The sequence below is a fragment of the Ipomoea nil genome, unplaced genomic scaffold (assembly GCF_001879475.1).
Source record: "Ipomoea nil cultivar Tokyo-kokei standard unplaced genomic scaffold, Asagao_1.1 scaffold0322, whole genome shotgun sequence".
In the NCBI taxonomy this organism is placed as follows: domain Eukaryota; kingdom Viridiplantae; phylum Streptophyta; class Magnoliopsida; order Solanales; family Convolvulaceae; genus Ipomoea; species Ipomoea nil.
In genome coordinates, this window is record NW_017616750.1 from 1,511,149 (window position 1) to 1,572,500 (window position 61,352).

Consider the following 61,352-nt stretch of genomic DNA (forward strand, 5'->3'; position numbering starts at 1 on the left):
CCCGTTATTTCCCAAATAGTTCTTTTTTGGAGGCGGGACCAGAGTCAAATCCTTCGTTCGTGTGGACTAGTATTAGGGAAGCTCAAGGGTTGTGCGTAAAGGGGTTCGGAGGAGAGTTGGGGATGGGACATCGGTGAGAGTTTGGGGGATCCTTGGCTTCCGGATTCTCATAACCCGTACATTGTCACACCGGACCCTATTTATTTAAATAATCCCATGGTCCGATCCACACGGGATCTACTACTTGGGATGCGAGTTTGGTTCATGATATTTTTAATGAGAGAGATGCCCAGCTAGTGTTGAGTTTACCCACCTCATCTAGTCATATAACTGACTCTTGGTTTTGGGAGGGTGAGTTGAGTGGGGGTTATTTGGTTAAGAGTGCTTATAAGTCAGTTTCTACAAATTGGGAGGGGGGAAATAATAAGACTTGGGTAGGGGTTTGGAATTTGGTGATCCAGCCAAAGGTTAAGTGTTTTTTCTAGGCTTTGTGTATGTTATGCTTACCTACTAAGGATATTTTGGATGTTAAGCAGGTAGCGTGTGATATCTTATGTCCTTTGTGTGGGAGGAGTTGGAATCGGTGGTTCATTTGTTTGCAAATCGCAAGTTTGCTCATGCTAGCTGGGAAGAGATTGATGTTGGGTGGAGTCGGGGGTTTTGTAGTGTATACTGGTAAATTCCTTGTATTACGGTTAACTTTTCCATACATATATGGATTTATGTTTGATTGACACATCAGGTTGATGATACTCTTAGATATATATTCAGGTTTTTGATTTTGTTATGGTTGATGTTGATCACTTATTTATACATAATTCAGAAGTGATAGATGGTCTTGTTTAAGACATAAGGAATAAGGTACTTTCGGATTATACCTTATTATTATGATTTGAATTCTTATTAACTGTGATACATAGAAGGGAGCGGGACGTTATGTCCGGCCTGGAACCGCCATGATTCGGTTAATAAAGTTCGATAAGGTTGTGGCTTTTACATTTTCATATTAAGTGAGCTCAAATAAATGTTGAAAATTGTAGAAGTCACACTTATATGAATCAAATGGGAGATTGTTAGAAATAATTTATTCCTAGCGTTGATTCATATAATAAAGGTGTCACATTTATGTGAATCAAGTGGGAGACTGTTAGAAAACATTATTTCCTAACATTGATTTATATAATAAAGGTTGTAATTCCATAAGGTACTCACCGTGATGATTAGTGATGTATAAAGACGGAATTACTGGGTGAAATTCCATCCTTCTCATTCTGTTAAAATTAAGGTTTATAAGGGTTAAAAGATGTATATTGGAAAAGGTTATGAGTTTCCTAAAAGAAGGTTTCATATTCCTAAAGGGATTTCTATTCCTAAAATGAGGTCTCACATTCCTAAAGGGATTTCTATTCCTAAAAAGAAGTTTCCCATTCCATTTAAAAGAGGGTTCTTATTACATCTATAAATACTCAGGAAAACTCTAGGGATCAAAAAGTTTTCTAGTCTCTAAGGGGGTGTATTCAATCAAGACCTTTAAAGACTTTCAAAGACTTTTAACGACTTTAAAAGTTTGGTGGTATTCAATTTCGACTTTTAACGACTTTAAAAGTTTGGTGGTATTCAATTTTGACTTTTAAAGACTCTTTAAAAGTCTACCGGTATTCATTTCAGACATTTTAAAAGTCTTTAAAAGTATACTGGTATTCGTTTCAGACTTTTATAGCATCTTTAAAAGTTTACAGGTATTCAAAACTTATCAACTTTCATAGACTCTATCAGAATAGGATTTTTGTAGACTTTTTCTTCATTAATATAAATAGATGAAATCCAACCCCAAACTTTCAATTTTCTCTACAAACATTTTTCTTCTATCTAAACCAGACAAATTTTTCATCAACTCATATCAAATTTTATAGTACGTTTCAAACCTTTCATAAATACTCATATACTTTTTATTTCTATCTCTTTATTAATTTCATACATATTTAAAAAAAAAAAGTTCATATATATTATGTGTTAGAATAATGAAACTTATGGGGTAATATAATGTACATTATGTTTTAGAATAGTGTACATTATGCTTTAGAATAATGTACATTATGGGTTATACAAATGTATGTTGCAGTGGGTAGTGTGAAAAAGAATTACGCAAAACGACGTCATTTTTAGACCGTGGTCCACACAACTGTGTTGACTACGATCCACACAATAACTATTGAAGACAATAATTATAGCATTTAATCGCTCAAATTAGACCCATAAACCTCAGTGACCCAAGTTAATTATAACATGAATGAAAATTGTCAAATACTGAAATAGATCTAAACTGAATATTATTACTAAAGATGTATACCATTAACAAAATATGGTAGTCAGTAACAGTTAATAGTTAATGAACATGTAATAAGTCAAAAAGAGCTATAATTATTACGTAGTATTAAAATATTACTCAATAATAGTGAGATACATACTTTAATGACCCAAGATACGTCCCAAATAACTTGTTCAAAATAGGTTTTAAAGCCCCAAGTTAAACATAGGACTAAAATATGTTCACAATTAAAAGGAAAACCAATCAAGCTACCTTAGTAGGCCATAATGCTCAAAATTGGCCTAAGGATCCAAAGTTGGCAAATTATATCGTGCACCGCAGTGCATAATCGATTATGCACCACGCATCAAAACGACGTCGTTTTGTTTAATGAAAAGAAACGGCATCTGTTTCCCGCAGTTCTGCACCCTTTCGTAAAAAGTAACTATGTTATTCAATTTCATTTTGTATATACTATAGCTTCGGTTCAACACAACTGCAGTTTCATTTCAATATAACTACGGTTCATTCGATATTTATATACTCAAATATGTGAAAATGTTATTTAATTTTATTTTATATAAACTATAGTTTTATTAAAACATAACTACATGATCATTTTGATATAATTACAGCTTCATTGTACAATATACACTCAAATATGTGAAATGTTATTCAGTTTCATTTAATATACACTGTAGTTTCATTTCACCACAACAACAATATCATTTTAATATAACTGCAGTTTCATTTGATAATATAAAAATAATACGTGAGGCAATGTCAATTTAGATATACTGTAGTGTCAGTTGGTAATTAGCATAGAAAAAATGCCCACTCCATTAAAACTAACGGCGCCGTTTTGACCACGGTGCACATGCACTGCGGTCCACGATATAACGACCCTCCAAAGTCGAATGATATTTAATAGAGAAAAGGGTCAAATAGGCCCCTGAACATTTCGTGAAAAGTCAATTAGACCCATGACCTTTTTAAAAGTGCAATTGAACACATGAGCTAACGATTTTGAGTCATCCAACCCCGTTAGCAGGTTCCCTCTCCGGTGTTCAAATTATGCCGTTGAAACATGTTCACCATGCTTGCTGAACACAGTCCCAAACGGCATCGTTTTTACCGGAAAAAAAAAAAATTAGTTAATGTGTTGTTAACGGCGTTTTGCATTTTATGTTCAGATTATGAATTTACATTTATTAAATTATGAATTTTCTTTTATGAGATTATGAATTTACAGTTATGTAATTATGAATTTTCTGTACATTCATAATCTCATAACAGAAAATTCATAATCTCATAATAGAAAATTCATAATTACATAACAGAAAATTCATAATCTCATAAAAGAAAAACATTTATTAAATTATGAATTTTCTGTTATGAGATTATGAATTTACAATTATGTAATTATGAATTTTCTGTACATTCATAATTTCATAACAGAAAATTCATAATCTCATAACAGAAAATTCATAATCTCATAAAAGAAAATTCATAATTTCATAACAGAAAATTCATAATTTCATAAAAGAAAATTCATAATTTCATAACTGCACATTCATAACTCCATCATCCATGCTGGCACATTCATAATTTATGAGTGATGGATTATATGACCCCGGGGTCCGGATTATTCAACCCGAATATATGTCGAATATGATAAACGAATAATAAAATGATTATAATTGGGGTGTGTACGAAAAGAATATTATATTAATTGAGCGTAAAAGGCTATTACAGAGGTTCGGGACGTGTAATAACGTTACAAGTATTGTCAGGATGTAGGATATAGGAATCAAGTGTCCCTTGTTAGAACAAGGAGAGGGGTTTTTATATGCTACAAGCCTCTAACCGCTCCCCCTAAACCGGGGGATGGTTGGATCTAGCGCTTTGACTGCGTCCTAGCTCAGGACCAGGTCCAAAGCGTGGCCCGGGGTACGCGGGAGGAGTCGCAACTGCCACCGCACGACTTGGACAACGCGGGGACCCCGTCCCGGCCGAGCTCCGGCCGAGCTCGGAGCTCGGCCGGGCCGACCCCGCGTAAGCCGACCCGGGGTGCGCCGGCCGACCACGTGGTAGCCGGGCCTACGTAGGCCGACCCCGGGGTGCCGAGCCCATGTTGGCCGACCCCGGGGTGGTTCGTCACTCCGTGTGCACAGTAGCCGGGGACCCCGTGATAGTAGCTGAGGACCCCGTGGTAGTAGTTGAGGAACCCGGGGAGGTAGACCCCTCCATGGTCTGTCTAGCCGCGTGCGTAGTCCACTCGGTGCCGGGTGTGATCCGCTCCATATTTCTTCGCTCCAGGTCCGCTCCGTAATTATTCCATCATTAGTGCCCCACTCTCAGGGCTGCGAGAAGTTGTCAGCCCAAGAGAGTACCAAAGCCGCTTGATAATTACAGACCCCCATCGTGTTTTAACGCTTCATCCTTCGTCCATGCTTGTTGTTGTGCAAGCTGTCGCCCGAGCGACGTCCATGGAGAACGTGTTCGGGACCCTTCAGGCTCAGCTGGGGGCCGAGATGGAGGGTCGCAAAGAGTTGGAGGCGGCGCACAAGGCCATGGGGAGCAAGCCTGCGGCGTTGGAGGGCAAGTATGCAGAGTTGATTGCCAGCCATGCGCCGGGCGCATGAGGAGGCTTCGAAGGCAGCCGTGTTGAGCTACAAGGGCTCCGAGGTGGGCTCTGAAGGCAGCCCTGTCAAGCTACAAGGACTCCGAGGTGTTCATCAAGGATGTGAAGGCCCACCTCGCCGAGCATGCGGTGGAGACCTTTGGGGACCTTCTACGCGACCCCGTTGGCAAAGGGTTCGTGGCTATGCAGGGATTGCAGATGTACAATGTGGGAGAGTATGTGATGCAACGTAGGGTTTAGTTCGTTCTTTGCAAGACAGACAAGACCCTCTAACCCGTGGCATGGGGTCTCCCAGCTGACCTCGGGAACTCGGAGTCACCAGCCGACCCAATGGAGATGTTCATCTGACTTCCCCTCGGATCTCAGCCACGGACCTTCCGTCTAATCTGGACTTGATTTCAGTCCTTCCACATGGTGCTTGTGATGATGTCCCTTTGGAGCGGATTCAAATTGACCCTGTTGGCGTTGAGGCTCTCCTTCAGCCAGGCGATGGGGAGACGCGACTCATCCGTATGGCGATAGGCGAGGTCGGACCTCCTCGAGAGGTTGGCGGAGACCTCCCCAAGAGATCGGCCGGGACCTCCCCGAGAGGTCGGTCGAGACCTCCTCGAGAGGTCGGAGGGGACCTCCTCGAGAGGTTGGCGGGGACCTCCTCGAGAGGGAGGCGGAGACCTCCCCGAGAGGTTGGCGGAGACCTCCCCGAGAGGTCGGCCGGGACCTCCCCAAGAGGTCGGCGGGGACCTCCTCGAGAGGTCGGCCGAGACCTCGTCGAGAGGTCAGCCGAGACCTCCCCGAGAGGTCGACCGAGACCTCCCCGAGAGGTCGGTCGAGACCTCGTCGAGAGGTCGGCGGAGACCTCCCCGAGAGGTCGGTCGAGACCTCCCCGAGAGGTCGGTCAAGACCTCCTCGAGAGGTCGACCGAGACCTCATCGAAAAAGTCCGCCAAGACCTCCTTTGGAAGTCGACCGAGACCCTGCCGAGTGGCGAATGAAGTCGGACTTCGGGCTCCCCTTAGGGTAGCCCTTCGACTCCAAGCCACCATACTTAGGCCGTTAAGCTCTTCCGTTGGGGTTGGTACACGAGGTCGGACCTCGTGCCCCCTTAGGGTGGCCCTTCGACTCCATGTCACCAGGCTTGGGCCGTTAAGCTCTTCCGTACGCGAGGTTGAGCCTCGTACCGTCGCTAGGGTATCTAGATTGCGTTACGCCCGTTCGGCGATAGGCGAGGTCGGTCCTCGTACCTTCCCTAGAACGTCTTAGCGATTCTTAGGTTGGAGCCTTTTGACTGACATCCCGAATCCTTCCGTTCGGCAATAGGCGATGCCAGACCTCGTATCACCCCTAGGGTATTTACATTGCGTTACGCCCATTCGGCGGTAGGCGAGGCCGGACCTCGTACCGCCCCTAGGACGTTTTAGCGATTCTGGGGTTAGAGTCCTTTGACTCGCGCCCCGAACCCTTCCGTTTGGCGATAGGCGAGGCCGAACCTCGTACCGCCCCTAGGGTGTTAAGATTGCGTTACGCCCGTTCGGCAGTAGGCGAGGCCGGGCCTCGTACCGCCCCTAGGACCTTTTAGCGTTTCTGGGGTTGGAGTCCTTTGACTCGCGCCCCGAACCCATCCGTTCGGTGATAGGCGAGGTCGGACCGTATACCACCACTAGGGCCTGTGCTATGTCTTGGTTGGCCGTCGCAGTCACCGCGTACGCAATTGCCACGTCCGGCCGACCCGGTATGGCCGTCCTCAGGTCGGCCAACCTTACGTCGACCGACCCCGCGTTGGCCGACCCTGAGGAGGCCAGCCCCGCGATGCTCGAGTACTTGATCTCGCATGTGCCCGTGCTCTTCCACAACTCGGGGTAGGATAATTGCTCAACGAAATTTCTTATTCCACTATGAACGAAAACAAAACATTATTGTGGGGAGTCGGCCTGTTATTGGGGAAGGGGAAGGCCGTAAAAATGTGCTTCTACTCGTAAAATTTCAGCGAGTGCTCCGAGTTCCACACCCTATCCACCATCTTGCCCGATGGGGTCTAGAATGACCTCTTCCGTCTCTACCGCGGGTTCGGCTCGGGACCGCTTCTCCTCCTCTCGAAGCGCCTTCCCGGTTACGGTGTGTACCTGGAGGTCCTTCCTTGTTATTTGGCGGCATGCCTTCAAGTAGCAGCTCCGACTGATCTTCTGGTCTCCCCGCGCGACACCCACTCTTGTGGGGGTGGGAAACTTGAGGCAAAGGTGCTCCACGGAAATGATGCACTTGAGGTCCTTTAGGGCAAGTCGGCCGAATATGATATTGTAGGCACAGCTGATTTTGACCACCACGAACTCCACCTCCCACCTTTAGACGTGCGGCGAGGTGCCGATTTGTTCCTTGAAGGTGATGGAGCCCTCTGTTTCGATGGATTCCCCGGTGAAACCAGATAGCGGGGTCCATACCGGGGAGAGCTGCTTCCGGGATAGCCCGAGTTGCGTGAAGGTGTCATAATACATGACGTTCGCGGAGCTTCCCGTATCCACTAGTACATGGTGGACAATGATGTCCTTGATCTCCAGCCTAATTACAACCGCGTCTCGGTGGGGCAGGGGGCCATCTGGGAGGTCGTCGTTGGTGAATGTTATGGGCTCCCGGTGTGTCCTCTTTTCGTGGGGTACCCGGACGACCTCCCCCACGTATAGGCTTTGCGCCCACCTCTTCCTCTCGGCGGGCGTGTCTCCACCCTCCGGACCGCCAAAGGTGACGTGGATGACTTTCTTCTTTGGCAGGCTGTCTGGCTCGGTCTCCTCGTCCTCCGTGAGTTGACCGAGTTCCTTCTTGCGCGGGGCAAAGGCGGATGGTCCGGCACCGCCCTTCTTCTTCCGGGCGTTGTCGAGGCCTTTGGCGGGGTCCTACCCTGTCCTCTTCACATATTGGCCGAGGTACCCCCGCATGATGAGCTCCTCGATCTGTCTCTTGAGGACCATACACTCGTTCGTGTCGTGCCCGCGCTGCCGATGGAAACGACAGTACTTCTTCGGGTCAGCCTTGGGGTTGACCTTCAAGCACTCCTCGGGGAATGACACGATATCCATGTCCTCCGCGTGGTCCAGGATGACGCTCACGGGCTGTGTCAGTGGGGTGAGGTGTCGCAGTGGGGTTAGACAGGGACCCCGATCACGGCGTGACCGTGATGGGCGACGGTCCTCTTGAGGTTGAGGTGCCTTGTCACTCCAGCCCCGCCCCTCCTCCTCCTCTTTCTTCCTCTTCTCTGCCGCCTCGGCATTGGCATACCGCGCGACGCAGTCCATCAACTCCGTGTACGTCTTCGGCTCGTTCCGAACGAGGTCGCTGTGGAAAGGACCGGATCAGAGGTTGTTGGTGAAGAATGGGATGGCAGACCTTTCGTCAAAATTGGTCACCCCCATGGCCTCCTTCTTCCACTTGCTCAAGTACTCCGCCATGGTCTCCGACTTGAGTTGCTTCAGGTAGCATAGGTTGGCGAACTGTTTCCATCGTTGTATGTTGCCCGCGAAGTGTGACATAAACTTCTTGGCTAGGGCGGCAAATGTGGGGATGGACTCTACCGGCATGGCCCTGAACCAGTCTTGGGCCTGGCCATCTAGAGTCGTGCAGAAGCCACGACACATGATGGCGTCATTGACACCCGTCATCATCATGACTGCCTTGTACTTGTTGAGGTGATCTCGCGGGTCCGTCGCCCCCGTGTAAGGTTTGATGGCCGGGAATCAGAAGTCCCGAGGTAGGGGCTCGGCCATGATGTCCTTCGCAAAAGGTGTGGCCAAGGCGTCCCGAGGCTTAGGTGACTCGTCGCGCACCTCAATCTTGCGCTACAACTCGTGCATCTGTCTGCGCTGTTGTTCCATCTCATCACGCTGGGAGCTTGGAGGTCGGCCTCTAGTCTCCCCCGAGCGCTCAACTGGTGGGGTCGGCTCCCGGGGCCCCAGAGCACGAGGTTCATGGCTCCGGGACCTCCGTGAACACGACGACTGCGCCTGTCTGGCATTTGCGGTCGGCCTCGGCCCTAGGCGGTCTCGCGCCAACACACGCAAGCCCAACTGCCCGAGTGCGGATGCGGTCCGGGTCGACCGTGTCCTCCTCTCCTCCCGGTGCTCATACGGGCCTCGGCTGGCCTCCGCTTTGTCCCGTCTCTTGGATGGTCGCAGTGAATTGACTTCCCCGTCGGTCGGCGTCTCGGGTGCCTGGAGCGTGTGAGTGCTGGGGCCTCTGTGCTCCCTCGGAGGGGTCAAAGGTGGAGGTGCCGGGGCACCCCGTCGTTGTCCCGCCGCGACACGGTTGAGCGCGGTCGCCGCCTGCTCAAGTGCCGCGGCCTCCTCTTGGGGAGTCGGAGTCCGGGGTGAGACGAGTGGCGTCGTCCCGCTGAGAGGGTGATTGTTGGTGAGCCGACCCCGGAGGTCCTCCGCCGTCCCCCGCCGGTTCCTGTTGATCTAATCTCTGAGGTCCCCTCCCGTCCCGACGGGCACGGTCTGCCAACTCGTCATGGTCCCGTTGGGGTGGTTGGCGAGGGAGAGGTCGCGTGTGTTGCGTGAACCCTGCGAGTTGTGGGTGTTCGACCCGGATCTTGTCATCGCGGTGGATGAATGATAGTAGGGAGAGCGCTTAAGCTTATACAGCCGCTCTCAACAAGAGCACCAATGATGGATTATATGAACCCGGGGTCCGGATTATACAACCCGAATATATGTCGAATATGATAAACGAATAATAAAATGATTATAAATGGGGTGTGTACGAAAAGAATATTATATTAATTGAGCGTAAAAGGCTATTACAGAGGTTCGGGACGTGTAATAACGTTACAAGTATTGTCAGGATGTAGGAGATAGGAATCAAGTGTCCCTTGTTAAAACAAGGGGAGGGGTTTTTATATGCTACAAGCCTCTAACCGCTCCCCCTAAACCAGGGGATGGTTGGATCTGGCTCTTTGACCGCGTCCTAGCTCAGGACCGGGTTCAAAGCGTGGCCCGGGGTACGCGGGAGGAGTCGCAACTGCCACCGCACCACTCGGACAACGCGGGGACCCCGTCCCGGCCGAGCCCGGAGCTCGGCCAGGCCGACCCAAAGGGTGGCCGACCCCACGTAGGCCGACCCGGGGTGCGCCGGCCGACCCCGTAGTGGCCGGGCCTACGTAGGCCGACCCCATGGTGCCGAGCCCATGTTGGCCGATCCCGGGGGTGGTTCGTCACTCCGTGTGCACAGTAGCCGAGGACCCCGTGATAGTAGTCGGGGACCCTGTGATAGTAGCCGAGGACCCCGTGGTAGTAGTTGAGGACCCAAGGGAGGTAGACCCCTCCATGGTCTGTCCGGCCGCGTGCGTAGTCCACTCGGTGCCGGGTGTGATCCGCTCCATATTTCTTCGCTCCAGGTCCACTCCGTAATTATTCCATCAATAAGTGTTGAAGAAACTTGCGCGATGAGGAAGTGAAACCGCAAAATGTGAATATGAAGAAGAAAAGTCACGCTGTTAATTAAAAAAAAAAGAAAAAAAGATTGGTGGAAGATAACGGTGCCCGTAGGAACTGTTACCGTTTGGGACCGTGTTCACCATCCGGTTCCATGGCATAACGATTGCTCTCCGGTGAGTGTTGGTAACTGCCCTCGTGGCTCGCCACATAAGCTATGTTTGTATATTTAGATTGCCACATAAGCGTAATTAAGTAAATACCAGCAAACTTCCTCCGACTTTGGTGGCACTGCCACTTTTAGTCCTCAACTTTTAAATCAACCACTTTTAGGCCTCTTACTTTTTATTTCTAGCCATCTATGGTCCTTCCGTTAAACTTGGTCAACTAATGTTGTTTTCTCAAGGGTAATTCGGTCCTTTCATAATTAATTTATTAATTATTATGTTTAATTTCCTCATCAGAATAGTCAAACAATGGTTTCCCCAATGAAAGCAGCGACGAATTGTGAATGCATATATGGATTCACGAGCTGGTTTTGTACACGTTCATGGGGAAACTATTGTTTGACTATTCTGATGAGGAAATTAAACATAATAATTAATAAATTAATTATGAAAGGACTGAATTACCCTTGAGAAAATACCATTAGATGGCCAAATTTAACCGAAGGACCATAGATGATTAGAAACAAAAAGTAAGAGGACTAAAAGTGATTGATTTAAAAGTTGAGGACTAAAAGTGACAGTGCCACCAAAGTCGGAGACGTCTGCTGGTATTTACTCAAAAAAAATTACTTTCGGACGCCCTGTTCTTCTTCTTCTTTATTCTGCTTCATCTTCTTTTTCTTTATTCATTTCACCGCTTAATCATCATCATCTTTATTTATTTCACTGCTTAATCATCTTCATCTTTATTTATTTCACTGCTTATTATTATTATTATTATTATTATTATTATTATTATTATTATTATTATTATTATTGTTATTATTATTATTATTAGTATTATTATTATTATTATTATTATTATTATTATTATTATTATTATTATTATTATTAAATTGCAATACTCCAGGAAATTCAATATAAACCTCAATATTAAATTAAAATTCAAACAACAAATTCAATACTTAATATTTTTTCAAAATTGATTGATAATTTAATAATAAATGAAAGAGGAATTAAATTAAGGAAAATTATGCTGTGCAACCGTGTGCACCATGCATGGTACACACGGTTGCAAAAACGACGTCGTTTTGACTAAAAACGTGAGTCTGACTTAAAAAACAAATCAGTTTTGTTTCCCGTCAACAACATTATGTTGTGCATAATTTAAACTATATATCCAGAATGAATAAACTAAATATCCAGCATGTATGAAAAAAAAAAATCGGTTTCGATTTTCGTCAGTGGCGTTATGTTGTGCGTAATTTGAACTATATATCCAGAATGAATGAACTATATAGTTCAAATTATGCACATCATAACGTCGTTAATGGCAATCGAAACTGAATTTTTTTTAAAAAAAATATCGGATGTCAAAACTGTTATTATTATTATTATTATTATTATTATTATTATTATTATTATTATTATTATTATTATTATTATTATTATTATTATTGTTTTAGCATATGATTATATTGTATGGTATTAGGTGTAGTTGACTTGGTGTGGCCTAGTTATCAGGAGTAGTTTTAGTTTAGTTACAGATATACTTTGTATCACAATTCTATCGTAACTGAATTGATTGAATTCTCTAATCGGGTATCAGTCAGGTATCGGTTCTCTCCCCTCTCTGCAAATTTTTCCCCTCTCACCCGTAACCTCCACCGGCCAGATTCCTTTCCACCTCCGACCGCGCCATGTCGTCAAGCTCATCCGATCGCACTGCTTCCGCCACCGGCAGTCCGTCTCCGGCAGGCGGCAATGCACTGTCCGGCGCTCACCACTTTGTGAGCATGAAGCTGACACACCGCAACTTCTTGTTTTGGCGCACACAGGTGATCCCATTCCTTCGTGGCCAAGAGCAATTAGGGTACGTCGACGGTAGCCTGCCTTGTCCTCCGGCTACCATCACAGTTCCGTCGACTGACGCTGCCTCCGGCGCGACTGCTTCTGTCATCCCCAATCCGGCATTCAAGGCTTGGGAGAAGCAGGACCAGTCGATTGTATCTCTCTTGGTCTCCTCCATGGCAGATGAAGTCCTCCATCTCGCCGTCGGAAAGGAAACCTCCGCTGCTGTCTGGACCGCCATCACCACAGCTCTCGGATCCTCGAGTCAGGCGCGCTGCCTCAGCTTGTTGGGGCAGTTCCAGGTGTTACGGCAAGGCCACTCCTCCACCGCCGAGTACCTTGGTCGCGCACAGCTGCTCGTGGAAGCTCTAGCCCAGGCCGGCCGGCCGTTATCTCTAACCGAACAAAATCTCTATGTTTTCAGGGGTTTGAGGCCGGAGCTTAAGGCCTTGGCGGTTTCCCTCACGGCTTCGGGCTCTCCGGTCACACTGGCGCACCTCTCCGACCATCTCCAAGCCCACGAGTTCATACTCGTGGACGATTATCTGGCAGCAAACGACACCGGCAACCTCACGGCCATGTACGCCAGTTCCGGCCGTGGGCAGCAAACCGGCAGTGGTGGCAGGCAGTCCCATAATCCGCAAGGCCGTGGTGGACGTGGCAACCATGGCGGGCAAAATCGTGGCGGCCGGGGTGGTCGTAGAGCACCCCGATGTCAGATTTGCAGGTCTCGCGGCCACACAGCAGTATACTGCTTCAAACGCTATAACACACAGCCGCCGGCGCAGGCCCATGTTGCAATTTCCGGCGATGCCCCGTCACTACCGTCCACCGCAGCTCCGTCCGAGGCGTGGTATCCGGACACTGGAGCGACTGCTCATGCGACACCGGATGCAGGGATGATGAGTCACTCGGATGAGTACACAGGTTCAGACGTCTTGCGTGTTGGTAATGGCGCAGGTTTGGTGATCTCGCGAGTCGGTCATGCATCTCTACCATCCAATTCAAAACCGTTATCGTTGTCTAATATATTACATGTTCCGTCATTGTCTGTTCCGTTGTTATCCGTACAAAAATTCACATCTGAAAATAATGTATTCGTTGAATTTCACTCTAATTGTTTTTTTGTGAAGGATTCAACAACCAAGGAAATTCTACTTAAGGGTCCCACCACTGGCGGGCTATACAAACTCCCGGTCTCCCGGTGTCATCTAGCGTTCGTCAGTTCCCGGGCCACTCCGACGATATGGCACCGCAGGCTGGGTCATCCACATAAACAGCTTCTGCATAAAATCCTTCCAAAATGCCCGGTCATTCCAAATAAAAACGAACCCATGGAGTCATGTGTAGCGTGTCATCTTGGCAAATCCACAAGGTTTAAATTAGATAAAGTTCCCAATATTAGTGAAAATGTACTAGACTTAGTATATACAGATATATGGGGACCATCACCTGTAATGTCTACAAATGGTTTTCGCTATTTTGTACTTTTTGTAAACGATTTTTCACGCTTCTGCTGATTTTATCCGTTAAGGATGAAATCAGACATTTATAAAATATTTTATTTGTTTCGTGTCATGGTAGAGCGACAGTTCTCGCGCTCTATCAAGTCTATTCAATCCGATTTAGGGGGTGAGTATCGGAAATTACACACAACTTTCCAAACACTTGGTATAAACCATCGCCAGTCATGTGCTTATACCCATGAACAAAACGGACGGGTAGAACGCAAAAACAGGCATATAGTTGAAATAGGTCTTGCCTTATTAGCTCAAGGCAAAGTCCCTCAACATTACTGGGACTATGCTTTTGAAACAGCATTAGTTTAATCAATTATTTACCCTCATCAGCTATAAACTTTGAGATTCCATACACCCGTCTCTTCAAAATACCACCACCATACACTTTCCTCCGTGTCTTTGGGTGTCGGTGTTTTCCATATATACGCCCGTACAACAGGCATAAGATAGAATACCGGTCTACTCCTTGTGTCTTCCTAGGTTACCCACCTACCTTTAGGGGTTACAGATGCATTGATCTGGCAAGTGGGAAAACTTATATCTGTCATCATGTCCAATTTGACGAGACTGTTTTTCCCTTTTCTACAGGGCTTACACCTGCTGAGACTTCTCTCCCAGCTCTGCCTTGGGCTTCGGGCCCTGTAGTCTCAACTACTTCTCCCTCAATGGCACCTAATGAGGTTCTGCATCATACTGAGCCTGAACCCGTGCCTTTAGCACAGGAGCCGCCTGCACTGGCTATCACTCACACAGCTCCGGCTAAGACCCGCAGAACCAGGGTTGTACCACAGAGTCGGGGTCATGTCATGCGCCTACGTCATATGACTAAAGGCTCGAATGAACCGTTTCACGCCTTAACAGCCACCACAGACCCAACATGCTATTCTCAAGTCGTGGGTCACTCGCACTGGCGTGAGGCAATGGATCAGGAGTTCAATGCGTTACTCCATAATCATACTTTGCGTCTTGTAGCTCCTGAATCTCATATGAATATTATTGGGTGTAAGTGGGTATTCCGCACCAAACGTAAGTTAGATGGCACAGTCGAGCATTACAAAGCACGCCTCGTTGCCAAAGGGTTTAATCAGGTGGCCGGAGAGGACTTCTTCGACACCTTCAGTCCGGTGGTTAAACCCACTACTGTGCGTATACTTTTTTTCCCTTGCGGTGTCCAATCAGTGGACATTACGCCAGCTTGACGTCCATAATGCTTTCTTGAACGGACATCTGGCAAAGACTGTCTACATGAAGCAACCTCCGGGATATGAGGACCCTACCAATCCCGGACATGTGTGTCTTCTTCAGCGGTCTCTATATGGCTTGAAAAAGGCCCCACGTGCCTGGTTTAAGTGTCTTCACGATTTTCTGTTGTCTGCAGGTTTTCAATCCTCCAAAACTGATGTCTCGTTGTTCTATTACACGACTAGGGATTCTCGGGTTTTCTTACTCGTCTATGTTGACGACATTATTATGATGGGAAATGATGCTAATCTGGTCGCCTCTCTACTAAAACGTCCTGCAACTGCTTTCAAAATCCGAGATCTAGGGGTCCCTCACTTTTTCTTGGGTATTGAAACGATTTCCGAGGGTGATTGTATCATTATTTCGCAACGACGCTACATGACTGATCTCTTGGGACGAGCTGGAATGGTTGACTGTAAACCGCTTGCCACACCAGCAGCTATTACCAAGTCAGTTACTCCGTCCGATGATCCGTTTGAGAATCCGACTCAATATAGACGTGTGGTCGGGGCTCTCCAGTATCTCACCATCACTCGGCCAGATCTTGCGTACTCGGTAAACAGACTCTGTCAGTTCATGCATTCACCGACCACTGAGCACTGGGGTCTTGTCAAACGGGTCCTGCGCTACATTAAAGGGACTCTTTCACTTGGGTTACGGTTTACACCATCGTCTTCCACTCGCATACAGGCCTATTCCGACTCTGATTGGGCAGGGTTCCCTGTTGATCGCAAGAGTACAAGTGGGTTTGTTGTCTATCTGGGTTCCAATCTCATCTCCTGGTTATCCAAGAAGCAACGCACTATCATTCGGTCTTCCACAGAGGCAGAATACAAGGCCCTGGCTGACGTATCTGCTGAAGTCACTTGGGTTGTCTCTTTGTTACGGGAGTTAGGTCTACACTCTGGGGAGCCAGCCTCCTTATGGTGTGACAATCTTGGAGCAACTTATCTATGCGCGAATCCGGTTTTTCCTGCGCGCACTAAGCATGTTGAGATCGATTACCATTTTGTCCGGGACAAAGTGGCTTCTGGGGACTTCGTCGTCAACTACATCTCTACTACAGATCAGCTAGCTGACATCTTCACTAAACCGCTTCCAGCGCCTCGTTTTGCTACTCTACGGGACAAGCTCAATGTTGTGCTTCACCAACCTTGTGCTTGAGGGGGTGTGTTAGTATTATTATTATTATTATTGTTTTAGCATATGATTATATTGTATGGTATTAGGTGTAGTTGACTTGGTGTGGCCTAGTTATCAGGAGTAGTTTTAGTTTAGTTACAGATATACTATGTATCACAATTCTATCGTAACTGAATTGATTGAATTCTCTAATCAAAACGACGTCATTTTTGCAACCGTAGTACACATGGTTGCACAGCATAACGCTCATTAAATTAAACAATTGGCTTGAAGAAGTCCAAATATGATGAAGAAAAAAAATGAAGCAAGCTCAAATACCTAAAGCAGGCCCAAATGTTTTTTTATAGTGGACCAGATCTAGCCAAATGAGCCAGACCCGGCCCAAAGAAATATCCTCAATCATCTTCTTCATTAATTAAAACAAAAAAAAAAAATTAAACACTTGATGCGGCGCCGGTGGGAGAAAAGGGGGCAAATTACGCTGTGCATCCGTGTGCACCATGCATGGAGCACGGATGCAAAAACGACGTCGTTTGGACTAAAAACGCGCGTCCAACTTAAAAAAAAATATTCAGTTTCGATTCCCGTCAATAACATTATGTTATGTTGTGCATAATTTCTGAATGTGTAGTTATGCAATTCTGAATGTATAGAATTATGGATGTGTAGTTATGCAATTCTGAATGTATAGTTATGAAGTTATGCAATTCTGAATGTATAGTTATGAAGTTATGCAATTCTGAATGTATAGTTATGAAGTTATGCAATTCTGGATTTATAGTTATGAAGTTATGGATGTGTAGTTATGCAATTCTGGATGTATACTAATGAAGTTATAGATGTGTAGTTATGCAACTCTGGATGTATAGTTATGCAATTCTGGATGCATAGTTATGCAATTTGATGTTATCACATCTTTGCTTGTTATTATAGTTATTTTGAATCATCTCGGTAATTAAGTTCTTTAATTTTGCTTATTTAATACATATTTTCCTTGCTATTATCATTTAATTATGGTTCACACTTGTTTTGAATGTTTTACGGTGTTTGTTAGTGTTTTTGAACCATTGTAGGTCAATTCTATGAGCAAGGGAAGTTCAAGGATGAGTTTGGAGCAGTTTTGGACAAGTTCGGGTCCCAGAGGATTCGACTTGGCTCGACGCGTCGAAAATTTCCAGAATGTTTTTGTGATCGAGACCTGCTGGTCTTGACGCATCGAGACTTGGCTCGACGCGTCGAGCGAAGCGCGAAGTCGCAGGCTTAATTACAAAAAAGGCGTTGGCTTCAGCATCTTCAACTTCCAATTCAATTTCAAGCTTTAATATTTAAATATAGGAATTATAATTTGAGTCCAATTTTGTACAAGATTCCTATTTCATCTCAACTTTGTACCCACTATAAAATCCCTCCTTCCTCAACCCTAATGAGAAGATGGAGAGAATTCAGAGATTCTTGGAGACAAGAAGGAGAGAAATCAAGAGCCACAAGTTGTCTTGGAAAGCAAGAAGAAGACTAGGGAGATTTGGGAAAATCGTCTGGTTAATTCTTGTACTCTTTTGATGATTTGTAATTCTTTATTTATATTTGCTATGTATAATTTAGTCATGCTTGGCTAAATTCTTTAGAGATTCTTGGGTAAAAGTGTTTATGAACCTATGTGTCTGAGCTCTCAGTTTCTTTAATATATTATTATTTGGGTTTAATACTTGTGTTGCAATCGTGATAATATTGTTTGATGCTTGTAATTAATGGCCATAGCTACTGGCTTCATAGCCATGTTTGTGTCACCAATGGGAGTTGGGGCATAAATCAGGGTACACACGATTGCACCTAATGGTTGGTCCTTGGGAAAGGGGAACTTATTAGGGGAAGTTTATTCTAGATTATTGCTCATCGGGAGATGGTAGTAATTAGGAATAATTGAATGCTGATCTTTGATCTTATTGGGTGTTTAAGCCATGGGAGTGGAAATTCACTAGGAATAGAGATTACGGGAGTAATTCGATTCCACTTTGCATTCCCACACAAATCTTAATTCCAGACTAAATATTGCAAACGATAATTGGCACTAGGTGATTAAACACATGAATCCCATGAATCTCAACTTCTCTCTAATTGTTTTCAAAATCCTGAACCTCTGTTTTATTTTATTTATTTTATGCCAATCAATCATCTAAGTAATTGTTAGGATTAGCTCTAATGAATAAGTTAGTAACTAGTGCTTGATACAACCACTTCCCTGTGGATCGATAACTCGTACTCCGAGAATTATTTGTTTGCAAATATACTACGCATCAAATTGAAACTTTGCTATTTGAGCTCGCCCTTGATACTTGTAATTGGGATCCATGATAAAGCAATTTTCCGCCTCATGAGATCCACCACATATCATGCACCGTGAGGGTTGTGGAGTAGGTGTTGTGCATCTTTGATAAGTAGCTTGACTCATGTTGGCACAAAATCCTTGAGTAGATTGTTGAGGGATATGGTTGGTGGGGTTGAGCATGTAACAATTTTCCACAAAGTGATTCCCACCACAAAATGAGCACCATTGGGGTTGTGATGTTCGATCCCCGGCAACGGCGCCAATTTGTTGCGTAGTATATTTGCAAACAAATAATTCTCGGAGTACGAGTTATCGATCCACAGGGAAGTGGTTGTATCAAGCACTAGTTACTAACTTATTCATTAGAGCTAATCCTAACAATTACTTAAATGATTGATTGGCATAAAATAAATAAAATAAAACAGAGGTTCAGGATTTTGAAAACAATTAGAGAGAAGTTGAGATTCATGGGATTCAAGTATTTAATCACCTAGTGCCAATTATCGTTTGCAATATTTAGTCTGGAATTAAGATTTGTGTGGGAATGCAAAGTGGAATCGAATTACTCCCGTAATCTCTATTCCTAGTGAATTTCCACTCCCGTGGCTTAAACACCCAATAAGATCAAAGATCAGCATTCAATTATTCCTAATTACTACCATCTCCCGATGAGCAATAATCTAGAATAAACTTCCCCTAATAAGTTCCCTTTTCCCAAGGACCAACCATTAGGTGCAATCGTGTGTACCCTGATTTATGCCCCAACTCCCATTGGTGACACAAACATTGCTATGAAGCCAGTAGCTATGGCCATTAATTACAAGCATCAAACAATATTATCACGATTGCAACACAAGTATTAAACCCAAATAATAATATATTAAAGAAACTGAGAGCTCAGACACATAGGTTCATAAACACTTTTACCCAAGAATCTCTAAAGAATTTAGCCAAGCATGACTAAATTATACATAGCAAATATAAATAAAGAATTACAAATCATCAAAAGAGTACAAGAATTAACCAGACGATTTTCCCAAATCTCCCTAGTCTTCTTCTTGCTTTCCAAGACAACTTGTGGCTCTTGATTTCTCTCCTTCTTGTCTCCAAGAATCTCTGAATTCTCTCCGTCTTCTCATTAGGGTTGAGGAAGGAGGGATTTTATAGTGGGTACAAAGTTGAGATGAAATAGGAATCTTGTACAAAATTCGACTCAAATTATAATTCCTATATTTAAATATTAAAGTTTGAAATTGAATTGGAAGTTGAAGATGCTGAAGCCAACGCCCTTTTTGTAATTAAGCCTGTGACTTCGCGCTTCGCTCGACGCGTCGAGCCAAGTCTCGACGCGTCGAGACCAGCAGGTCTCGATCACAAAAACATTCTGGAAATTTTCGACGCGTCGAGCCAAGTCGAATCCTCTGGGACCCGAACTTGTCCAAAACTGCTCCAAACTCATCCTTGAACTTCCCTTGCTCATAGAATTGACCTACAATAGTTCAAAAACACTAACAAACACCGTAAAACATTCAAAACAAGTGTGAACCATAATTAAATGATAATAGCAAGGAAAATATGTATTAAATAAGAAAAATTAAAGAACTTAATTACTGAGATTATTCAAAATAACTATAATAACAAGCAAAGATGTGATAACATCACAATTCTGGGTGTATAGTTATGCAATTATGGATGTGGAGTTATGCAATTTTGAATTTTTTTTAAGTCGACGTCAAAACGACGACGTTTTTGCATCCGTGGCACCATGCATGGTGCACACTTATATGCACAGCATAACGACTCAGAAAAGGGAAGAAGCAATAGCAGCAGGCTCTCCACATGGAGATCTCGTCGACGAATTGAAGTGGCGACTAGCGCCGTCGGACGGAGGAAGACAAAACTAGCGATGGTGCCGCCTAAAGGAGGAGGAGAAGCAACGATGGTTTCGCTGGGAAGCCAAGCACGTTTCCGCCGAACCACCTCGCTACAACGCCAAAGCTTGATGTCGTCGACCCCTAACCAGCAGCGCGGAGATGGAGCAGTTGTAGCCCAAAGCCAGCATCGCCTGAGGAAGGGGAGAGACAACATCACTAGAGAATCCAACTCCCCTCCGCCGACACTCCTTGTCGCAACTCCAGGTCCGCCAACGCCGGCCACCGCACACGATTTCAAGTCGCGACGTCGATACCCATAACTTCATCGTCCAATGCTGTTGCTTCACCGCTGGAGACCGAAACAGGCAGATAAATCCTACAGCAGTTAAGCATTCGATTTTTCCGGCCAAAATCCAGCAATGGTAAGTTTAAAAAAATCATGACATAATTTTGAAATCCAAAGAAATTAAAATCGTGCTTTTATGCCAAAAAAAAAAATAAATAAAACAACAGACAAATATATTTAAACTTGATGTGTGTATATATATATATATATATATATATAAATTAATGTTGATTAAGACAAAATAATCAACTAGGCAAAGATTGATAAAGGCTCTGATACCAAACGTTAGATCTAAATATAGTCTAACCTCGCAATAGCGGAACCCGTGTTGATCTCCGGACATATTGTTTCTTGTTGTGTTGCCTCTTGGATGATAGACCTGCAGAATAATGTTAGCCGTTTTTGCCCAACGCTTGATTCAGAATCCTAGAAGGTGTATTCGTATTTTTTGAGTAGTATAAATATATACCATAACTAGCTTTAGGTGTTGTATATTGAATGTCCTGTATCCCTAGACTAAACCTAGATGTCCAGTCCAACCAACACTTAATTGGCTCTAGTCCACTTGCACCACATAATTAAGGCCCATAATATATATATATATATATATATATATATATATATATATATATATATATACATATATATATATATGGTGTGTGTGTGTTATACGGAAAAATCTTACAAAACAAGCTAAAAAAACAAAAAAAGGAGTGGTTTCTCTAGCTCCTTCAATTCATACTCTCACTCATGGGTTGGGGGTATTTTTTGCGTTACAACACATAACTCACAAACAGACACACTCCGATTCTCTCGTGTATCACTCAAGATGACATATACTCTCCCAAGTTGTTGGAATAATGGCTATATCAATGGAGAACGAAGAGAAGCAGAGAGAAACGAGAGTTCGAAAAGATGAAGAAGAAAGATGATATTGTTGATGAAGAGAAATCGGATTCACGCAGATACACTGGTTTGGTTTATATAAGGGAAAGAATAATAGAAATAAAAAGGAAGAGGGAGGATATTACATTTTTATCCTCCAACACCCCCCGTAAGCTGGAGCGTGCAGATCCTACATGCCCAGCTTAGATACAAAAGAGTGATGTAATTCTAAATCAGCAACTAGTAGAGTTTTTGATGTAATTCTTTTCTTTTCTTGACTATCCAGGCTTCTCATTGAGTCCACCAAGGATGGTGGACCTCATACACCCATTCTTTTCAGACCATTTTCTCAGACCATTGGTGGATCAACATCACCTTTGTAGAAAACCTTCAGAGATCCAGCAGCAACTTGTGCAAGAACTCCAGCTTGATGGAATTTTTGGTAAGCCTCCTGTGCAGCTCATTCATAAACTTCAGTAGAGTGTCAAAATCCATCTTCTCTCCGATTATTTTGCTCCGATATCTTTTCAGGATTGCAACACATATATAAAAGTGCAGATGCTCAGTCAAATGTTGTGTCCACAAAACCTCCCACAACCGTAGTGTTTTCTCAAATTCAAATTCCCTCCTAGTGGTTCCTGAAACTTTTCTACTGCCCACCAACTTTTCATCTGCAGCAGAAGGATGGGATGTTGCCGCTGCACTGAAGGACTTATCAGCAGTGCCAAACAAAGAATTTGAAGACTCTTTCTCTGTGATAAGTCCATTGAGAACAAAGGAAGGTTGGGGCTTTGCATGTTGCACGCCTACAGTTGTGGGTGCTCCCAACTGAGACCTATGCCCGTCTGAATCTACATTTGGTGTTTCAGATGGACAATAAACTGAAGGGATTGGTTTACAAGGAATAACTGTGTTGGATTCAGCATTGTTACTCTCTGTTTTCAACTGAGGTTGCATAAAAGTTGAGGGATTGTGATTTAACACCCCATTCAAAACCGAATTACTCAAAGGATCACTGTCCATTGCACAAGCTTGGGACACATTCATGTCACATATCAACAAGCACCACATTGCATCACCAGTACTGAAAAACGGCCTAACTTCTTGCAGAAGACAATGAAAGCAGAAGAAATAGTTCAAGCAGTCCTGCGTGGGGGCACCACCATCTCTAGCCTTATACTCATCATCAACAGTAATTGGAATCAAATTTTCAGCAGACAAATTCACAATGATAAAGGCATAGCAAACATCCCTCAGTGATGTGTCATCCAAACCATTATCCTTCATCATGTTGTACAAACCCTCAGCAGTTAGATCCTCAGATATATAGTCCTTTATCAGCAACAAATGGTTAGCAGTTTGCATCCTAGAAAATTGATCTTCTAAAACATAACACATCCTACTAAGAGCAATGCCCCATAAATTCTCCACCACCACTTTAGATATCAAACCACCACCAATCCTCAAAACACGATCCTCAACAATAAAAAATCCAGCAATTTGTGCAAAAAACGTTTGATGCGATTCGAGAAAGGGCGTCAATGATGATACCTGGAAATCAGAAATCAATAGGAACTTCCTATTCTCAAAATCAGAAATCAATGCGATTCGACTCTGCTCCTCGGCTTGCCGTTGCTTGATTCTAAGTTCCTCTTCTCTTTGCCTCGCTGCGGAGACTTGTCTGATGGCTAACTGGCCTAAATTTTGACTAACAACTTGGATCTCAACAAGCCAATCCCCAATCAACGGGATCCGCTTCTCCGGCACTCTGCGGAGTGTAGATGACGGTGTTTGATCCAGAAACTCTCGCTCAATTGAGTCCACGTACTTCAAAGCCATGGCTCTCTGAACGTATTTCAGATGAAGAAGTACAACCGTTGTGGCTGAATCTGTAAATTCTTCCATCTGTTTCTACCTGAGAAGTCCGTCCTTCCGCTGCGATCGGCTACGGACGTCTCCTGCTCCAAACTCGGAATCCTCTGCGGATTGATCGACGAACGTGCTCCTTCATTCCATTGCGGAACGACTGTGGAGGTCCCCTTATCTTCTGGATTCCTCTGCAGAATTGATCGACTACTCTGCGTAGCAATCGGATTGATTGGCTTCCTCTGCGGAATTAGGGATTTAACAATCGACATCACCGGATAAGCCGTGCTTTGACTCAATTTTCCGGCGACGGTGACAGCGGCGGCGTGGCTTTCTCGCCGCTCTGATACCATGTTGGAATAATGGCTACATCAATGGAGAACGAAGAGAAGCAGAGAGAAACGAGAGTTCGAAAAGATGAAGAAGAAAGATGATATTATTGATGAAGAGAGATCGGATTCACGCAGATACACTGGTTTGGTTTATATAAGGGAAAGAATAATAGAAATAAAAAGGAAGAGGGATGATATTACATTTTTATCCTCCAACACAAGGTTTGTTTTTTTTTGTAAATAGGAGAACAAGTCCATGATCAGGCGGATATCCATCGTACACAGAAAACATACATACCATAGCTTGGTAGAACATTGGAGTCTCAAAGAAAACAAAGCAAGGTAGTTCCACAAGTGAAAAAGGCAAAAGAGTGCAAGGAAACAACGATAAAGAGATTCACAACAAATAACTATATATATATATATATATATATATATATATATATATATATATATATATATATATATATATATATGGATGGGCGTCAGTTCGGTTCGGGTGATACTCGAATTTTATTTCGGATATCTGAAAATTTCGAGTAAGGTTTTTGACACTCGATATCCAAACAAATTTAATTTGGTAATGTTCGGTTCGGGTGAAATTTTTTTGAATTTATTTCGGGTTAGTTTGGATATACCAAATATTTTATTTTTATCATTTTTGAGTTTTCTTAATGATTTTATTATTTTGTATTTATATTTTTTCTTGTAATATCAAATTACAAATAAGACAAAATACTAATAATTAACTAAGAGACTTTTGAAAATTAATATGTTATTAATTATTAAATACATTTAACAATAAATATATAATTTATATTATTATATTTATAATAATAAAATTTTGGTTAGTTCGGGTTATTCGTGTCGGGTATGGATAAAATTTTAACACTCGATATCCGAATCAAATTTATATTCGGATATACCAAAATTTAAAATATTCAAACCGATAATTATTCGAGTTCACCCAAAATTTATAATTCAGTTTGGATTTCGGGTGTTAGCTCGGATGTAATTTTAAATCCCACAAAAATATAATTACAACATTTTAATCACATGTACAAATGTATTTAAAATTATTAAAATATATTTAATTCTTTTTTTTTTTTGAAAAATTACTGCCACATTAGCAAACAACATGTATTACATGTATTTTAGGTTTAATTGCACAAAAAGATTGTTCATGAATTCAATTACAATTTTTTGAACTGGATGACTCAATTGCAATTTCACGTGTAATTCAATAGCCTATTTGAGCATTATTCATATTATCTATAGTCTTTTTTCTTTTTTAACAATCTATAGTCTTGTTTATTAACCATTAATTAACAACAGAATTCTGGTTACCTAATAGAGTTTGACTCCGTCAAGAACTCTTGTTGTATTAGAAGTCTATAACCACAAATATAGAATAGATTGTTAACCAAAAGCAGCTTAAAACTCAGATCTATCTTCTCTCCTGTTAATGGTGCATTGACGATTATTGAGAGTTTCGGATTTCGGATTCTTGATTTGAGTGTTGAATTCTTCAGTGGAGAATGGAAAGCAGAAATTTACCCAAGGAGCTTCTGATTGATATTTTGTCCAGATTACCGGTAAAATCACTAATGCGATTTAAGTCTGTTTGCAAATTTTTTTATAGTTTGATTAAAAGTGACCATCACTTGATGCACAAACACTATAAAGTTAGTGGATTGAAAAGGAGTCAAATTCTTAGAGAGTATTGCCGACCTTTCAAAGCATTTAACATGCTTTCATTAGAATCAAAACCTAATGATGAGATTGATGAGTGCATATATCTAGAGGTAAATATTGAAGCAACTAGGTCTGTCAAGTGTTGTTGTGGCATGTTATGTGTGATTCTAAGCAAGGGTGGTACTCCATCTACTAGACATTTGATTGGTATGGACTTGCCAGCTTATGATATTTTGATATGGAACCCAAACACTAAAGAAATTAAATATTTACCGTCAATTAGGATGCCAGCCCACAAACCGTCCAAAGGATCCAATATGTGGTATACGGAAGTTCATTTTGGATTTGGATTTTCTAATAATATGACTTGGAAAGTTGTCTTGCTTTGGTATATTCAAGATAAAAATGTGCAAATGGGAGCCCCTATTGTAATGGGAGATATTCACGAAATGGTAATGGTTTGTAGTCAAGTTGGTGATTCATGGAGCTGGAGACGAATTGATGGGGTACCGCACTTTTGTTTGGCTAATATTACTGAGGATTTTTATCTAAAAGGGAAGTATTATTGGCGGAGCCGTAAAGATTACGAACACAATCATGAGTTGCTTTGGAGCCGTAAAGATTACGAATACAATCATGAGTTGCTTTGGAGCCGTAAAGATTACGAACACAATCATGAGTTGCTTTGGTTTGACATGGGTGACGAGGTTTTTGGGACGCTTGAGTTGCCATCTAATGTTGGGAAAGTTTCAGTTACGACTATGAATGAGACTATTGCTTTGCTTAGCTTTCCAAATCTGGAGAATGGGAATTGCATTGAAATTTGGTTAATGAAGGAAAATAATAACAATATTAATTGGTATAAACAAACAAGTATAAATTGTGGTGAAAACATAGATCCAATAGCCATTTCGAATTCAGATACTCATTTGCTTGTATTTCCATATGTTATAGGCAGTTTGGATTGGGATGCTGTAGATACTTATTATGTACCGTATTTAATTTCAATTGATTTGGTCACTCAGCGAAGAAAGATGATTTATATAACCATGGAAGAGAAGAGTATTTATTTTGTTTCAAATTCAGTTAGGTATGTTCCTCAGAACAAGAGGGATATAAATAAAAAACGGAGCACGAATCATATAATGTTGGGAAAACATTGTATGTATGCTCGAGTTTATGGTGAGAGTATATATTCTATATAAAAATAAAATATATACACTCTTTCTTGTAATTATTCAATAATACAAGTGTGTCATTTTTCCTTTATCAAAGAAGCCTGTGTCACCCATACCGTTTTTACATTGAATTATTCAATTATTCAATTTCACAAGTGACTTTACAATTTTTTTAAAATAAAAAGTAATATTTGTTGTTAAAAAATTCCTGAATAAATAAATAAATCATTATATTTTATGTCATAAAATCATAACTGAATCCCATTTGAACCGTGAAGGAGCTGATTGATAATAATTCCATACTGGAAACTTCACTGAATAAAAATATCATTTGATAGAGAAATGAGAATTAATTTATTGAGTTTTGATTGATGGATAATAATAAAATAGGAATGCTATAAAACAAGCAAGGTGTTTTGGGCTATTTGTTGATCATGCTATAACCTAGTTGAGGTTAAGAGATATGCAGCAATATAAAATGGTACATTAACCAATGCTCTTCTCATAAGTTAAAAGTTTGATCAATTTAATACCGTTTGAGGTCATCCGATTATAGTGATTTTGCCACGTTTAGTCTTAAACTTTCAAATTAACCATTTGTGGTCTTTCGACTTTTAAATTTAATCATTCGTAGTTCAAGTTAACCACTCATGGTCCTTCAAGTTTCAAAATTTAACCAGTTGTGATCCTCTTGAAAGGACCATGGTTGGTTAAAATTTAATAGTTGAAGGACCATGGGTGGTTAACTTGGATCACGCATGGTTAAATTTGAAAGTCGAAAGACCACATATGGTTAATTTGAAAGTTTAGAACTAAACGTTACAAAATCACTATACTCGGAGGACTTCAGATGGTATTAACTCATTCCATTTTAATTTCATGGATAGTAGTTCATTTCTCATTAGAATAAATATCAAACACATAGCATACAAGATTCCACTTGTTATTCTATTCTCATTGCCGCACCAAGAGTGTGTAGTGTGTCACATTCTCATGATATTCACACAAATTCAAAGAATTTAACATATAATTAATTAGGTTTCAACCATACACGAGACCAAACAAATCATCTACAAACATTAGAAACTCTTACAATTTCAAAGTAAAATCCGCTTTATCAAATCCAATTCAATAGAGAATAAAAAACAAGGAATCAAACCATATCCGAATCTACTACAATTAGTTTATCGTGAAATTAAAGTAAGAGCATGAAATAAATGGAAAATTCATATTATATTAAAAGTACACATTTGATAATTTGGGTAACAATTATGGTATGATTAATAATTATTAAAGTAAGAATTTTAAATAACAGTAATTAACTATTCACACACACACACACACACACATATATATATATAAGGGTCGCACTCCTGTGCGAATAGGGGAGAGAAATGAGAATGCATGTCAGCCATCCACGTGTGACGTGTCCACATTAACGAATCAGATTTAATTTAAAAAAAAAATGGTGGAAGTAAAAATGGTGCAAGTAGCTAATGAATCTTTGCAAGTAAAAAGTGCAAGTAAAAGCACTTACTAGTAGTGCACATATTTTCAATTACAAGTGCAAGTAATTTTTCTTGTTAACATTCGTGCCCCTAGGTGCAACTACTTATAACTATAGATGCACCAAGTTATAACGTCAAGTGCACTTAGTATTGTTGTTCAGTTTAAATTTTACTTGCATCAATAATAAATTTTACATGCACTTGTGATACATTTTACTTGCACTTGTAATACATTTTACTTGCACTTAGATGCACTATATGAAATTGCTACTTACACTTATAAATGTGTTATATGTTTGCAAGTAAAAAGTGCATGTGTAAAATCACTTACAAATGCACATACATTCACCTACAAGTGCATGTAATTTTGCCTTGTTAACATAATAACATTCATTCATCTAAGTTTGTTCTGTTTTGCATCGCTTTTGTTCTTGCGGGGGAATTCAGCAGGTAGTTAATACCCGTGAAAACCACCCGCAAACATACATGCACCTAGGTGCACCTACTTATAACTATAGGTGCACCTAGTTATAACTATAAGTGCACTTAGATCTGGACACGTGGCGCGCGCTGGATCATTCGTAGTTCGCTCCTGTGCACGCCGTTCGCACCTGAATATATATATATATATATATATATATATATATATATATATATATATATATATATATATATATATATATTGTAGGGTTCCAATGAGAACACTTGCTTAGGTGAGAACGTGAGAACAAATCGTGTGCATCCATCTAATATTTTGTAATGGTTTATATTAGATTAAGTGTGTGCGAACGCGAATTAAATGTGTGCAAACACACTTAATCGTGTTTGCACACATTTGATTCGTGTTTGCACACATTTGATTCGCGTTCGCACACACTTAATCAAATCTAGACCATTAAAAAATATTAGATAGTTACACATGATTTATTCTCACGTTCTCACCTAAGTAAGTGTTCTCATATGATCCTACACACACACACACACACACACATATATATATATCTATATATATGGTTGAGTTCATTTGAGGAAACTAATATATAGAGGACTATGAAGATAATCATATCCATCCAATTCTAGAGATTTAATGGCTAAGATCTTGTCCATATATTGTTGTGATTCACGCCAATAAATAACAAACTAAGGGAGGGCAAAGAAGACAATTGTGAGGGATTTTAATGTTGGAAGGATTGTAATTAACAATCTTAGAACGAAGACCAGCAAAGCACATCTTATAACATCACCATGGATGACGTCCAGTAGATCAGAGAGCTACTAATTAACACCAACATTTACGTATGTTGGTGTATTTTGGCTTTCGTGTGCCATCTTGTAAAATAATGTGTGTCATGCGTATGTAAATCGTGTGCATCATTATAGTAGGTAGTGTGCCACAGTTATAAATAAGCAGCAAAAAAAGTGTGAAAACTCCGTACATCTAATTTTGGTGGGGAAGTGCATTAGCGTATGGAAGAAGGTTTGTGTGGCCATCATAGAATTACAGTCGTTGGGGAGGTGGGAAATCGCTATCATGTAGGGTACTGGGTTATCAAATCATGAGCCATGCCTTTGAAACTCGTGTGCCATGATTTAGGATATCGTGTGCATCTTGATAATATGTCGTGTGCCACAATAGAAAAACAGGAACCACATAACTTTGCACACACAGTAGGACATAATTTTTTAATGAAATATATAAATTGTGATTATTAGTACTAAAACCAAGCACACTAAAGAAGATAGGTTCGAGTGGACAGGTGGTTTCAGTAATTAATATATGCTTCACTGATAATCTTTTATTGCATCATCATTCTTTAAATCTCGTGTGCCATTTTTTAAGAGATATTGTGCATTTTCATAATATGTCGTGTGCCATAGTAAGAAAACCATAACCACGCAACTTTTCACACATAGATTCCCGTAATTTAAGTAATATATATATATATATATATATATATATATATATATATATATATATATATATGTTATTTGTTACTACTGATACTAAGAACATAAAACAAGATAGGTGCTAGTGTACATTTCTTAGATTAAGTAGTATATGATTTAAAGATAAGCTATTATACAGTCGTATACATGCTACCACTCACTTATAAATATGGAGTCAAATTTTTTACAGTAATTTTATTTGATTCACTAATTTGTAATGAAACCACATTATACAATTCACTAGATTGCATAAATAAAGCTAGTTAAAATAATAGCTTTTGATCAACGTGGTATTCATTTTGTATCCGGAGCATCACACAAAGGTTCTTTCCTCATCCGATCTATGAAATCCCGCGGGGGGGTCAACAAAATCACCATCATCATTATGCAATTCGGATGAACAACCCTCCGAAGGTACATCCCTGGCCTTTTTAGCTGCTAACTGCCAACACGAACAACCACAATCACTAAACCAAATTAAATGTAACCCAAGGCACACACCACTCATACCTGTGCACAAAACATAAAGGAAAAATGCACACATTACCCGAACACCGTGCACACAGAAAACTAAAACAGTGCTAGCAAAACTATTTTTTTCATTTATGCTCTCTTACTACTATTCTACATCCTCCTTTAACAACATGAACCGTAAGTAATTTTTTAGAAAACAACAACACACAAACCCCACACGACACACTCAAACGAAGCAAAAAAAAAAAAATCAAAAAAAAAAACAAAAAAACAAAAAAAAAAAAAAAACAAAAACGCAATTTATACTTCAAACTTATTCAACTAGCAGTTGAAAGAAAAAAAAAAAACGCAATGTAAGGTGAAATTTTAGGTTTTTTTTTTTTAATTAATTCAACTTGATATCTAATAATACAACCCTTCATTTAATTCAATTTACAAAAACGAATCTCCATCACTTAAAGGCAAAAAGCCTAAAACATGTGCAGGTTTAATCCCAATTCAAGCATAATGAAATGGGATTAATCAATCGGTAAACAAAATCATCACAATAAGATTGAAAATCAAGAAAAGAAAACACATGCCATACACATAAACAATATATTAATATATAGCATATTATATAAAGGAAAACGAGAAAAAAGAATAGAAAAACTAGGGCTTAATAAACCTACCTAGCATAATTGCTACAGGAGACTCCGCCGTGCACTTCGACCGTCGACAGCCACCAACTTCTGCCATTACTACCACCGTCGACTACAACGAGAGGAGGGCAACGCAAAGGTCTCGGAAAAACGAAAAGATTTAGGGAAGAAAAAGAAAACGTTGAAATAGGAGAGAGAGAGAGAGAGATAGGACAAGTAGAATACAACATCTGTCCGAAAAAAAAAAGCGGTACAACGATAAACACAAATGGTCAATTACCGTATTACCCCCCCCCCCTTCCCAAAAAAAAAAGCGGAATTAGAATAAAACACCCAATTTAATCAAATAATCTCCCTTAATCTACATTATATATTATTACAATCCAATGCACCATATTTGTCTTCATAGTCATCTATAATATACTTGTCCTCATTTGAATATATATATATATACATATATCCTAAAAAATCTCCCCCCCCCCCCCCCCACTTGAAATTCATCCTAACATGACTTATAACAATTGGATGTTATGAAATGGGACCCCACTATCTTATTATCAAAGACTAAATCATCAAATGAAAAGTGTCATGTATGTTAAGAGAGAGATGCACATGCGGTGCGTAGCCCATATTTTGAACTTGGTGGTGTAGGATGTGTTAAAATTTGCTGATAGTTATGTCAAGAGGGTTAGGGATGTTGTGAGATGGGTTAGTAACTCACCTGTAAGCTAGGCTAAAAAAATTTAGATATCTTGTTGATCTTATTGGGTGGAAGCAAAATGTGCTTTATAGCTAGATGTTCCAACAAGATGGAATAGCACCTACTTAATGTTTAACACTGCCATAGAATACTAAAAAGTGTTTGAAGCATATGAGGATAATGATGCCTCATTTTCTGCGGACCTAGCTGATTCTTTTCTTTCTTATCTTGATCGTGTTATATGCAAAACTTGATAATTTTGCTGAAAACCCTTTATGAGATGACCGTGAAAATATATGGTTCTCTTTATGTCATCTCTAAAAATTTTGTTGGGCGTTGACCAAGTTCAGCCCTTACTCGATTCGAGACATGACATCGTGGTTTACTATAGAAAAATATGGTTAAATGGTTAATGTATGCACATACTTATCACCAATTAATTTTAAGTATGATAAGACAATCAGAGAACTCTGTGGATAAGCGTGCTTGACTTACACCAATTACAGGATGGGTGACCCAATGGAAAGTAAGTATAGTGCAACGCTAAGATCCAACAACTTTCTTCAGTGAGTTCTCTGATTTGCAGTGCATATTGGATTATATGATTGGAGGCGAAATTGGTTGTGAAAATGTAATTAATAAAGTTGTTATATTTTTTTCTTTTTCTTTTTTACTAATTGTGATACTGATTTTTGATTTTTAAAAGTTAATTTTATTTTTTGTCCTAAATTTAGAGGTAACAGTTCATTTTTAGTCCCTTTTTTTTTTTTGTAGAAAATTCACCTTTGGTCTTTGTATATTATGACATGACCATTTTTTGTCATTCGTCAACAAAATTGTTGAAATGTTATTAAATACAAGGACATTTCAATCTTATTTTTATACAAAGTATGTTGATCTGCAATACTTTTATTTTTATTTTTTTGAAAAATCCATAACTAAAGACCTAAATGCCCTTGTAATTTATGGAATTTTAAACGGTTTTATTGATGGATGACCAAAAATGATCATGCCACAATAATACTTGGACCAAATGAGGATGTTTTGAAAAAAAAAAAGGACTAAAAGTAGATTGTAACCTACAAATCTAGGACAAAAAATGAAATTACCTTTAAAAAAAAAAAAAAAAAAAAAACCTTGTTTGAATGTTTGTACAGGCAATGGTGTCCCAAATGAAAAATAAGTTTGAAATATATTAGGGGGATCCTGAAAAAAATGTTCTTGATCTTTTTTGCAAATATTTTGGAATATATGTCTTACCAGTTTGTCCAACTGTATGGTGAAGTGAAGGAAAATTTTGTTTTGAAAAGGTGCAGGCTGCAATGTTTGAATTGTATAATGACTATGTAGCCTCCTACTCTGTGCATGTGCTATTTGAATCCTCTTTTAGTGGCTAACCTGATGGTCAACTTGTCCAGTCTCATACTACAATTTGTAGGCCTCAACCTAGGTTGAAAAGACAATTGAAATGATGGAGAATGGAGAGTGTTTGAAGCAGTAAACAGATTGAGCTGCAAGTTTATTTAAGTGAAAATATTACGGAGGACAATGCTGAATTTGATATTCTTAACTAGATGGTGGAAGCTAAACAATGAGATATTCTCCTATTCTTTCGAAAATGGCAAGGGATGTGCTAGCAGTTCCTATATCCATAGTTGCTTTTAAAATTGCATTTAGTACTAACGATAAGGTATTAGATGCATTTAAGAGTTCCTTAACTCCAAGACAGTCAAGGGGCCTCATGGAAACGATGAAAAGGATTCAAAGGCAGTAACAATTAGATTGTTGCAAGCCATTGTCCAGTTTTCACTTGCTAATTTGCATCACAAATCACAATTTAGTAATTCACAAAAAATCACATATTCACAAATTTGGAATGAAAGTTGGAATAAATAAAGATTACTGGAATGGTAGGAAGAGAAGGACTAGGTCAAGCACTCCTAGCTCTAGTACATCTAGTGGTCAATTCTGTGTTGTCGTTATGTGTTTGAATGTGTCTGGACATGGTTTCGGGTTCCACGAGAGATCCTAAGACCGAAAGTTGCCTGTGAGTCAGTGGGGGCAGGGGTGCCAGCCACTTACCCGCTGCCCCTTGCCCGATTTCCAGCGGTCAGTCGCCTGCCCGCCGGGCACCCGCTGGATTGTGGACCGCCGCCGGCGGGTGGCCGACGGGTGGTCCTCCACCCGCCGCCCACCCGCTGGAAATTGGTGGTGCGTCGTGATGTTTTCCCCCATTTGTTGTTTTTCCGTGTCTCGTTGTACCCCGTTTGTCATGTATGAGTCTCGTTTGGTGTTTTGGGTTCGTTCTAGGATTTTATGTGTAATACGTGTCGTTGTTGTTGTGTCTTGATTGTTATGTGATTATGTGTTGATTGATTGAATGATGATGAGTATCGTGGTCATTGCACAATGGCCGGTGTGACCGATGATGATGATGAGATTGTGATTGGTGGTAATGAATTGTTGGAGATTGGCACCACTTGTGCCCGGTCATTGTACCAAAGGTACATGCCATAGCGATGACTGTGTTGAAGGCACACACCCACCTTAGACTTGCCGCTAGGCATGGGTCAGGTTATAAGTGCCGCGGTGTCATGTTAGAGCTATATGCGCTAACCCCTTGATATTGGCACTAGAGGTGCGGATCATTGAATGGCACTGCGGTAGCTTCTTGATATGTTGGTGGTTGATAGGCGGTTTGTAGGTGGGGGCATGTAGTTGCCCGGAGGCATAAGGGGTGGTGATATAAGGGTGGCCTGGAGGTATAGGTTGGAACTGATATAAGGACGGAGGGGAGGTACAAGGTTGGAACTTGGTATAATGTTGGAGGATGAATTGTTTGCTTCGATGACTACTTGCTAATTGACTGCCTTGAATGCCTTCGTTGCCTCTAATTGCTACTTCATATGCTTATCTGTCTGTTATGCCTTGTATTGCGTTCTTAGGATGCATGTTAGTCTTTATGGCTACTTTATACTATTGAGTCTGTTAACGTGTCTTAAGTCTTGATCTTGGATTTAAATTAGAGTCTCGTAAGTATATATGTATTCCAGTTTCAAAATGAGTTTCTTATATCTACCTCTATTGTACTTAACGCGTTGGAGTGGGTTACCAGCATTATTCGCTAACGGTTGTTATACCGAATGTTTTTTTTAGGTGATGAGCATTAGCTTGGGAGCGCGCTAGTCAGAACCTTGGACTTAGCTTAATTAGCCTTAGCTCAGTAGTTGGCCTGCGTGCCTTGAGATTGTATTTGGATATTGATTTGAGGATTCATTAATGCTTGGTTAGTTTAGCCTGTGCACCTAGGTTCTCAAACCTAGGTATGGCATAGCACCCCGACACTTATGGATATCTTTATGCCCTGTTTGGGATTTAATCGATGGATTTGCCTTTATTTTATAAGTTTTAAATATCTCAAATTTTAGGGGTGTTACAAATCTGATAGCACCGTAGTGCCATTCGCATGATCCGTGCCTCTAGCACCACTACCAAGGGGTCAGCGCATATAGCTCTAACATGGCACCGTAGCGCTTATAACTTGATCTATGCCTTTAGCAAACTAATCAAGGTTGATCCGTGCCTTCAGCACGATAACCGAATGGTCTGTGCCTTTAGCACAATAACCGGGCACTCTTTGTGCCAAACTCCAACAATTCTTTTCCACCAATCACATCCCTTTCTCATCAGGTACAATCAATCAATCAACATGCACAACAACGCAGTGGCCATCGCTCAATAACAACAATAATCAATACACGTCGACACGTAGCAAGGGGCAGTCAAGGGAAGCCACAACAATCACACCGACAACTGACATCAACATAAACACGCATCCCCCAAGATACAGCCTAAACTCTACTTCCCAAGAAAACGAGACAACCACGAGACACGCACGGGATCATACAAATCTCGTCCTAGGTCAACGGGATACTAACTTAACCCACATGCAATAATCACGACTCACAACTCCTAAAACGGTACCCGAAAGATCAAACGAGACACATAAACATCAAATGGGGCACAACGGGGCACGGGAAAACACGAAACGAGACAAAACAATGCACCACCCCGCCCGTACCATCGGGTGTACGGTGGGTGGTCAACCACCCGCCGGTGGGCGGTCCCATGTACCAACGGGTGCACGGCGGGTGGTCGTCCACCCGCCGGCCGCCCGCTGGTACCGTGGTGTGTACCTGGCGGGTGGTCAGGTGGGGGTTCGTCCCCCACCGACCCCCGCTGGTGCGACGGTATTTTGGCACTTTTCCCACCCGAGAATTCATCCATTAAATCCAAAACCAAGTCTGAATACATCCCAACACACAACAACAATAATATAGACTTGAACCACAAGAATTAAGCCAAGAAACGAACACAATTAAATCCTAAATACATGCTCCTAACATATCAAGATTCAAGAATCAATTCCTAATCATGCAAGAATAACAAAAATCACAAGAACATCAAGATCCCATCAAATAAACCCTAACGACAAGCTCTAGACATGCCCAAACGCAAGATCACACATATAATCAATTACTAACATCAAGATCATCGAGATTACCAAATAAGCACAGCATAAACCCTAGGCAAAGCTCTATCAAGACTCAATCACAGAACCACACATACAATCATTAACGGAGCCAATAATCAAGATATAGCAAGGAAAATAGGTTTTGTAAGACATGGGTTACCTCTTAGCCTTAATTAATCATTCCTTGGCTATTAAGGTTCTTTCCAAGATTTCCTCTCGGTTGATTTCCCTAGGTTCGGTGGCGGGGAATTCCTTTGGCTAGGTCTCCTGGGCGGTTCGTGTATTCGGTGTTATAAGAGGTGAGAGGGTTCTAATTGCTTTCTAATCCCCTATTTATAAAGTCATGAATCCTAATCAGAGTCTGGGTGGCAGAAGACCTATTTCTTTATCCCTATCGGGCTTGTAGTCTTTAATATGGACAAGGATCCACAGTCCATCGTGGACCATATTAATTAATTAAGGGGTCCTAACCAATTTAAGTCCCTTTTAATTATTTATCTATGGGATTAATTCCATAATTAATCCGGGTTTGAAGGCCATAACACCGGGTGTTACAGCTACTTTGTCACAAACAGAATGGTAGTCGTTGAGAGATCAATTGTCACAGGTTCATTAGTAGTTAATGAGGAGATCAACACGCGGTACTTAGGGCGGAATCCTTGTAGATAGAGATTTTGTTCATCCATACTAATTGGTCGACCGGTTTATTCAAGAAGTTTAATTAAAACCCTGGCTTTGCCAGGATACTCACTCGTAGTGGAATCCCCTAGCACAAAGGCTGTAGCCAGCTATAGAGACTCAGATATCGTGCTTGTGAAGAAGATCCAAAGGTGGCTTCGATTCAATAGTCTGCTATAGGCCCGGGACATGGAGTGTTCATTGCAACATACAAAACTTCTTTGGACAGAGAAGAGATGAGCACAGATAAAATTAAAGAATCCTGACGAACCAAAGTTTCGACCACAGGATCGGCTACAATGAAACATCCATTCGAAGACTTAATAAATGAAGTCAGACACGATAACATGCCATCAGTGTATCCACTAAGATTTTGATCGCAGAGAAATGGAATAAGTTGAGTATTCCAAAACAGATAGTTTGAGAAAGTAAGTTTAATGGTGATAAATTGATGGGCTGTTTGTAGGTTATTTATCGGGGTTGTGGTTGGAAAGAAAATATCAGAGATGGTGCGTGAAGAGAATGTGGTGTCACTGGCCGAAGGCGGCGCAACAACGACAATGGTTTTTTTTTTTCTTGATAGGGTTTGTACCCCTGGATCGTTTAGTCTACTAATACCATATGTGAACAATAGCTCTAGGAATATCTTATTATTGATCAATCCATTATTTGTATTTAAAGTACAGGAAAATATGTATTTATAAGGTACAAAAGAGTCTTAGTCTAGATAAGAATGGTAAATGATATAATCTCAATAATATAGGGAAATGGAGAAGGAATTTCAGTGTGCCTAGAATACAAAGTCCTAATAGTTACACAATATACCTTTTTCAAGCCTTTCAACCTCATCAATATTTTCCTCAATTTGTATTGGTTAATTTGGTGACCTCAACCAATCTTGTGCACATGCTAGGGTTGGAGAGGAGTAAGGTTGGAACTTGGTATATCACTCTCCCTTACTCTCGTAGTCTCATTTAGTTCTTAGTTCCTAAATCTTAATTAACCGTTTTGTTTTTATTGATTACTACTTTACTAATGCTACTTGTTGTCAATGACTATGATAATGCTTCCATCATTTGTCTACACCAAAGAATTTTGAGTTGGTATATTTTGCTCATGAGTTTTGATTTTATTTCAAAACTCAAGTAGCAATTTGTCCCTAATCCTATCTTGAAATATAAAAAATTTTAATATGAGCCTTTTTCTTTTCTTAGCACAACTGTAATTCCAATAGTACATTTATTTAACTTGTGTTTGTACTTTGTAGTGATCACACAACTGTAATTCTTATAATACATTTGTTTAACTTTTTTTTTTTTTTTTTTTTTTTGTACTTTGTAGTGGTGGATATTGGATAATGATTTTAAATTGTGCTATTTGCATATTTGAGCAGGAAGATGATGAGTGCTCAGTTGTTGACTGATGGATGAAGTGAATGTTGATTTTGTGATTAATGAAGTTGTCGTAATTTGTAAATTTGTAATTTTCGGAAATGTAATTTTGTATATTTCATATTTGTATTTCAATTTTTGTATATTTTTGAACTTTTAATTTAATTCACTTAATTGTCTTTAACGATTAAGTTGTAAGTTGTAATATGTAATTTTTAAGTTAAGTTAACTAAATTGTAAGGTTGAACTTCAAGTAATATATTTTGAATTTTTAAATTTTTTTTTTTTTTATCAAAGGGTCAAATAGACACTCTAACTTTACATGAAAGTGCAATTAACCTCCTGAACTTTTAAAAAGTTCAATTAAACACTCCAACAATATAAATTAGATCAAATACACCCAATTTACTAGTAACCAACAGATTATCGGTATATAACTCATCGTTGACCGTTACTATTTACCTTGACTGTCATGAAATATCATTGAACGGAAAAAAAATGACGATTGACTGGCGGTCGCCCTCTTTTAAGAAGGCGACCACTGAGTCGCCTCCTTCTCCGCGACTCCGCCGGAGAAGGCGGCCCAGTGGTGACCATGTCCAGGCTAAGGCAACCACTAGGTCACCTTCTCCGCCTGGCATCATCCTAGTAGAAGGCTATTTGGCATCATCAGAGTATGAAGTTATGCTAGAACCAATGCTACGCTATGGCATCATCCGAGCAGAAGGCAACCCCATGGGTTGCCTTTTGCTTGGATGACGTCAGCGGTAGGTGACGGTTGCCAGAGTTTAAAGAAGGTGAATAACATGCAAGTGACATTCTTTTGTAGGTCATTATTCAATTTTAAGGTTTCAATGCATTAAAATAGCTAAATGGAGTGTTTAATTGTACTTTTTAAAGAATTCGAGAGACTAATTGCACTTTTTTGCAAAATTAGAAGGCTTATTTGACCTTTCTCCCAATATTTTTTCCAATTCAAACAAAATCAAAATCCAATAAAAATCATCCAAACGCGAAAAATCAATATCCGATGGGATTCATTGCTTAAATTAAACGGATTGGGTACACATAATATAAACTGAAAACCGAACGGGTTAGCAGTTCATAAATCCGAACCGCCCGAACCCGATCGCTGCATAGGGCTAAAACTAATAAAATAATGCCACATAAAGAGTTAAATACTATGAGATAAATTAAGATCCACAGTATAGTATGACTTCAAACTGTAGTGTTCTTTTAAATATTTTTTTTTGGGGGGTAGGGAGATGGTTTAGAAAATGATTTTTTTTTTCTTTTATGTTTACAAATAACATTCTCTTTCTATAAAGTTGCTTTTCCATAAGAAAAAAAAAAATAAAAGACTAATTTAACCACACTATCTTAGTATGCTTCCAATATCTAATTTTGTTATAAATGAATGAGAGAGGCAGGCAGGCAGTGGTCATGCATCCACATTTGGCCCTGGATAAGCTGCCAAACTCATTATACGCTTGTCAGCCACTGGGACTCCCACTGTAAAATGATATAGACTCTGGTATTCTGATCCTTCCAACCCAAGAACTTCATGTACTGCCAAGGTTAAAAGCTCAGTTGCAATGCCCATAATAGGTTGTAAGGCAAATTATATATACATACAGTATTTTTTTAATACATAGGTTTCCCAGTTTAGGTCAGACTAATCTTGACCTCTAGTTCCCCACCACCAGAGTCATGTAAATCCGAGTCGCATGAGCAGCCTTTCAGTTAGTCCTCCGCCTTACTATATTTCTTTGGCTGGATATATGTTCTATTTACACAAGATGGGACAAGGTGACAACAACCATTATTCCTTTCAAACAATATTCACCCTGAGGTTTAGGACTACTGCATTTGTAATAAAAAGAAAACAACACCTTCCAAATATTTCTTGGCAATATAAGATTTCAAGACCAAGCCCAAACTGTTCTTCTTTCCCTATAATGGCAGAGCATAGATCTGTCCCCAGTGCTAGGGATCTGAGAAATTTGTGACAATTATATCTTATCCTATAAAGTGAGAGACAAAAGATGACATGCAAGCCTTTCTGATAATTCAAAGAGACCAGGATGAGGCACCCGTTCTACAATCTCAGTTTTGTTTTTGCCATGGCTTCAAAAAGGTCAAAAAGTTGCTGGTGTTGAATGTCTGATTTTCTTAGTTACTACATTGCAGGATGCATTCCTTTTTCCTTTTCATTTACCTTATTTTTTTCTTTCAACCAGAAGGAAAAAGGTGGAGTTGGAAACATGAAGACAGGCTTCATACATTGTTGGACTTCTTAAGTAGTCTGGGAAAATCAAACCAGTCCTTCTATTTTGATAACTTTAAATATATATGCATGGTTGGTTTCGTTCTTAAATCACAAAAGATTGAAAAGGTTTGGTGGGGGAGAAAGACAGAGAGAGACGAATTTAAGAGAAGAAAGCATACCAGGATCATCAAAGAAGCAGCCAATTCCAGTGGCAGAGATGCCAACAGCATGGGCCTCAAGGTACAAAACCTGGCCAAGAACTCCAGTCTCCCAAAATAATCGAGGATACATCCAAGCTCCCTTTTCCCGCAAAGTGGGCTCAAAATGAGCTATCATACCAAGGCTGAAGCAGCCATCACTAGCAATGTCCTATTCATCCATATTTACATGGTTAAAGAAATGATACAAGTCTGGCATATAGTCATTTTGGAAGGACTCACAACTAGAAAGAAAGTGCATAGTTGACAAACAATATGGTTAAACTTCACTTCACTCAAATTAACCAATGCCATCTCAACATCACGGTACAAATATTTTAAACGCACAGCACAAATATTGCAGCAATACATAATACATATCATGTGGAACGGAAAAGCTAATCTGCTGAAGATGAAACACAAGACAAGTGGAAGAAACAAAAATATTCATAGGACAGTAAAAAAACCCATAAATAAGGAAACATTATTTAAATAGTTACCCTATCCTAGTTATTGAAAAAACGTCAGGTGGCATTACAAGATTGACAGTGTGATCATCATAATACCTGATGGCATGAGAGCCGTTTTGAGAGTTCCTGACAATCTCCTCTTGCTAGCTCATACAGAGGAAGATCGTTAGGGCATCCATCTGGTTTCTCCCATTTAAATTCAGACCTAGTAGCCTTCCTAAGGCCATCCAAATGGTTCTCATTCCTCACCAAAAAGTACAAGCCACTAGGCAAGCCCACGACCCTATGAACAAAAAGAGCAGCATGCACTTCACATTCCCAACCAAGTGCCCTAAATGGCAGCGCCAATTGTCTTTTGCAGTTATCTCCACTTCCAGAACCTGAAGGCATACAATGTAATAAGATTTGATAAAACGTTTCTTTTGCCATACTAGTCTTACCATCCATATCAACTGCGCTCCTTCTCTTTCTTACTACATCTCTCAAACTAAACCCCTTATAAGAACTGTCACTAAGCACCCCACTACTCTGAAAAGAGTCAATAATTGATCCATTCATCATTGTTAATGGTTTTTTTGCAGCTTCGGCAGTTCTATATATAATATCCCAACAAACATGTTCTTTACTAAGCAAATTAGGCTTACCCTTCCACTCTACACCAGAAAACTCCAAAATTTCAGAACTCAACTCCTTATAATCCACTTTACATTCATGCAATCCACTAGGAAACACCAAAAGAACACAATCAGGATGCTCAAATTCAATTTCAGGCATTCTCCCTTTCACCGGCCTATCCGGAAATTTAAACTCGGGAAAATGATCAAGCCCCATTAATTTCTTCAACTCTGCATAGCCTAATCCATCCAGAACCTTCACATCCCACCCCAGCCCAGCCGCAGCCATGGCAACCGCCGCAATGGCATGCCCCACATCATGATTACAATACCTAAAAGCCCTTTCACCATACTTCCAAGCCTCCCTCCAAAAAATTGAGGACAAACCAACAAAAAAGGAATTTTTAGGGAAATTTTTGGCGAAAAATTCAGAGGGAATTTCTGCTCTAATTTCCAGAGAATGCTCTTTTGGAGCATAGTGCGCCACGAAACTGCGAGAACATATTGATTCGATTGGCGGAGAAATGAGATACGCCTCAGTGGGATGCAGATTCCCACTGCTAGGGTTTACGCGGAGGGACCAAGTCGAAAACCCGGTGGTTTTCCAAGCTGATAACGCGAGAGAATCGTAAAAAAACTGAGAAATAGTGGCGTAGGAAACTGGATGTGGAGATGGGAGAGAGTTGAAGAGCTCAGAGTAGAGAGGGGATTGATTTCCTGAAGGGTGCAGCAGAGAGATGAGTGGGGAAGAGACGTAGCGGCGGAAAGGGTTGGGCTGGTTGGCCCAGTCGAGGCCGCGAGGGCCGCGAGCGTAATTGGTGAAGGAGTGCTTTGTTTGGTCGTGGTATTTCAACACTTGAGCAATTGAGGCTTCTCTAGCTTCCTTCTGCGCTGATTCTTGGATAGGAGAAGGGGAGTGCGAGGACGAAGAAGAGGACATGGAGTTTATTGGGATTAATTTAGTGGTTGGGAGGCGGGTGTGGTGGAGAGAGATTGGGATCCTGCAAGAAATGAGAGGCATTTTGGAAGCGTTCTTGTTTATGTTTTCAACTGTCAGCTTTTCTGGCGGGTACATAAGCGCTGTGCATCAACTGAAAAAATGAATCATGCCTGACATAGTTGAGTGGTTGTTACTTGACTCGATGTCACGATTAATGGTACTAGTGTGAATTCAAATCTTATTGGAAATATGAATGGAAATAAAGTTCATGATGATAAAAGGTGCGGATTGTATTTCTTGTGAGCACATGAAAATTAGGATTTAATGTTCGGTGAGATTATTGCGCGACTTGTGATTTACTTTTATAATGGTTCTAGAAATTGAAGCATGTGTTCCGTATCAACTAAAAGTCTAAACTCATAGTTGGATTGCACATTTATGTTTATATATAGAGAAAATTTCAATTTTGGTCCACTGACTATTGGGATTGTGTTAATTGCAACACTTGACTTTCAAAAACGTTAATTTAGTACCTTGACTATGCAATTTCTATCAATTTTGGTCACTTCGGCCAAATTGCCGGCCAAATCTCACCGGAAAATTTTAATAGGTCAAATAATGATGGTTTTTTGGTCATTTTACATTTTTCCTTTCTTCCCCGGCGAGCAACTCCATTTCCGGCGACTTCTTCTTGAATCTATTCGGTGGCAGCAACTCCATTTCCGGCCAAACGAGCAACTCCATTTGGTCAACACTGGAAAAGCCAAAATTCTTCGCGGAGAAGTCGCCGACGTTGATGAAGAAGGAGGATTGATCAGCCAGCACGGAAATCCAGCAGCCATCTTTGAGTGAGATTTGAAGGCCCGAGGTGTTGTTGGATCTCAGGACAGATATGATTTGTGGGTCTGTGTGTTCGCCGAACCCAATCAAATTCCTGTCGTTGATTTCTTGGAGCTCCGGGCATGGAGGGTAGTGATTCAGCCTCAACATCGAGTCGCTCTCTTTGTCCATCACTAGCCTGCTCAACACATTCTTGGGGTGAATCTTCAGCCCCTCCGCCATTAATTCAAGAGTCTCACACTTCACAACTGTCACATAGTCACTCACCGCCGCCCTGCATGTATTGTATTTCCAACCAATTAATTTCCAACCAAAAATAATAATAAAATTAAGAAGCTAGCTGTCCGGAATATCTCACCGATCGTGTATCGTTTGGCCGGAATAAAATTAAGATTCGAGCAACTGCAACCGAATAGATTCAAGAAGAAGTCGCCGGAAATGGAGTTGCTCGTCGGGGAAGAAAGGAAAAATGTAAAATGACCAAAAAAACCCTCATTATTTGACCTATTAAAATTTTCCGGTGAGATTTGGCCGGCAATTTGGCCGGGGTGACCAAAATTGATAGAAATTGCATAGTCAAGGTACTAAATTAACGTTTTTGAAAGTCAAGTGTTGCAATTAACATAACCCCAATAGTCAGTGGACCAAAATTGAAATTTTCTCTTTATATATATTATATGTTCAACACGCCCCTCACGTGTGCGGGCACCAAGCAACGCGTGGACCGTGGCTCTGATACCAAATTGAAGCATGTGCTCCATCTCAACTAAAAGTCTAAGGTGATAGTTGGATTGCACATTTATTTTTATTTTTTTTTGGTAGGATAAAGGGCCGAAGCCCCGGGAAAACTAGCGTAATCTACTAAATGCGACCTTGTTAGCGCCGCGAGCCAAGAGCGGATTCAACCCCTCGGGAGGTTGAGAGAGAATCGTAGTACCCCACTGACTATTCTGACCCATGTTGGCAAGAAAATCGGCACATTGGTTCCCTTCCCGAAGCACGTGTTTGAGATCGAAGGAGTGGAACGCTTGAATCAAGGCCTTACAATCAGAAACGAGGGTGTCCGCTTCAGGAGAATTTCCAAGATCCTTCTCGAGCAGATGAATAATGGCCAACGAGTCTGTTTCTGCTTCCAAATTATGGAACCCATTTTGTCTTGCAATACGAAGGCCTTCCGGATAGCCCAGAGCTCAGCTATGAAGCTATTAGTTGGACCTATCTTGGTGACAAAGCCTGACATCCATCCTCCCAAGTGATCGCGAAATAGCCCTCCAGCACTGGCTAGCCCAGACACGACTTTTTTGGCACCATCGGAGTTAAGCTTTACGACCCCCAGGCGAGGCGGAGACCACTGCACCCAGTTTTGGCTTGCGTTCAGCGGGCCATTTCGAAAAAATAGATTCTAAACCGCCTCTGTTGCCGCCGACCGCGCTTGCTTTATGATGATATCGGGCGGAGTCCTGTGATTATTGAAAACAAGGTGGTTTCTGGCCTTCCAAATACTCCAAAGGATGTAGGGGAAGAGAACACACCACGTTAAATTATAAGGTCTCATGAAGTTGCTGGCACAGTTCATCTCCAGCCAATGCGTGAGCGGGAGGTGATTAATTGTGTAGCACTTTGCAGGGGTAGGGATGCGCTTCCAGCAATCCTTCGATGTCTCGCAGTGGCGGAAGAGATGGTCAAGAGATTCTTGGTCCCCACCGCACCTTGGGCAGGAGCCATCGCCAGTTAGATTGCATCTAGTCCTCTCCAGGTTGACGAGAAGACCATTGTTGATTGCCTTCCACAAGAAGATTTTAATTTTCTCCGCCGTTTTGATCTTCCAGATCCAATCTTTGGGGGCTTGATCATCCACCAAACCTGTAATAAAAGAGAAAGCAGATCTAACGGTGACAAGCCCTGTACCTGAGTGAGGCCAGTGGATTTTGTCTTGGTGATCATTAGCAATGGGAATTGGGATAGCTCTAATACGATTAACACAGTCCTCCTGAAGGAGGTTAAGAAGATTAGAAAAATCCAGGCTTTATTAAAAATAAAATCCCTTACCAGCAAGTTTTCTTTACCAATGGGAACAACAACGTTAGGAGTGTTGGCCGGACTTACATCACCAACCCAATTATCAAACCAGAATTTAGTGGTAGATCCCGAACCAATTTTCCAACGCAGCCCCCGGGCCAAAATGTCACGCCCCTTGAGGATACTACGCCAGCCCCAAGAGCAATTGGTATTGGCGTTAAGCTCAAGGAAATTATTATCTTTAATATATTTATCCCGCATCACTTTAACCCAGATCTTATTGGGATTGGAAAAAGTTTCCTAGGCCAACTTCATGAGGAAGGCTAAATTGAAATCTGACACTTTACGGAGCTTGAGCCCGCCAGAATCGCGTGGTTTGCAAATCTTCGACCAACTGATTGTGTGTAATTTCCTGGTGCTGTCAGCGTGCCCCCAAAGGAAATTCCTGCAAACTCTGTCGATTTGTTTGCAAACACTTACCAGAAGGGCCAAGGATTGCATAGTGTAAGTCAGAATAGTGGCCAGAGAGGATTGTACAAGGACTCTCCTTCCAGCCATGCTAAGAGAACTAGTTTTCCAAGTAGCTAACTTCCTCCTTATCTTGTCAATAACAGGAGTAAACAAATCTTTGGAGATACGCTTTTGTAGGATCGGTATCCCTAAGTAAGAGCCGAGGTGATCGGATAGCGGGATACCCAAGGTTGCGCTAATATTGCTCTTCGTACATGCAACAGTGTTGGGTGAGAAAAAAACCTGGGATTTAGAAAGGTTTACCTTGAGACCAAAGGCTTTACTGAAAAGATCGAGGCATTTAGAGATGATTCTGGCTTGTCGATCTGAGGCCTCACCAAAGAGCATAAAGTCATCCGCAAAGAAAAGGTGAGAGATCCCAACCCCTCCTCGAGAGATGTAAGCAGGTTTCCAGGTGCCCGCGGTAACCAAAGACTGGATCTCGTACGCTAATCTCTCCATGACGAGATTGAAAAGATAAGGCGCAAGAGGATCACCTTGATGGATCCCTCTCCCCGGCACAAAAGGGGGAAGCTTCCCTCCATTCCAAAGGATAGATATTTCGCTTTGCTTTAAGGAGAAAAGAATAAGGTCGGATAAACTTCTAGGAAACCCAAATTGAATAAGAGTCTCTTCGAGGAAAGACCAGTCAATACTATCGTACGGTTTGTGGAGGTCCACTTTGACAATCATGATACCCTTTTTACCACGCTTCTTGTGCATCGTATGGACCAGTTCTTGGGTAAGGATAATATTGTCCTGTGTTGACTGCCCGGGGAGGAAACTGTTTTGATGGGGGGCAATTAACTTACACATAATTGGTCTCAATCTGTTGACAAGAACTTTGGAGATCACCTTGAACGCCACATTGAGCAGGGCAATTGGTCTAAAATCAGTAGCTGATTTCGGAGTGTCTTTTTTCGGGATAAGAGTCATAAAGGCTTGAAGGAGAGACTTGGGAATCGTGCTTGAACTGAAGGCTTGGTTCACCATATTAGTGAGTGCTGGACCTACCTCATCCCAATACTTTTGGTAAAAACCAGGCGGAATGCCATCGGGCCCTGGGCTGCCAAATTTCTTCATACCTGACACTGCAAATTTAACTTCGTCAATGGAAGCTCTTCTAATCAGACTAGCCGACTGGTTAATAGGGATTTTTTGAGAAGCCCCAACAGGCACCATCACGATATTTCCATCCAAATGCCCCCTGCAAAAAAGAGATGAAAAGTAATCGGTGATATGGTCAGATAAGGTATCCGGGTCGTCTGTCCAGCCTCCTTGAATTTTTAGGAAACGAACACGGTTCCTATTTCTTCGAATCATAGCAGAATTGTGGGAGAATTTGGTATTTCTGTCTCCTTCCTTGATCCAGTCAGCTCTAGATTTTTGGTACCAGAAGGCCTCTTCTTGATTGAGAACATCATTGAGCTCTTTACTCATCTCAATTTCCAAAGTTTAGAGGTCAGTCGAGGTGGAGTAATTGCTGGCAGCTTGGATCCCTCGAATCCGGGTTTCAAGGCGCTTTTTTCTGCTAAAGATATCTCCAAAGGTTTGCTTATTCCAGCGGATACTCTCCTTAGTCACTGAGGAGATTATGCCTTCGATATTGTGAGCGCTACTAGCAACAACATTAGTCCAGATGTTTTTGTAATCTGATCTTAGGAGCCAGGCTGCTTCAAACCTAAAAGGGCGGGCATTCTGATCAGGAGGCCTGCCCACTTGATCAATAAACATGATCGGGTTGTGGTTGGAGTGGACCCTAGGAAGAACCAAAACATTTCCTTCCAGGAAGGCCAGCTGAGCCTCGATGTTCCAAAGCATCCTGTCCAGCCTACGCAACTGGACCACTCTATTACCTGCAAAACGACACCATGTATAATTTGGATCAGAGTACCCCGGGTCCAACATGCCACAAAGACTAAAAGAATCCACGAATTTCTGCAAACAATTATTATTAATAGAGATACTCCTCCATTGCTCGTCGGTAGAAGCGATGTCGTTGAAATCTCCCATGACGATCCAGGGACTCTGGATAGAATTGCCAAAGGATTTGCAATCTTCCCAAAACCTACACTTGGCCATCGTGTTAGGTCTAACATACGCAAAGGTAATATACACATCATCAGGCCTTTGTTTCACCTTAGTGTGAATGGCCTGCGAAGTGTACCTAATAATATCAAGATCAATTTGCCCTTGTTTCTAGAACAAGAGCAACCCACCCGCAAAACCCAGGGGATCAACCATAAAATGGTTCACATAGCCCAAATTATAGGCTAAATTAATCATATTTCTCGCTTTAGATGACCAAATCTCAAGGAGACAAAGGGCATCAGCTCTGGACGTGTCCAGAAGTTCCTTGACATGCCTTCGAACCCGACCATTCACGATACCCCTACAATTCCAAGAGACAATCTTCATTGAGAAATAGCGGTGGGTGGGGAAGATTGAGAACCGCTTTCCCCAGGCGTGAAACCAGAACCAGTTGTAAAATCTCCAAAAGGAGAAGAACTGGAAGCCAAACCCGAAGGGTTGGTCTAAACACCACCAAACTGGAAAAAAGTCGCAGGGCCATTACTACCATCCCAGGGCTCGGCCGGACGGGGAGCAGGTCCCCCACCACGACCTGTAAACCTAGGTCTGCCACGGCTTAATCCCCGGTTGTTGAAGCTCCCCTAGATATCCCCGAAGGTGATATCCCAGGTTCCGGAGAGGAACCAATGGGGTAGGCCAAAGGCACAACATCGTGCTGCACCTCTTCAGGAACGTGAGCTTCCGGACGAGGAAGAGAAACATTACCTCGAGAGCTCTCACCAATTTCTCTAACCTGATGAAGAAGGGGCGAGGAATGAGGGGAATTCTGCATGGTCACCTTTTGCGCAGCTCTCGGAGGGCGGGCAGCAGGTTGTTTTCCTCTGGAGTGATCCGCGTTACCTCTCTTCTGCTTATCCAGAGGTGACGAAGAGTCTTTCTTACCATTGATCCCCACCTTACCAGAATCAGATCCAGGGGCGAAATTGTTACCCTTTTGTCGCCCTGTAGGATTATTCTGTTTGCGAGGCTGATTATTCTTATTGGATTGCTTGTTAGATTTTTTCCGTGTCACGAGCATCCATGATCCATGAAGGGGGTCTTCCGGTGATGGGAAAGAAGATGGTTTGGCAGCCACCGGAACTTGCTGAGCCTCCCCCTCCTTCTCCATTTCCGGGGAAGCATTGAGATCCATGGCATTAAAACCCATATGGCTATTGTTGTTGCGTGGACAAGATTTTTCACGATGACCGACCAACCCACAGCCAAAACAAACCACATGTAATCCCTCAAACTTGACAATGTGGAGCTTTTCCTGAAACCAGACTTGAGTTACCAAAGGTTTATCAATATCAATCTCGACTGCAGCCCTTGCGAAGCAACCCCGTGCCGCCATTGTAGTAGTACGATCAATTTTAAGCGGCTTGCCAACCCCTTCAAGGATGCTCTTGATGATATCCTCCCTAAAGTATTCCATCGCTAACTTAGGGAGCCTTGCCCATACAGCCATCTTCGGAACTTTGTAGTGGAAGGATCAAAATCTGGTTCCCATCTCTGAACCACAAGGTAGTGATCAAAGATCTTCCATGGACCATCCAAGAGGACGTGGAGGTAGTCAGTACGATTGTTGAAACGAGCAACAAAGCAGCTATAGCCAATGTCTATGAGTTCCATTCTACCTTGAATGCCCCATAGAGATAGCAATCGGCGATTCATCATGTTAAAGTTTGCATTCTTTCCCAGAAATTTGATGATCAAGGACATTTTCCATTGTTGGCACAACTCGATCCAGACACTCTTCGGGATCCAGATCCGTGGTCTGCCATCATCTTCATAGTGTTTATCAACCGGGGGATCATCCGCCACCTTAGGATCGGTGAACGCCCAGTCAGTTGCCTCCACCCGGGGAGATTACCGCCATTAAAGGGGTTTAACGTTGTTTTAGCATCAACAAACGAACGTTTGGTCGTCCTAGACCTCTTGTGTGCACCTTCCGCTGATCCAGAAACCTCCATTGGAACCACCGAAGGAGAATCGCCGTCCTCCGTCGGCGGAATCATGGTGGACACCCACCACACGCCGCTGGTAACGGCTAGGGATGAGCGGGAAAGTTACCTAAAATAACTGATCGGCAAAAAGGAAGAATATCGCTCAGTAGAGAGAAAAAATCATTCCCCGCACAAATACTGTTGTACTTTTCTGGATTGCACATTTATGTTTATATATATTATATGCTCAACACTAGGGGCAGAGTTTCTGACTTTCCGTGAACTTAGATTAGTCTGCCAAAATTGGGATCACCTAAGTTTAAGAAAAAATGAAATGAACTCTACAATTATATCATTCAAATTATAATTTATCACTATTTTTTATTATATTCATGCGGTGGTTTTACCGAGACGGGTTCATCATAAACTAGGTATGAATGTACAAATTAGGGGTAGGAAAATAATAGTATTATTGCTCGAGGGCAAATTTTACTGTGGACCATGGTCAATGTAGCATCATGGACCATGAAGTATATATCATTTTAATTACACTTCAGTTTTATTTGACAATATTGCTATGTTTTTTTAGTTTCATTTTCCCTCCACAATAATTTTATCATAACAATACTAAAGTATCATTTTAATTCTACTATAATTTCATTTGATAATTTACATTATTGCTTGAGTTCTATTTTTTTTGTTTCATTTCACAAACACTAGTTTTTTTATTTTTTTTTATTTTTTTTTTATTTTTTTTGAGTATTACAAACACTAGTTTAATTATAGTAATGTTGAATTATTATTTTAATTGCACTTCAGGTCATTTGACAATATATGTTATTGTATGACTCTAGATTTTAATTTCATTTTTCATGCACACTAGTTTCAGTATAGTAATACTAAAATATCATTTTAATTATTGTTGGGTAATAAGGTGGAAAATCCCAAAATAATAATAATTCTACGGAAAGATTAATATTATATGGGAAAACAGAAAAATGGGAAGGAAAATGTTGAGTGTTTGGGTATAGGTTTAGCACGAGTTCGAACACAAGGTTCTTTTCCTTAAAACCTTATTTGCTACCTCCCACAAGTGCTAGGAGCGTTGTAGCCTAGGTTTCCCAGGATAAAACGTGCTACGATTCCTTGTTTAAGCACCTAAACAAGGAATCCGGCAAACAAAGCAAAGTAGAGAACACTAGTTGGTAAAGAAGATAATAGAAGCAGAGTTTTGGGAAGCTGAAATCTACTGGAATTCCTTTCGTTTTTTTTTTTTTTTACTGTGTGTAAAATGCTACTGCTTCTACCTCTCTTTATATAGGGATGTTGGAGTGATAGCATTCAACATGGCCATTAAATTTGTGTTAAAACCAATTGTGTAACACCTGTAACGGTCACCCACTAAGTAGGATTAAACTCAGATTTAAAATTGGAATTAAAACAGTATTAATTCAGTAACAGATGAGTTTAATCTGTACACCAGGCTGAACTTTCGGGTTTTAGACCGTTGGGGTGCAGGTTCACACGAGAGCACACGGACCAACAACACGAGAGTGCACCTCTCGTGCTCACTGTGGTGCAACCCGAGAGTGCACCACTCTCGTGGTCACAGAATGCACGAGAGTTGTGCTCTCGGTGCACCACAGCCTCTCTTGCTCCTCTGTAGCACGAGAGTAGGTCACAGATGCACGAGAGTTGTGCTCTCGGTGCACCACAACCTCTCTTGCTCCTCTGTAGACCGAGAGTAGGTGCTATCGGTTCGGTTCCGGCCGAACCAAGTGACTATATCAGTTGGAAAATGATACCGAAGTTTGGCATAACTTATGCCCGCAAGGCCAGCCAGGTGCCGGCGCACGCGAGCTCGGGCTTGATTTCAAGCCTTTTTGATGTCCTCTAGTTGGATTTTGATTTGCACCCCCCCCCCCCGCGCGAGAGAACCTCTATGGTATACAATTCTACAAGCTTGAAAAGAGCTCATGTATATAAGGGGGGCAAATCTTGTTTCCAAACCAATGTGGGACAAAGTCCTACATTTTCCCTTCATTTCCCAACTTAAATGGGTCTACTTTGAGAATCAATATCTCATTCACCCATTATCCGTTTTGAGCGTACAATATATCAATCTCTTCGTCTTACTACGAAGAATCCGAATCCACTTTGACCCGACCCAAATCGGAAGTGGACCCCACTGATAATTGTACCACAAAATAGCCACTTAATATGCCATTTTATGCCATTTTAAGCTAATTTTTCCAACAATTCCCCACATGAATGAAAATTGATTTTTGGGGTAGTTTTAAAACGGAAACAACTGTGTTCAACGGTCGATCCCTGCATAGGATAGGTAGGGTCGCACCCTTTGAACCTTCCCTCGTGAAGATACATTTACTCTACTGGCTGTACGGTAGAACGCGATGTCTTTGAACCGACTGCCATTTGTGTAGACGATGACATATCTCACACAGGAACCTCCCAACCATGCTTTGTTCTCATGATTGTGCCCATTTTGGTCGTGGGTCACCATTCCTGATTCTGCAAGAGTTTGTGAAGAATTATGCCCGTCAATTCTCCTTTGAAACGACCCTCACTTCTCTCTCACATAGGTGATTCTTTCCCGAGTATCCCGCATACTCACATATGTCAACCGACATTCGAATCACTAAAGCATTTAACATGCTAACCTTGTGCGGGAGCCACTGTTTCTAACGAGGAGTGGTAGGGAATCCGAGACCCCCACAGTGACACGCTCCGTTCCATAATTTAGTTGTCCCATTGAACCTAGGTGCCAGCTAGGTTGGGTGTCCACTATAGAACTTTATACCAAGGGCTTTAGACCCATTCCTCGTCTCAACTTCTCCACAGCTACTCTACATAACCCTTTGGTTAGCGGATCCGCTATATTGTCTTCTGACTTTACGTAGTCAATCGAGACAACACCAGTTGTGAGAAGTTGTCTAATGGTATTATGTCTACGACGCACATGTCTAGACTTACCATTATACATATGATTCTGTACTCGTCCAATTGCAGCTTGACTATCGCAATGCACACACATTGGAGGTACAGGTCTTTCCCAATTAGGAATATCCTCTAAAAAATGGCGTATCCATTCAGCCTCTTCACAACATTTGTCCAAGGCTATCAGCTCAGATTCCATCGTGGATCTAGCTATCACGGTCTGTTTAGAGGATTTCCATGCAACGGCTGCACCGGCTAGTGTAAACACGTAGCCACTTGTGGACTTAGAGTCCTTAATATCAGATATCCAGCTAGCGTCGCTATACCCTTCAAGTACAGCAGGATATCTCCCATAGTGCAGTCCAAGGTCTCGAGTATACCTTAAATATTTCAGAACCTTCACTATTGCCGTCCAGTGCATGGCACCGGGGTTACTCGTATATCTACTGAGTTTACTAACCGCAAAGGCAATATCCGGCCTAGTGCAGCTCATTAGATACATCAAACTACCAATAACCCGAGCATATTCTACTTGAGAAATACACTCCCCGTGGTTCTTGGTTAGATGAACGCTTCGATCTAATGGCGTCCTAGTCCCTTGATGATTATCCTTGTTAAATTTTTCAAGGATTTTATCAATATAATGTGATTGGCTTAACACCAGACCATCAGGTCTTCTAATGATTCTAATCCCGAGGATTAAATCAGCCAAACCCATATCCTTCATGTCAAATCTCGCATTTAACATGTTTTTGGTAGACTTGATCATCCGATCGTTACTACCAACGATGAGCATGTCATCTACGTATAAACAAAGAATGACATAACCGTCTATCGTTTCTTTAACGTAGACACATTTGTCACTTTCGTTTATTTTAAATCCATTAGTCAACATCGCATGGTCAAACTTCTCGTGCCATTGCTTAGGCGCTTGTTTTAAACCATATAGCGATTTAACCAATTTACACACTTTCCTTTCTTGGCCCGGAACCACGAACCCTTCGGGTTGTTCCATATAGATTTCCTCATCTAGTTCGCCATTTAGGAAAGCGGTTTTAACGTCCATTTGATGAACTTCTAAATTCCGCAGCGCGGCTATAGCAAGTATCATTCTAACGGAGTTTATTCTCGTCACGGGAGAGTACGTGTCGAAGTAATCAAGGCCCTCGCGTTGCCTGTAACCCTTGATTACAAGCCTAGCCTTATACTTCTCGATGGAACCATCGGGTTTCCTCTTCCTTTTAAAGACCCACTTGGATCCTTAGGGTTTACTACCCGGAGGAAGATCAACAAGTTCCCAAGTGTGATTCTGTAAAATAGAATCCACTTCACTTTTAATAGCCTCTTTCCACATTGGTCCTTCTGTAGAAGTCACGGCTTCTCCGTACGTTCGAGGCTCGTTTTCTATCAAACAAGATAGAAAATCGGGTTCATTTTCTAATAAACAAGATAGAGTACTCGAATCGTACTCCAACAAGTAAGTTAGAAAATCAGGACCAAATGATTTTCCAACTCTCGCCCGCTTACTGCGTCTTGGCTCGAGCTCGGGTTCTCTCTCGGATTCCCCACTATCATTATCCATAGCTTCGTCAAACGTTCGTTTTGACGAACTCGGTCCCTCATTGGACCTACAAGGAAATACATTTTCAAAGAAAGATGCATTCCTTGATTCTATTATCGTGTTCTCGTGTACGTCCGGATTATGGGACTCGTATACTAAGAACCGATAAGCACTACTATTATGTGCATAGCCAATAAAGATACAGTCCACTGTCTTAGGACCTATCTTTACTTTCTTAGGTGTTGGCACCAAAACTTTGGCAAGACACCCCCACACTTTCAGGTACTGGTAGGAAGGTTTCCTACCGTTCCACAGCTCATAAGGAGTCTTATCAAACTTCTTGTGGGGTACCTTATTTAAAAGGTAATTACTTGTCAAAATAGCCTCACCCCACGCGTATTGAGGTAGGCCCGAACTTATAAGCATCACATTCATCATATCTTTCAATGTACGATTCTTTCGCTCGGCAACACCGTTCGATTGAGGTGAGTAAGGTGCAGTACGCTCGTGTATTATACCTACACTCGCACAGAAGTCACCAATAGGTGCTTTGTACTCACCACCTCGATCGCTTTTAACTTTCTTAATCTTACAATTAAGTTGGTTTTCAACTTCATTCTTATAAAGAATGAATTTTTCCAAGGCTTCGTCTTTGCTTTTAAGCAAATACACATAGCAATAACGTGTGCTATCGTCGATAAACGTGATAAAATATTTATTACCACCTCTCGTTTGTATCGATCTAAAATCGCACAAATCACTATGGATTAATTCTAGTGGTTCAGTTTCCCTTTCAACCGATTTGAAAGGTACTTTTGTTAATTTTGCCTCAACACAAATTTCACATTTGTTATTTGTGTTAATTTGAAAATTAGGAATATGGTCCATGTTAATTAATCTACGTATAGAATTATAATTAACGTGACCTAGTCTACCATGCCACAAATTGGAAGACTCAAGCAAGTAAACGGAATTAACTTTGCTCTTATTCATGATAATAGGCATTACATTGAGCTTAAAAAACCCATCAGTTACATAACCTTTGCCTACAAACATTCCTAACTTAGATAAAACAACCTTGTCTGACTCGAACACCATGCGAAAGCCATGCTTGTTCAACAGTGAGCCAGACACCAGATTCTTCCTCAGCTCTGGAACATACAGCACGTTGTTCAACGTCAGTTCCTTCCCGGAAGTCATCTTCAGAACCACCTTGCCCACGCCTTCCACAGCAGACTGAGCAGAGTTTCCCATCCAAACCTTCTCGCCCTCGACGGTCTCAAAGGTGTTGAACATTTCTCGGTTGCAACACAAATGCCTTGTTGCACCAGTATCAATGAACCACTCTCGTGGGTTCGAGTCCACGAGGTTCACCTCGGTCACCATAGCCGAAAGGCTAATCTCAACCTTCTTCTGATTGCTTTCCTCAACCATGTTGGCTTCAGAACTCTTGTTCTTCTTCTTTGGAACTTTGCACTCAGAGGACTTGTGGCCAGTCTTGCCACAATTGAAGCATTTTCCATGAAATTTCTTCTTGGTAATGCCTCCTTTCGGACCTAGCTTTTGCTTGTCCTTCTTGTTCTTTTTGGAGTTTTTAGCATGCTCCACAACATTGGCTTTAGCGCCAACAGTGACAGAATTTCTGCCATCATTCGTCCTGTTCCCCTCCTCAATTCGGAGTCGCTGGATCAGGTCCTCCAGGTTCATTTCCTTTCGCTTATGCTTAAGGTAGTTCTTGAAGTCCTTCCACCCTGGAGGCAGCAAGTGGATAACAGATCCCACTAGGAAGGCTTCACTCAACGTCATGCCTTCGTCACGGATTTCATCAAAGATTAGTTGTAGATCTTCAACCTGACTTAGCACGGTTTTGGAATCAACCATTTTGAAGTCAAGGAATCGGCCAACCACAAATTTCTTTGCGCCGGCATCCTCACTTCGGTATTTATGATCCAAAGCTTCCCACAGCGCTTTCGCTATGCCAATCTTGCGATATACATCGTATAACGCATCACACAATCCATTTAGGATGTAGTTTCGGCATAGGAAGTCCGAATCCTTCCAATAGCCAACTGCCATCACGGATTGGGCATCCTGTTCCCTTAGTTCGGGAACCTTCTCGGTCAAAAATCTCGCCAAGCCGAGAGTTGCTAGGTAGAACAACATCTTTTGTTGCCACCTTTTGAAATTCGATCCAATACGTTTTGAAATTCGATCCAATACCGGTGAATTAGAGATGAACAACCAACGGGAAACAGATATAAGGTTTTAAGATTGTTGGGTAATAAGGTGGAAAATCCCAAAATAATAATAATCCTACGGAAAGATTAATATTATATGGGAAAACAGAAAAATGGGAAGGAAAAGGTTGAGTGTTTGGGTATAGGTTTAGCACGAGTTCGAACACAAGGTTCTTTTCCTTAAAACCTTATTTGCTACCTCCCACAAGTGCTAGGAGCGTTGCAGCCTAGGTTTCCCAGGATAAAACGTGCTACGATTCCTTGTTTAAGCACCTAAACAAGGAACCCGGCAAACAAAGCAAAGTAGAGAACACTAGTTGGTAAAGAAGAGAATAGAAGCAGAGTTTTGGGAAGCTGAAAGCTACTGGAATTCCTTTCGTTTTTTTTTTTTTTTTTTACTGTGTGTAAAATGCTACTGCTTCTACCTCTCTTTATATAGGGATGTTGGAGTGATAGCATTCAACATGGCCATTAAATTTGTGTTAAAACCAATTGTGTAACACCTGTAACGGTCACCCACTAAGTAGGATTAAACTCATATTTAAAATTGGAATTAAAACAGTATTAATTCCGTAACAGATGAGTTTAATTTGTACACCAGGCTGAACTTTCGGGTTTCAGACCGTTGGGGTGCAGGTTCACACGAGAGCACACGGACCAACAACACGAGAGTGCACCTCTCGTGCTCACTGTGGTTTAATGCACAGAGTTGTGCTCTCGGTGCACCACAGCCTCTCTTGCTCCTCTGTAGCACGAGAGTAGGTCACAGATGCACGAGAGTTGTGCTCTCGGTGCACCACAACCTCTCTTGCTCCTCTGTAGACCGAGAGTAGGTGCTATCGGTTCGGTTCCGGCCGAACCAAGTGACTATATCAGTTGGAAAATGATACCGAAGTTTGGCATAACTTATGCCCGCAAGGTGCCGGCGCACGCGAGCTCGGGCTTGATTTCAAGCCTTTTTGATGTCCTCTAGTTGGATTTTGATTTGCACCCCCCCCCCCCCCCCGCACGAGAGAGCCTCTATGCTATACAATTCTACAAGCTTGAAAAGAGCTCATGTATATAAGGGGGGCAAATCTTGTTTCCAAACCAATGTGGGACAAAGTCCTACATTTTCCCTTCATTTCCCAACTTAAATGGGTCTACTTTGAGAATCAATATCTCATTCACCCATTATCCGTTTTGAGCGTACAATATATCAATCTCTTCGTCTTACTACGAAGAATCCGAATCCACTTTGACCCGACCCAAATCGGAAGTGGACCCCACTGATAATTGTACCACAAAATAGCCACTTAATATGCCATTTTATGCCATTTTAAGCTAATTTTTCCAACAATTATATTACAGTTTCATTTGGCAATAATGTGCTCTGTATTTTAGTTTCATTTTCCACACACACTAGTTTCATTATTGTAACACTAAAGTATCATTTTAATTCTACTACAATTTTATTCGACGATCATGATCCACACAGCGATGTGTGGACCATGGTCCATTGTATGACAATTGTTGCTCGAGGTACTAGGCCTAAAAAAGTATATACAATGCCCGAGATATGACCCAAATAATATACCATGGTTATCCTGTAGAAAGTAGAGACCAAAAGCCATGAAGCTAGGAGTGGTGTATGTAGTGATCAGACATATCCGGTCTAGGAGGGAGACAAGCTGCCCATTTTATAGTGCGATTCCAATGGCTACCAAGTGTATGATCCTAGTTCGTCTTTCATGCCTACCACCCACTGCACATGTCCATGTCTTGCCCCAAGTATCCACCCACGTCTCCAACTTCTCGCCCCCAGCCCCTTACCCCTCTGCCATACACTCTCATGCCAAGCGACCTCTATGGCCTCGCCAACAAGGACACTGGGGATACTCGACCTCCACTGGCCACGTCATGGGCCGAGAAATCTGGTGGGTTCACTCAACCAGCCATGCACCTGATTTTTTTTTTTTTAAAAAAAATAGATTTTTTAAAAAATAGAAAAGCTTAGTTTTTAAGAAAAAAAATGTTCAAATCGTTGATCGATTCAAACCAAAACTGCCTGTTCCGCTTTATCATTTCTCAAAACTATGAACCGACGATTTAAAACCGAAATCAAATTGTGGCCACGTCTAATATTAGAAAGACGACGGTTGTTAAGCGATGTACATCCACAAACATATTTAAAAATGAATACTGCAATTATATCATTCAAAGTATAATTTATGACTATTTTTTTTATTATATTCATGCAATTCCAACTCTATTTTTGCATCACTTCAAAATTATTTTCTTTTCGAAATTATCTTTTTCTTTCCATATGTAAATTACTTAGAAATATTTTTTAAAAATAATGAAAATCTAAATTAAAATTCCATTTTTAAAAATTCTTAAATAAAATAAATTGTATGATGTAAAATAAAAAATTTGAATTACGTAAAATTTGCATGCATTGAATATTGATAATAGGGTTGTGTAAACCCGCCCAACCCGACGAACCCGCCCGGTCCGAGATCCGATAATAGACACGGGGAGGATATCCGAACCCAAACCGATTGCCTACTTCTACGGTTATATATAATTCTGGTAGGGTTAGGAATTTGGCCACCCGACCCGTCCGAATATTTGAAATATTATATATATATATATATATATATATATATATATATATATATATATATATATATATATATATATATATATATATATATATATTGTTGGGTTGAGATTCCCTCCTATGTGGAAAATAGCTCATGTTTGGACCAAGTATTTTTGTACCCACTATATAGTTTTATTGAGCCCTAATTATTATTATTATTATTAATGTATAATAATAATAAGAGATTATGAAGGGTTGGAAACAAAGAGACTTTTGGCATCTTGTGACCTTTCCTGTACTTCATTCCCTATAAAAATGCTTAGGGATTTTGGATGCAAGATGGCCACTAGACACACACACATATGTTGATTCGGTAGAGAGGAAAGGTAGACGTGAGGCTAGGCAATGAAATAAAACAAAGATTTCTTTTGCTTGTCTCTTTGTCTCCTTTGGTAGTTCGGCAGCAGCGTGTTCGGCGGGTTTCATCTTTTGTCGCATGCTTGTTGGTTTTGCCGTGAAGTTTGCCGAAGATTTTTGGGGTACTTTCTTCATCAAATATTTGTAGAGGTCAATTGTTTGTTCCAGACATCATTTTGGGTAATCTCGTACTACTTATATTCATTTTATCTTGTACGTGGTAGTTGAATATTTTGAGTACGTACGAGATATTATTCCTTTTTAGGCCTGTGAACGTGATAGATTATATTTGGCCTAGAGTTGTTGTATTTGATGGTTTTTTAGGGTGTTTGGCTCGGGTGGTAGCCAGCAACTTTGTACCCAAGATTTGTTATAGTGGAATTGTTGGTGGTGGTGGTCCGTGGTTTTGGGGTTTCCACGTAAATTTTGTGTCCCTTCCGTTGTTATTCGTTTTGGGCTATTGTGTTATCTCGTATTTGTGGACCGTGTCGGGTCTGTGATTTTCATTGTCACAGGAAGTGGGATTTTTCCCAACAAAGTGGTATCAGAGCCCAGGTTGTTGATTGGGCATATTTGACATGGTATGTACGAGACCGGATATTGCTCTTGCAGTGGGTATTGTTAGCAATTTTCTCTCAAATCCAAAGAGAGAACATTGGGTTGCTGTGAAGTGGGTTCTGAGATATCTTCAGGGTACTTCAAGTATGAGTTTTTTTTTAGGTACAGGAAACATATTGTTACAGGTACACTAATTCAGATATGGAAGGAAACATTGATATCAAGAAATCTACTTCAGGCTATTGGATTACCTATGCAGGGGGAGCAATGGTTTGTTGTTGTATCGCTGGGATTGTGATATCTTCCACATAGTCGAGAGGGGGAGTTTGTTGGGTTGAGATTCCCTCCTATGTGGAAAATAGATCATGTTTGGACCAAGTATTTTTGTACCCACTATATAGTTTTATTGAGCCCTAATTATTATTATTATTAATGTATAATAATAATAAGGGATTATGAAGGGTTGGAAACAAAGAGACTTTTGGCATCTTGTGAC

General features: G+C 41.3%; 5 protein-coding genes across 5 annotated transcripts; all 5 read right to left on the reverse strand.

Annotated features, from left to right (window-relative positions):
• Positions 1-7,836: 7,836 nt before the first annotated feature.
• On the reverse strand, positions 7,837-8,598 carry LOC109171595. The gene is made up of 2 exons (XM_019320646.1): positions 8,327-8,598; positions 7,837-8,275 (listed from the first exon to the last, which is right to left on the reverse strand). Exons 1-2 carry the CDS (start codon positions 8,596-8,598, stop codon positions 7,837-7,839), a joined length of 711 nt encoding a protein of 236 aa, XP_019176191.1.
• A 31,142-nt stretch (positions 8,599-39,740) lies between these two features.
• Positions 39,741-43,293, reverse strand: LOC109171564. Its single transcript, XM_019320617.1, has 3 exons — positions 41,699-43,293; positions 41,115-41,304; positions 39,741-40,235 (listed from the first exon to the last, which is right to left on the reverse strand). The coding sequence occupies exons 1-3, from the start codon at positions 43,289-43,291 to the stop codon at positions 40,108-40,110; spliced, it is 1,911 nt and encodes a 636-aa protein (XP_019176162.1). The 5' UTR covers positions 43,292-43,293; the 3' UTR covers positions 39,741-40,107.
• Positions 43,294-43,789: 496 nt separating this feature from the next.
• LOC109171597 (gibberellin 2-beta-dioxygenase 1-like) lies at positions 43,790-44,218 on the reverse strand. The gene has a single exon (XM_019320647.1). The coding sequence runs from the start codon at positions 44,216-44,218 to the stop codon at positions 43,790-43,792; it is 429 nt and encodes a 142-aa protein (XP_019176192.1).
• Positions 44,219-47,980: 3,762 nt separating this feature from the next.
• Positions 47,981-48,607, reverse strand: LOC109171598. Its single transcript, XM_019320648.1, has one exon. It carries the CDS (start codon positions 48,605-48,607, stop codon positions 47,981-47,983), a length of 627 nt encoding a protein of 208 aa, XP_019176193.1.
• Positions 48,608-49,172: 565 nt separating this feature from the next.
• Positions 49,173-50,030, reverse strand: LOC109171599. The gene has a single exon (XM_019320650.1). The coding sequence runs from the start codon at positions 50,028-50,030 to the stop codon at positions 49,173-49,175; it is 858 nt and encodes a 285-aa protein (XP_019176195.1).
• Between the last annotated feature and the right edge of the window lie 11,322 nt (positions 50,031-61,352).

What these genes read in the sequence shown, in the direction of transcription:
- LOC109171595 (XM_019320646.1), bottom strand. Translation starts at nt 8,598, where the DNA reads ATGACGGGTGTCAATGACGCCATCATGTGTCGTGGCTTCTGCACGACT. An exon ending in GTGACCAATTTTGACGAAAG is followed by an intron (nt 8,276 to 8,326) that starts GTCTGCCATCCC and finishes TCCTTTCCACAG; the next exon opens with CGACCTCGTTCGGAACGAGC.
- LOC109171599 (XM_019320650.1), bottom strand. Translation starts at nt 50,030, where the DNA reads ATGGAATACTTTAGGGAGGATATCATCAAGAGCATCCTTGAAGGGGTT.
- LOC109171598 (XM_019320648.1), bottom strand. Translation starts at nt 48,607, where the DNA reads ATGGCCAAGTGTAGGTTTTGGGAAGATTGCAAATCCTTTGGCAATTCT.
- LOC109171564 (XM_019320617.1), bottom strand. Translation starts at nt 43,291, where the DNA reads ATGTACCCGCCAGAAAAGCTGACAGTTGAAAACATAAACAAGAACGCT. An exon ending in AACGGCTCTCATGCCATCAG is followed by an intron (nt 41,305 to 41,698) that starts GTATTATGATGA and finishes ATGGATGAATAG; the next exon opens with GACATTGCTAGTGATGGCTG. An exon ending in CTGCTTCTTTGATGATCCTG is followed by an intron (nt 40,236 to 41,114) that starts GTATGCTTTCTT and finishes TAACCTTGGCAG; the next exon opens with TACATGAAGTTCTTGGGTTG.
- LOC109171597 (XM_019320647.1), bottom strand. Translation starts at nt 44,218, where the DNA reads ATGGCGGAGGGGCTGAAGATTCACCCCAAGAATGTGTTGAGCAGGCTA.